The sequence below is a fragment of the Malania oleifera genome, chromosome 6, assembly GCF_029873635.1.
Source record: "Malania oleifera isolate guangnan ecotype guangnan chromosome 6, ASM2987363v1, whole genome shotgun sequence".
NCBI lineage: Eukaryota > Viridiplantae > Streptophyta > Magnoliopsida > Santalales > Ximeniaceae > Malania > Malania oleifera.
In genome coordinates, this window is record NC_080422.1 from 16,533,311 (window position 1) to 16,605,399 (window position 72,089).

The window sequence follows — 72,089 nt, forward strand, 5'->3', positions numbered from 1 at the left end:
TCATATGTTACATGTTGTGTAATATTTTGTTCACTAATTTGGTGTTTTCTTTTATTAAAAAAATTCTTTTTCCTCAATAATCAAGCATGAAAAATGGAAAATCTTTGTATTTTTCTTTTTTTTTTTCAGCAATATTTTTCTAAGTTTTAAATGGATCGTAGAAAACTTTATCTACGATCCTAACAATCCCTACGTCACAATATGTGTGTGTTAGACATATATAGTGATCAATTCATTATCAAGTTTGTCATGGCTACGAGGTAAGGTGCTATACAAGTAGAAGAGGGCACAAAATGAAAGAGAGCATCGGTTCAACCGCACCCCAAATGCACCATTATTTTTAAAATGTGAGGTAGGTTGGTTTGGTCGGCTCATTAGGTCTGATTAGATTAGATTGAATCATTTAGGGTTTTATCAAATTGACTTCAATTTATTTCATTATTGATTTAAAATCTTTATCTTGTGCAATCAGACCCCAACAAACCAATTCACTATTTGAAATGATATAACATTTGTTTTAAATATTAAACTTCTTTTGAAAATTTTAAAATATAAAGAAAATTTATTATTAATTTTTATTTTTGACTATCAAGAAAAGTGAGAAGAAAAAACATAACAAGTTCATGAACAAAAAGAATTAATTATACACATCATTAATATTTAATGACAAAAAATGCAACAGGAGACAAATTTCTATCTTTTTTTTTACCTCCAAATAAAAGCCCCTATCCAATGGAACCTAAAAAAAAAAAAAAACAAATTAGAAACCTAAGAAGTTAAGCAGGTGCGGGGCACGTGCTCCCTATATTTTCCATCTCCCCAAACACGCATAATTTCTCAATAAGTCGTCTACTAGTTTCTCTAGCGTACTTCGCTTCGTTTGTCCCCATAGGGTTGCAGCAGATAAACGCCACTCTCCTTCTCTCTCCTTCTCTCTCGCGGCAGCCCTCGACCCCAACACAGCAATCAGCATCCCCCCATCCCCCCATCCCCCTCCTCGTTCTCCCGCGTTTCTCTCCTTTTCTCTCTGCAGCAATGGGCGCTTCGCTCCCTCCCAAAGAGGCTAATCTCTTCAAGCTAATAGTCGTAAGCTCCGATGCTCTTTTTTTTTTTTCTGTCAGTGTGTTGTTCACTATTCGGCACTGCACGATCAAAGTTGAATCTTTTCCTATTTTTCTCACTTTCTATTGCTGTTTAAACCCTAGACTTGATTTTCCGTGATGCTGTTTTGCCTGTGCAATTTCGTCGTTTGTTGTACTTTCTTATTGGTTCTGTTTAGTTACTGAGAAATTGTGGGGGACGAGTTTAACTGAAAACGAAGATATCTATCAGGCACGCGCAGATGTATATTCGTTTTGGTGGTCTTGGGAAATTGTTGAATTAACTGGTGTTTGAGATTTTGTAAGAAATTAAGCTAAATGGCAGTATTTTCAGGAACTTAGGAGCAGGAGTGCGAGGCTTTGTATCGCCAGCAACTTCTCAATTTCCTCCTCAGCAATCATAGTTGTGAATATTAAAAATTTGGTGGAAGTTATTAGCGCGTGGTTATTGATTTCATAGTGCATGGATCTGCTTTTGTATTATTCATTGGAACTCGAGCACGTGTGAGCAGAGAAAGCTTAATAAAATTTTGTTGTTTTGAAGTCAAAATGATCAATTTATGATCAGAACTTGTGAAGTGGTTCTTGCATTCTTTCTTCCATTTAACATTTACCTATTGTTAGTTATTAGCATCCCTGCCTCCAATGGCATGGAACAAATTTCAGAAATTTTCTGTTGTTTTATCTTGAGGACGAGGCTCAAGTCAATCCTGGAAATGTGTTTTATTATTCAGTGCAAGTTCAGGATTTTATTAATTGACTGAGGCCAATAAATTGTGTGTTTTGTGGTCGTCAATTTCCATAAATGTACATGGAACTGTTTTACTGTCATTTTATTTTCTTTTTCCTTTTAATTTTAATGGCGCATGGCTAATTTATTGCTTATTTATTATGCTTGGTTTGTCAATCTAATATTAAAGTCTGTCATAATGAAATGATGACTGGTGGATTCTAATCTAAGCTACTGTTATGTTATGCCTAGGTCATTGGCTCAAATAGTTATCACCATATTTTCTTTGTTATTTCCAGTTGTCTATATAACAAGAAAATGCTTTTGTAAGTTGGAAGACTTATGGAATGTTTTTTACCATTGCAGAAATCGTATGAAACTAAGCAGTATAAAAAGGGATTGAAGGCTGCAGATGCTATATTGAAAAAGTTTCCGGATCATGGAGGTATATTTTTTCATTTGACATACACATCACACACGCATTAAAAAAGAGTGTTGGAAAATTTCTGCTAATGATCATTGATTGGTGTTGAATATTTTCTCGGATCATGTGCTTTCACCATCTTTTCTTTGTTACATTGTTTTGAATATGTATTTTGCTACAATTTTTTTTATTGGTGTTATGGATAGTCTGGCAAATGTTATATGAGGGAAGATTAATGGAATAGAACAATTGAACTTTAATGTATTTTTGCTCTACTGTAGATTAACATTTCAAAATGTTATGGACAGAATTACATATATTGTGTACAAAACTCCTTGATATGAGGAGAAAAAGTCTTCCCAGTTCTGGCTAGAAAGAATTATGATCTCTATGCTGTTTTAAAGCTGTAGCATATGTACTAGTATTTTCCTTTTATTTGAACTTTTTTTTTGGATTTTCATTTTTTCCTAAATTTGTTTTTTGTGGTGGTCAATTTGCTCACTTGAAGATCCTCATTATGGATCCCTTTATATAGCGGCATAGTTGTTAGAATTATACAGATCACAATTTGATTCGATTTCATTCAGCTCCAAAACGAATCAAGCCACATTGTAGAGGAACTGACTGAATCCTGCCTGAATTGATTGATTCAGTTTATACAGAAGTTGGGCCATGTCTCAAAAAGATACCTTCTTAGTGATTTCATTTTTCCACAAGGGTGTCTCTTTCCATCTTCATGACCCTTTTGTTTTGAAAGACAAAAGAAGACCACAATGCTTGGCCTTCTCTTCAAGGGTTTTTGACTGGTGGACTAAATGGAGCAGGCCACTGTTATGTCGTTGAGAAGAAAGGGAAGTTCTGCCACTGTACTGATTGTCTGGAAGGTTTCGAATTTTGGGAGGGTTCTCCACAAAGTTAGTTGATATTAGCCTTTTGAATTTTTTAATTAATTTTAAAGTTTTTTTTTTTAAATTAGTTTTCTTTTTTCTTTTTTTTGATAGAAAAAGAAGACAAGTTTGTTAAACCTAAGAAATGGTGTACATGATTGGAGACAAGGAGTCCTTCTCAACTGACTAGAAAAGATGAATAAAAACCAAAAAACAATGGAAAACACCAAAAAAAGAAAAAAAAACAATAAAAATTCCATCACAAGAGCGCAGCCTTCCAATCTCTAGTAAGGCCAGACTGCAGAAGACCCTTGAAGAAACCCAAATAGTGCACCCACAAGGAGGCAAGGAAAATCGCCTTATCCCACAAAAGCCGTGAGCAGGTAGATTGACTTTTGAAAAGCATAGTGTTTCTTTCAATCCACGTGGTCCATAGGATTGAGAAAACAGCTGCACACCATAGAGATATGATGTTCCTATTCTTTCCAAACCCCCCCTGAAATTTACCAAAAGCAAGTCTTTCACCTTTCCCAGAGCCACTTACTCTTCCCCTGCTAGAGAGGAAAGAGCATTCCAAAGCTACGATGCCACCTTGCAATGCACAAAGAGATGGGCACTTGACTCATTATTTTCACAACATAGGAAGCACATTCAGGACTAAGAGTAATATAGTTCTCCTATGAAGCATATCATGCATGTTGATCTTTTCTACAATCACGGTCTAGGCAAAAGCTTGAATCTTCCCTCGCACCCTAGCCCTCCAAAGTAAGTGGTTCCAAGGAAAAGGGATAAGGCTCTCTATGGGTTTTTTAAAAGATGAGATATAAAATATTTAGAAGTAAATATGCCTGAGCCCTTCCCCACACTTTCTGATCCTCACTAGAAGAATGAATGTGCTTGTCCTATAAGGAAATAAGGTTAGTAAGCTCAATGACCCTTTGATTCATCAAGATTCCTGAAAAAATGAAAATCCCAAGACGGAATCCTCTTAGAAGAAGTGAAAGAACTAATAGGAGCATTACGAAGAGAAGAAAGCTTAAAAAAGATGAGGATCCTTTAGCATCAGTGAAGTCTCCTCCACCCACACTTCTTTGAGTTATTTCCAGAAACGGACTCTATTGCTCTTACCCACTTTTTAATTCTTAGGGAAAGCACACAACATGATTTTTAAATACCTGATAGTTCAATTAGTAATTCTTCTTGATTATGTCCTTTTTTTTTTTTTTTTGTATTTTTGGTTTTTCTGACTCTTAAGATTTTAGTATAAATCCATAATTCTTAAAATAATCCAATTTTGTATGACTTTGGTTTAAATATATGCATGTAATGTGAAATTGATTTTGGAAATTTGTGGCAAATCTTAAAGATTCAATTCCATTTGATTTGATTCTCAAATTCTTGAAGTTGAATTTTGATTTACAGTTCGAAACTTGATTTAACAGATTTGGTATTGCCTATGGAAGTTTTGTCAAAACATCATAGTGGTGATGCCATTTGATTGGCCTTGTGAATCACTTAACATTTTTTAATATATCTTCACTGCCTTTGGTTACTTTGGATACATTGCATTGACATATAATGATGAATACCAGTGTTTCTAAAGGCATTTATGAGGCGTGGCTGTTGAGGCGTTTTGAGGCTAAAACACACTAAGGCATAGTTCAAAAGGTGGAATACCTGAATTGCATACACTTTATGGGTTGGAGTGTACACCTCAATTGAAAAAATTGCGTATTTTACACCTTTAAGAGGATGGTGTATGCTGCATGCATTTTGGGAACAACCATCAACTAGTTTTAATAATATGGAAAAAAAAAAATGGAAAGGACTGCAAAATAGGGCAGAAATGACCTTTTGTTTGTGCTTCTATCAACGAAGAATCATCTAAGACTCCTCCCTTTGATGAAGGCTCCTCTCTTTGACGAGTACTCCATCACTTCTACAAAGATCCACTGTCAATCTTCTTCAGCGAGCTCCTCTGACAAGACAACTCTGTTGCCATATCTCTCCGGCTGTTCTTCTCTCTCTCTCTTTCTCTAATGGGACAATTGGGTTGCCTTTGTGTCTCTTTTTTTTTGAGTATCGCCGGGTGTCCGCACGTCTGTTTTACGGCCTGCGCGACTAACCCCACGCCCTGTGGCAGCTGATCCCACAGCTCCACAGAGATGGTAAATTCAAGAGCCAGCTGCAGGAATCGAACCCGGGAGGGGATGTAACCCTGACCTTGTGAAAGGCACTCCCAGCATCCGCCCTGCCAACTAAGCTACACCCTGGGGGTAACCTTTGTGTCTCTATTGCTCTCTTGAGTTTCTCTCATTCTCTTGTCTTGAGTTTGTCTCTTTCTCTATCGAGTCTCTTTTTGATTGAAGTAATCCACTGTGGAGAGAAAATTGATAGAGATAGGTACCGAAACCCAAAGGTTTTTGTTTTTACTGGTGAGGAAGCGATCTTCAAGGAGCGCATGTGGCTCTAGAAGGCCATGTGGCTGTAGCTGCTGACTACGAGCAATGAAGACAGCATGTGTTTGATTTTTCTTTTTTCTAAACTGTTATTTTTTAGTTTAAAATTCAGACAACATAGGGGTAATGGGGCCAATGCTTAGTTTTGGCATGATGTGTGGTGTGAGAACAGTAATCTTAGAGCCGCATTTCCTTCCATCTACAACTTGGCTTGTGATAGAAATGCCCTTATCAATGATCATCTTCAAATCACTGATCGGGGAATTTTCTAGGCAATTCCTTTTACAAGGAACGTGGCAGATGGGGAACGTCACACAATCTCTGAATTCTACAAATTTCTATACAATTTCCGTCACCAAAACATCCCAAACGAGCCAAAATGGGCTTTGAACAAAAATGGCATTTTCTCTGTTAAATCTTTTTATAAGAAACTCTCACCATTGGGAACAAATTGCAATAACTCCCCTTGGATTCACATTTGGAGGATAGCAGCCTCTTTAAAGGTTGCCTTTTCTTGCGTGGGAGGCCGTACATGGAAATATTTTAACCCTCGACAATCTGCAGGAAAGAGGGCTTACAGGCATGAATCTGTGTTTTCTATGTATGGCTGATGCAAAATCAGTCAACCACATTCTTCTCCGCTTCCCTTGGATAAGGAACATGTGGAATTTGGTGGCTCTATCTTTGACTGGGCAGTAGTGGGTTACGGCTGATTCAAGTGGAGGGGAGATTTGAGCTTGGAAAGGGATCAGAGCCACAAAGGAGAAGCGAAAGGCTTTGAGCCTCATCCCTCACGCCATCTTTTCACGCCATCTTTTGGTGGGCTTGGAAAGAAAGAAATAAGAGAGCCTTCAAAGATTCATTTACTTCGCTTCAGACCTGCAATGGATTACTGCTATCTCCAGCTGGCTTAGTGCGACATTGTTAATGATCATTTTGTAATCCTCGATGTTTGCGACACTCTACAGGGTGGTTGATGTTTTGTAACACGGGGTTGGCATCCCCTTGATGCCTTAAAAGTAATAATATATTTTCTTTTTGGCGATCATTAAAAAATTCAGACAAAAAAAAATGAGAACTTATTTTAATAATTTTCATTTTTTTTGTATATATAAATTATATATATTTAAAATAAAAAATCAAAGTCTCAGAAGACTTATGCCTCAACACCTCAAGGCTTACACCTTGTCTCATCAGGGGTAAAAAGCCTTGCCTTATGCTTTTGCCTTTTAAAACACTGCCTAGCATTATGATCCTTTGTATTTGATTTCTACAATTATTAGAAAATATTTAGACTTTGATAATATTTTCATTTTCAGTCCTTAAAATGTTTGCCATATCTCTTCCTCTGGTTCTCTATTTTTGAATCAATATTTTTATGATCTCCTTTCCTGCGGTGGTTTCCAGAAACATTGGCAATGAAAGGATTGACTTTAAATTGCATGGATCGCAAATCAGAAGCATATGATCTTGTCCGATCAGGACTAAAGGTTGGAAGGTTATTCTGTGTTTGTCATCATTAGGACTTTTTTTTTCTCCAAAATTATTGTTATGCTTGCGGTGCCTTATTTGGCTTAAATTTTTATCTGAATGCAGAATGACCTTAAAAGTCATGTTTGCTGGCACGTTTACGGTCTTCTATATCGATCAGATAGAGAATACAGGGAGGCAATCAAATGTTATCGAAATGCCCTGAAGATTGATCCAGACAACATAGAAATTTTACGGGACTTGTCACTCTTACAGGTGAATGGGCATTTTACACCAATTTTTCTTTTGTTATGATTAGATTATTTGCTGCCTTTTAGCTGAGGGTTAAATGTACTTGTGACACATCTGTTTAAATTGTGTACAAAGATATTTATATGGGTAGGTTGTACTAGTCAAATATCTTTTTAGCACATTGATTTGATCCTAAATGCTGAAGCCAAATAAACTGTATAATTGGTCTTGGTACCATTATGGTCTTCTGGGGGCAAAAAGAAATGGTAAAGTGATATTATCAACTAAATGAGATGCTAAAGAATAAGTATGTTTATTTCAAAGGTTTTTGCCACATGCACGGTGACTTGCTATGTTAATTTGTTGTTTCCGATTTTGGCCCTTTTTTTGACTATAGAAATTGCTAGAGTGTTTTCTGTCAACCTGTCTGAGTTGGTATGGTCAAGATGAAGCCTAATCTTTTATTCAGTGCCATAGAAATGTTTAATTAGTACATCAGACTTACAAGTACATAATTTTTAGGTGCATCTTTTTATGAATATATAGTGTTGAAATGCTTTGATGGCATTTTAAGCTTAAGAAAAAAATTCTAGTTGTACACCACAAATTGTTCAAAGACCTGAATTTCAAAAGATGCTATCGAAACTAAATAAAGCTTTTGTAGATGGAAAACATAAGGATTCCCTCCATTTCACTTGGCTCTATTGCTCTAATGAATGATGGAGAATCATGCATAAATACTGCTAAGCATCCTTCATGTCAGCTAATTTGAGTATATCTTATCCATTATTTGGGCTCAATATGGTCTCTTGTCAATATTTTATCTGGGTGGCTGCTCAAATCGGAGGAACAACATTATATTAGACTCTGGACTTCATATTAAATGCTTGCTATTTATCGTTTCTTGTGGACCTTTGCCCCAAATTTATTTGTCTCTTTTGGTATTGTTATATGTTTTTGGTCCCTGCATCCCAAAATTTTTTAGAATGATTTTTTTTATAATAAAAATATTCATTAAGAAATAATTACGAGAAGAAGAGGATAAGAAATCCTCCATGACAGGGAAAACAAAAATACAGCATTCCTGCTTTCCAATCTATTTGAATATCAGACAGTGACAAACCCCCCAAAACCTCAAAAAGAATATGCCCAAAAAGAAACAAAAAAGGTGGCTTTCTCCCACCACAAAGGCGAAGAAGTCTTCTGATCTCTGATGATCCTTGCATTTTTTTCAAGCCGAGTAGCAAGCACAGCACAATTCAAAAATCTCCCCCCCCCCCCCCCTTTTACTCTTCCCAAGACCCCCAAAAGTTTCACCAACAGAAAGTCAATACACATTTTGCTGAGCCACCCATACCTTACCATAAAAGGAAAACAAAGAGTTCCACAAGTGCCTGCTACTAATGAAGAAAAAAATGAGCATTGGCCTGATTTGTCTCATGACGCAGCACACAAAAGTCTGAACTAAGAGCTTTATGAGGTCTCCTTTTCTGTAGCTGGTCACTCAAATTATTCCTATCAGCAACAAGGGTCCAGATGAAAGCCCGAATCTTAAAGGAACTGTTGCTTTCCGAACATATTTGTTCAGACAAAGAGTTGGGATTTGAAGATTAAATACGATGATTAAGAAAAGATTTTGAAGAGAGATACCCTGAAGAATCTCCAACCCCAAACCTAACAACCCCTCCAAAAACTAGGAACAAAAGAATCCAGTGCGCCCAATTGAAGAGGTTAGCTCATCGACCTCTATTTCATTTGGACTCCTAGAGATATGGAATCTCAAGAAAAAGAGCCTGCACTCCCCCACCCCCTCCCCTTCCCCTCCCCCTCCCCCCTCGGCGCGCCAACCTCAAGAAAGATATAAAGTTGAAATTCTTACAGCTCCAATGAAGTCTTACCCACCCAAATATCCTCTTAGAACCAAATTCTATGACTATTGGCCATTCTAAAGTGAGTGAGAGGAAAGAAAAGACAAGCTACCTGGGGAACAAGGTTCTTTGTTCCCAAGGACTTGCTTGGTAACGTTGCCAATCCCCTTGGTATCCCACCCATTTGATGCATTTGATATTTTCTGTTAATAAACCTGATGCCGTGAGGAGCTAGATTCTAAAGGGAACTTCTATAACCATTTTCCAATTAAAGGGAAGTTCTTAGAAATCACACTGCCAGGCCCCAATCATGCTCAAATTTAACTCTCATATATCTTTATAAAGGCCTAGCTAATTTGGTATGAATTCAAACACATGGGAATATTGGAGAGGCGAGCACTAATGAGAGTGATCCTATCCCCTAATGAAAGATAAGCCCTCTTCCACCTTCAAATCTCCTCCCGATTCTCTGAATCACTGGATCCCAAAAAGCATTCGATGATGGATTGCCCCCTAAAGGAAGATCAAGGTACAACATAGGGCAAGCTAAGGAATGACAGCCAGCTATAGATCTAATGTTTTCCAACTCCCTATTGATCAAATTAATGTCCATAAGCCAAGTTTGGACAAATTAATCTTCAATCCTGAGAGCTTAAAAATTTTCAACAAGATGAGGACCTGAAACTTCTCAATGCTGTTCTCAAGGAAAAAGATAAGTATCGTCCACAAGCTGAAGACAAGACAACTCCACCCCCTCCCTGCCAACTAAAAGACCCTCAATCACCACTAAATCCTTAGCACGAAGTACCAGCCTACTAAAACCACGCACCACCAAAGTGAATAAAAGAGGTGCTAATGGATCCACTTGCCTTAAGGACCTAGAAGTCCTGAACCAATACCTAGGCTGATCTTGAGCAATCACGGACATGTTGGCAGAGCAAAGACATCCTCTAATCCAGTTACACCACAGAGTTCCAAAATGCGTCTTACATATCACTTTATCACTAAAACTCCAATTAACCATGTCGTAGGCCTTTTTCGAAGTCCAAGTTGGAAACCACACCCTTCTTGCCCCTCTTACTCACATCCACAACCACCTCATTAGCTACCAAACAGAAGTTTGATATGAAATTTTCTTGTTGACCTGTGCCACCCCGTAGTCGTTCTGCAATAAACACAAACCCAACAAAAGTCTCTTAAGAAAAATACCTTAATGAATCATGCAAGAATACTTCTAAACATTTTTTAAGTCAGCTAAACTGAGTAATTCTTATCCATTATTTGGGCTTAAGAAGGTCCTTCGTCAACGTCTTATCTAAGCGGCTGCTCAGATCAGAGGAACCACATTACATTTGACAATGGGATTCATATTAAATGCGTGCGATATATCATTTCTTGTAGACCTGTGCCCCCAATTTGTTTGTCTCTTTTAATATATGTTTTCGGTCTCTGCATGCCAACATTTTAAAGAATGATGCATATTGTGTTGTGTAAGAGACTAACCCAACTGAAGTCTGATAAGAAAATTTTTTGTGGACCTGTGCCGTCCTCTAGTTTTGCAGTCAAAATAAACCTAAAATTCTGATAAGAAAAATACCCTGATGAATGATATAAAATCATGCACAAATACTTCTAAAGATCGTTTATGTCAGCTGAAGTATCTGATCCATTATTTGGGCTTAAGACGGTCTGTTCTCAATGTCCTAAGTGGCTGCTCAGATCAGAGGAACTACGCAAGTGACTGCAGTATATCATATCTTGTGGACCTGTGTCCCCAATTTATTTGTCTCTTTTAGTAGTATCTGTTTTTGCTCTCTGCCTGCCAAAGTTTTTTGAATGATTTGTATGGTGTAAGAGGCTAGGAGGGGACTAGCAATATTTAGAGACTTGCTGTTGACCATGGTTTTACAAATAGGACCCAGTCACTTTGCTGGGCCAGAACATGCATGAAACTTGCACTGGCATGGGTCAGCTCTGCCTAAATTGGCAGAACCTGGCAAATACTTGGTTGACTCAGTCAATCAAACCACTCAAATATAACATACATGTTTGTGGTGGGTGAGATTTGAACCTTGCACCAAGTATGTGAGAGACTCATGGATTGGGGGGGGGGGGGGGTTGCATTAGTTGTTGGGTAGAATAGCTAAATGAACTATATTTCCATCTTTTCAAGGGTGCAAGAGACTTATTGGCGAGGTGCACTAGTTTTTTGGTGATAGCTAATTGAACTATCTTTGAAGTATTATCTAACACATTTTTACTTTTTGAATCATATTTGAAGTCATCTAACATGCTTTTACTTTTTTATAGAAAACTGAAACTTCATGTTACACTTCGAAATTTGAATTTAATGTTAGTTAAAAAAAAAAATTATTATAAACGTTTACAGATATATTATGTGAGATACATATTCAGAAGTAAAAAATTATTGATTAAATTACTGCTATAATTACAATATTAATTAAAAGCAGAAAGATGTTTTTTGTGAAAATTATATAGTATATTATATATAGAACTTACAATTTCAGTGCTCATGCTGAGATAACCGTTGCTTTGACTGGGTTGATCTAGACTGGTTTCAAGACATTGCTGATGATGGTCACCTTCACATAAGAAACATGAAAGGTCTAAAATCCTAATACTTAATTTTCCTTCAAACTAAATATAAAAACTAGTTACTTCCCAAAATAAATAAGAAAACCCTAAAATGTAGTTTTCACAAATAGAACTCTTGTTCTTTTCTAATAAAATTTCTGAAAATGAAAAAAAAAAAAAAACATTGAAGATTATTTAAATTTCTTGAACAATGAGTAGGCCTTCTTGGCTTGGCCCTGTCAACTTAATCTTGCAGCAGCTGCTTTTTTAAGCCACGTGGTCCTTGCAGCAAGCAACAATTCTATTAGATTGGTTATTGGGTGGTCTAGGAGTGGAGTCTAGCACTCTGTCTTTGTGCTCTAGCTAAGACTGTTGTACTCTGTGTTTTTTATATACAATGTACACCTTTTCCATTACGCCAATTGCAATAGATTGGTACTCATATGATTTATATAAGAGGAAGAAAGAAGTGCTAAGGTGCAATCATCTTCGTGAGGCTTTGAAGTCATTAGTCAAAGTAAAAAAGAAATGGTCATGCCTGTGTAGCATAATGTATTTTTCATGATGATGTTTTGTTTGGGATGGCTAAACTTAACCTTGTATGGTGTTTATGGTTTTTTTTTTTTGGATTTTGTTTTGCTGTTTAATCCTCTTATGGAAGTTTGATGAGTCCATTAATTTGCATGTTGGTGACTCTTTTAGCTGACTGCACCATTTACCATTTGTCTCACAGGCTCAAATGCGGGACTTATCAGGGTTTGTTGAGACAAGACAGCAACTCTTGACTTTGAAACCAAATCATCGGATGAACTGGATAGGCTTTGCTGTTGCACATCATTTAAACTCAAAGTAAAAATTTGATCTTTTGATTTGGAAAGCTCTGTTCATTCACAATTTTTGTCCATCGTGTTTGAATTTTTTTTGTTAGGGTAAGATGGAAACAAAAGTTACTCCTGTGTTGTATTGAAGCGGTGGTTTGTTTCTTTTTGTGCTTATTTTCTTCTGTTTCATACTTCCATTTCTTTATAGAGATCACATGTAATGTTTGAGAAGCTCTAATAATTTATTTAAGAACTGATCTCTTACTTTGCATCTGGTTATGATTGGTGCATTGGAAATTTTGATTTACATTGGCCTTGGGAGTTGGGACATAAGTGTGCAGTTCTATAATCCTTGAGAGGAGTTCATCAGTGTAGGGTATTATTTTTTTGGCACTAAATAATAATTAGCGCTGGTAATTAGTGAAGTGAAATTTTAATTGGGATGGCAATGTGGGGCAATCCTGTATTATCCACCCTTTGTGGCTGGGAAGATTATTTCTCCCCTATTAAATTTGACATGGGAAATGGGTGTAATGTTATTTATCTTGGCATCACATTTTGTGCAGCACTTTCCCCCTTAGCATAAGGTTTCTTTCTATATTCAGCTTGGTCTGTGACAAAGGGGCTCTAATTAGTAATCACGTCAACTTTCAGCCAGTGGGATTTCCTGGAACATTCACTTGGTGAGGAATGCCTATGATTAGGAGATTTATTACCTTGTGGATTTCCTTGGCAGCATTCCCTTCTGAAACATCCCTAATGAACCTAAACGGACCCTAGACCACACTGGCAGCTTTAATGCTATAAGAATCTCACTTCTCTAGCAGCCAGCAGCAGGTTCCCCTGCAAGCCTATTTCGAAAACGGCTGCCCCCACAAAGGTGCCCTTTTTTTTGTGTGTGTTGGGTCCCCCTTGGGAAAATTCTTACAATAGACAACCTGCAGAAAAGGGGTCTGCCTCTTGTCAACAAATGTTTGTGGTGCATGGTAAATACTGAAACAATTGAGCATATCCTTTTGCATTGTTCTTGGACCAGAAATCTTTACTTATCTGATCAGGCTGCTGCGAGTTACCACAGAACATTGGATGGAGACGTATGGACTTGGAAAGGAGTTTGCTCAAGTTAGGGAAGAAGGAAAGCTTTGACTTTTATTCCCCTAACCGTTTTATGGATTGTGTGGAGGGAAAGAAATCGAAGATTTTTAGATACTTTTTTAGACTTATTGCCGATACTAAGTAGCAGTAAAAAATTTGTATCCATTTTTCATGATATTATGCATGGATCGGATATATCATGGCAAATTCTTCAGAAAAAAACCAAGAAATAACCCCTCACATGCGAAATTATAGAAGATCTCCTTTAAGATCAAAAGATCAAACCACGAGCTGCTATGAATCTACTGCATCTACTTATGTATATAATATATGTAGATAGATATATCTTAATCTGCATAATGTAATGACTCTTTCATAAATTGAATCAAACAAATGGGCCCCTTTAACTCAGTGGGAGAAGAAGGGCGGATGTAGCCAAGTGGATTAATGCAGTGGATTGTGAATTCACCATGCGCGGGTTCAATTCCCGTTGTTCGCCCACTTGCGTACAGCATTCAAAGGATCAGCCACGCCCTTACATATTATCAAAGATGGATGGACTACTACTTTAACTAGTTGTATAGTGGCTGTTCATGATAGACACTAATACAATTGATTGTCTTGACACGCTTAATTAAGGGTGATTTTCTTGTCACTCTTTGTACGGATGGCACCCTTGGTTCCTTTAATGAATTATATCTTTGCTGACAAAAAAGAAATATCTTCACGTTTTGTGAAATAGAGGTTTAATAGTTGAGTGGTGGCTGCGGAGTTTGATAGTAGATCTGTTGACCTGAATCAGGATTCAAAAGGAGAAAGATCAGGGTTACCCTGTTGCAGACCTGCAGTGCTTATATGTGTTTGTATGTTTGTGTGTGTGTGTGTATTGACACTAACTTTTGTGGGTTATCAAGAAGTGACTGTATTAGAAGGAGACTCCGAATGGTGGTAACCCATGTGCTTTCAAAGTACTATCAGCAAAAATCTCCCAAGATAAAAGCTATCCAAGAAATTAATGAAGGGAACATGTTTCCATTGTTCCGCAGCAAACTCTATTTTTGTATCTTGTGTAGCATGTTAAACCATGTTCCTTCAATTTTCTACTTTGGCATGTATGTAGTATGTTGAACAATGTGTTTTTCACTTTCTGCTTTGGTATTTATAATATAGTATGTTAAAAAATGCTCTTTTCATCCTATCCCAAGATATCTTCTCTCCTTCAAAAGCCTTTGCCTTCATTTCTTTCCAAGTCAACCACATCAGAGCGTGGAGAATATCATCCCATGGTTCCTTGTCGACTGCCGTAGGGCCTGCATTTGTTGCATGTCCAAGCTGCCAGGTCCCCTTCCAGCCCATCTGCTCCTATGCAGTGAATTACAAGGGGACGCATAAACTAGACTCGAAATAGTTATCCATTTGCCTCAAAGTGATTTACTGATTTTTCTTTTCATCAAATTGTCACTGGGAAGAATGTTTGCTCATATCACTTCACAAGAAAAAACAATTTTTGAGAGACATCCCAATCCTTTGGAAAGTCTATTCCATAATGCTCAAGTTCTCGTTCAAATTCAACTGCAGAAAGATTATATAGGAAAAGACTCCATTTGCTAGAAGGGTTCCACCCATACTTAGCAGCAAATGCCAACACCCTAGTGAACCACGTTTGGTATGAATGTTCCAAAACGTGGAACATTTCCCTTTTGGAATGCTAAATCTAACAATCCAAAGTTTTTTCATATAACATAACTTTTATTAGTTAAAGTGGGGATTGGGGAATCATCATTTTAATTCTATTTCACTCATTATTAATCTGTTTCTCAACAGAAGATCTCTTCTACCTTTAGAAACACCTCAACATCCTCTCCAAAATATGCAAGGGCCTTTACACTTTTTTCACCGATATATCTGTTTGTGTCTACCCCTAATGTTCCACATGTTATAGCATGTGCCGTGCCGTGATCCTTTTCCCGTTCCATATACCAGAATGTTCCATGTTTTAGGTAACATTGGTTCCATCTTTGAATCAACCGTAAGGTTACTCCTTGGCGATTGGTTGATCATGGGTTTGAGTCCAAGGAAAAGGCCCCCTGCATAAAATGGCAGGGGTAAGGCTGCGTACATTGTGATGAGTATCTCCCTGCCCTTGCAAAGCAGGGAACCTTGTGGCCTGGGAACACCTTTTTTTTTTTTTTGGGGTTCCACCTCACTTGCCTGCCTCCAGTAGGTGCCCCAACTGCCATACAATAATTCATGATCCTTATGATATCCTCTGCTTCTCTGTCTATAGGACTTCTTACGGGGACTGGCCCCCAGATAAGTGGCTTCACTTGCTTCAAGGCACCTGCTAATGAGGATGTTATGTTTGCATGACATCTAGAAAATAGAAGGAAGTTGCTCCTTCAAAGGGTGTCTTGCTGCACCAAAGATAATGCCCAAAGAAGGTAGAAGCAGAGCATTCTTTGCGGAAGAACTCTTTCCAGACACTCCTAGTGTAATTCCTCAAGTCATTCATGTGGTTGTTTGGTTCCTGGGGAAGCTAGCCATTGTGTTATATTCCATGCTAAGTGGCCACCATTGCTTTTCGAAAACCATCCCCTTCCTACAAGAGCCTCTGAAGCCATTTCTGCCACAATGTTTGGTAGTGAGTCATAAATGAGGAGAGGGTTTAAATGTGTGGATGGTTAAAGGGAATTGAAGACCTGATGTGTGGCTGTGAGCCATTTCTGCAACACCATTTTCATAGTCTTGCTTTTGAGGACTTTTTTTGTGGCATGATGTGTACGGCTGGCAGACCTCTCTAAGAATCAATCCTGGGTTTTCTGCTGGCAACTAATTATAATGACACAAGTCAGCAGCTAAGGTTTGAGATTTGGAAAGAACTTCAATAACTTCAATATTGTTGGAACTGGACGAATGTCTTAGGCTAATGAAGCTCCCTCAGGGCAGTGGGGTGAAAGGAAGGGGGAAGACAAAGTTTGATGAAATGATTAAATTCTGGGTATATCTTTAAAATCCTATTATTCTTTGCTGCTTAATGAGAAGGAGACATATTTTCCCTGGAAAGCAATATGGAAGAACTAGGCTCACTCTGAGCTGGATTTTTTGATGTGGGAGGAGCCTGGTAAAGAATTTTAATTGTGGATAATTTGATGAAGAGTGGATTGTGCATAGCCTACACATACATACACAGCCAACATACACTTGTGTAACGAGCAGGAAGAGACAATCATATTCTATTGCACTGCAGGTGGGTGAAGGCACCATGGAGTTTGATTTATGTGACTTTCATGATCAATTGTGTGGTAGCATAAAAGCCAGAGCTGGAATTCAAATCTAGGACTGGATCTTTAAGTAGTAAGAGGGGTAGGAGTCTTTGGGATGCCGATTCCACTGGCTGTTTTCTTCATTTTTTTTTCTTTTCCTTTTTTTTAATCAGCAAAGAAAATTCATTGAAGGGCATCAAGGGGATGTCGCCCAGTTACAATGTAAGATAACAAAAATACAAAGAATAATCCTCACTGTAAGTGTCAAAGAAATCAAGGAATACATTAACATCCCTCACAACCAGCCCATTATGCTCACTACATATCATAGTTACCCGATGATCCGTGACGACATGAAGGGGTGAAATTGATCCTTCAAAAGCTCTCCTGTTTCTTTCTCTCTACAACAACAACAGCAGCAAGCCTTAAGTCGCACTAGGTGGAGTCGGCTACATGAATCCTTTTTCGCCAATTCACTCAATCTAGAGCATTTTCCTTTATTAGATTATTAAATCCTTCCTCACTACCTCATTCCAAGTAATTTTAGGCCTATCCCTACCCCTTTTCATACCAGAAACCATAACTAACTTACTCCTCCTCACATGTGCTCTACTAGACCTATGTTTTAAATGCCCAAACCACCTAAGTTGCCCCTCCCTTATTTTGTTTTCAAATGGTGCTATGCCTAAATTTTTGTGTATATGTTCATTTCTTACTTTATGTTTTAATGTTAAACTACTCATCCACCTTAATATACGCATCTCAACAACTTTCATTCTTTGTATATGTTGTCTTTTAGTTGCCTAGCGTTCTGAACCATAAAGCATAGCTGGCTTTATAGCCGTCTTATTAAACTTTTTTTTAAATTTTAAGGGTATTCTATGATCACACAATACACCCTATGCACTCCTCCATTTTACCCAACCTGCCTTAATTCCATGTACTACATCTTCTTCATTTCCCCTTCACCTTGCATAATAGTTCCAAGATATCTAAATCTATCAGTGCTATTAATCTCTTGATTATCCAATTTAATCTTCTCTTTGTTGCTACTCCTTACATTACTGAAATTACATTTCATATATTTAGTCTTATTCCTACTTATCCTAGACCTTTTAGACTCTAATGTGGCTTTGCAAAGTTCTAGCTTAGATTCCACTCCTATCATCAATCAACATGACATCATTTGTAAACAACATACACCAAGGGATCTCATCTTGGATATTCCTAGTAATTTCATCAATTACTAAAGTAAAAAGATAAAGACTCAAAGTAGAACCTTGATGAACATCTATTGATATTGGGAACTCTCTAGACTCTCCTCCTACGGTCATGATGCTAGTCACTACTCTATCATACATATCCTTAATGACCTCCATATATCTATTGCAAAAACCCTTCTTTTCTAATACCCACCAAAGCACTTCCCTAGGTACTCTATCATAAGCTATCTTTGGATCAATAACAACCATATGCAAGTCCTTCTTTTCCCTAAACTTTTCTATTATACTTTTTAAAAGATTAGTAGCTTCTATTGTTGATCTCCCAGGCATAAAACCAAATTGATTTTTTGAAATCTTCGTTTCTAATCTTATTCTATGTTCAATTATCTTTTACCATAATTTCATCGTATGACACATAATCTTAATTCCATGATAGTTATTACAGTTTTGAATGTCGCATTTATTTTTATATAGAGGTACTAACGTACTTTCCTCCATTCTTTTGGCATTTTCTTGGTTTTTAAAATATTATTGAGTAGATTAGTTAATCAAATAATTTCTTTATTCCCTACACATTTCCAAACTTCAATTGGTATTTTATCTGGTCCTATAGATTTCCTGCTTTTCATCTTTTTTAATGCTATCTTAACTTCAAGGACTCTAATTTTACAAATAAATCACCTATTTTTAATTTTTTCTTCATTTGTCACTTTCAAGTTCAATCTTTCATTTTGGTTTTCATTGAACAACTTATCAAAGTATCTTCGCCACCCTTATTTTATGTCTTCTTCTCTAATTAAGACTATCATTCTTGTCCTTTATACATTTTACATAACCTAAATCTTAGCATTTTCTTTCTCTAGCTCTAGCAAGTCTATAAATGTCTTTTTCGCGTTCTTTTGTATCTAGCATAGTACATAAAGTATTATAAGCTCTATGTTTAGCTTCATTGATAGTATTTTTTTGCATTTTTTCTCGCTTCTTTATATGTTTCAAGATTTTCTATATTTCTACAATTTTTTCTAATTTCTTTTTGTCTTAACAACTTTTTGGACTTCTTGATCCCACCACCAACTTGCTTTACTATCCAAGTATCTTCCTGATCCCACCACCAACTTGCTTTACTATCCAAGTATCTTCCTTTGGACTCACCTAAAACCTATTTTGCTATCCTTATGATAGAATTCGCCATTTTTTTCTGAATAGTATTTGCATTAACCTTTCCCTTATTGTCCAATCATATGCTTTGTTCATTTTATCTTTGAATTTTACTATATTATCTCTCTTCAAGTTCCACCATCTAGTCCTCTTGTGTTGATTTATGCTGCTCCTATTCCATTCTTTGATATGTATATCTAATACTAAGACTCTATGTTGTGTAGCCAAATTTTCACCTTGGATAACTTTTCAATCCTTGCAAGATAGATGGTCCCTATTCTTTGTTAAAATGAAATCTATTTGACTTTTATTGTACCCACTCTTGAAAGTTATTTAGTGTTCTTCTCTTTTTTATTAAACAAGTATTCAATATAACCAAATCGTTAGACATGGCAAAATCTAAGATTGTATCACCCGACTCTTTTTTATCTCCATATCCATGGCCTCCATGTATCCTCTCATACCTTATATTATCCTTCCCATTGTGATCACTCAAATCATCTCTTATGAATGTCTTTTCAGACATTGGAATCCCTTGTTAAATACTATCCATATCTTCCCAAAATCGTCTTTTCAGATTTTCTGTTAAGCCTATATGGGGAGCATATGCACTAATGACGTTCACTATCTCTAGGTCTAAAACTAACTTGATTGTAATGATCCTAACCCTTATTCTTTTAACATCTACTACATTATCTTTTAGGTCTCTATCTACAATAATATCCACCCTGTTTTTATGTCTCTCTACTCCTACCAAAAAATGGCGAGGGGGATAAGGGAAAGAGCAGATTTGAATGAACACATTGGAAGGGATAATAAAGGTTATGAGAGGATATGTGGAGGATATGGATATTGAGATAAAAATGAGTCTGAGCATATTATCTTAGACTTTTCTTTTTCTCGGATAGTAAAGAATGTTGGTGGTGGGATCAAGATGTCCAAAAAGCTACAAAGACAGAGAATTTGGTATAATACATGGAAAAAAATATAAAAACATGGAGAACTTTGAAAAATATATAGAGGTGAGAAAAGATGCAAAAAAGGTCGTTAGTGAATCTAAACATAGATCATTTAATACTTTATATGCTAGAGTAGATACAAAAGAAGGGGAAAGAAACATATTTAAACTTGTTAGAGCTAGAGAAAGAAAGAGTAAAGACTTAGGTAATGTAAAATGTATAAAAAGTGAGGATGATATTGCCTTGGTTAAGGAAGTAGAATTGAAAAAAAGATGACACAGTTACTTTAGTAAGCTATTTAATGTAAACCAAGTGGAAGGCTTAAACTTAGAATTGAGAAATAAGGAAAAGATAAAAATACGAGATTTATTTGCAAAATTAGAGTTAGTGAAGTTAAATTTGCATTAGAAGATGAAAAATGGAAAAACTATAGGATTGGATAACATCACTATTGAAATTTGCCAATGCCCTAGTGATAACAAAATTATATGGTTAACTAATCTATTTAACAATCAGTAAAACTAAGAAAATGCTAGAGAAATAGAGGAAAAACACTTTAATACTTGCATACAAAAATAAATGAGATATTCAAAATTGTAATACCTATTGTGGAATTAAACTTATGTGTTATTCAATGAAATTGTGGGAAAGGGTAGTTGGCCAAAGATTAAGGTTAGAAACGAAGGTCTCAGAAAATAAATTTGGTTTTATGCCTGGGATATCTACTACAGTAGCTATATATCTTTTAAGATGATTAATGGAAAATTTCAGGGAAAAGAAGAGGGATTCGCAATATGGTATTTATTGGCTTTGAGAGGGCGCATGATAGGGTACTTAGGGAAGTTCCTTGGTGGGTTTTATAAAAAAAGGTGCATGTAGTAATGATTAGAGTTAGGACTACAAATGAAGAGACCAGAGAATTTCCAATCACAATATGTGTACATCAAGGATCTTCTTTGAGCCCTTATCTTTTTACTTTAGTAATGGATGAACTTACTAGGAGTATCCAAAATAAGATCCTATGGTGTATGTTGTCTGCAAAAGATACTGTCTTGATTGATGAAACTAGGGGCGGAGTAAAATGTAAGCTAGAATTATAGAGAGAGGCTTTTGAATCTAAAGACTTTAGGATAAGTAGAAATAAGACAAAATATATGAAATGTAATTTCAGTCATAGTAGGAGGAATATTAAAGACAGTTAAACTTGATGATGAAGAAATTAATAGCACTAGTAGACTTCGATACGTCAGGGATCTATTATGTAAGCTTAAGGTGAAATTGAAGAAGATGTAATACATAGAGTTAAAGCAGGTTGGGTAAAATGGAGCAGTGTTTAGTGTATGCTGTATGATCGTAGAATATCCTTTAAATTAAAAGGGAAGTTCTATAGGATGAATGTAAGACCAGCTATGCTATATGGATCAAAATTTTGAGTGATTAAGAAATAACATATTTAAAAAGTAAAAGTTGCCGAGATGAGAATGATAAGATGGATGAGTGGTATAAGGTTCAAAGATAAATTAAGGAATGAACATATTCGCGGTAAGTTAAGCATAACTCATGTAGCAGATAAGATAAGGGAGGGACGACTCAGGTGGTTTGAGCACTTGTAACGTAAGCCAAATAGTGCGTCTGTAAGGAAGAGTGAATTAGTTACTGTGAGGGGTAGTAGAAGGGGGTAAGTGTAGACCTAAAATAAATTAGAATGAGATAGTGAATAAGGATTTAATAGCCCAAAACTGTCGAAGGAAATTGCCCATGATTGCATAAATTGGCGGAAAAGGATTCATGTAGCTGACCCCACCTAGAGACTTAAGGCTTGGTTTTTTGTTGTTGTTGGGATAAGGGAAAGAGCATCCCTTTCCTTTCTGGAGTGCATACTTTTCCAAGTTCACCCTCCACAGTTCCGGCAGTGAGCCACTTCTGCTTGATCAGGGAAAAATCCAAGTTCCAGAAACTTCTAGTCCAGGAGCAGTGCAAGTGAGTGTGCTCAACTGATTTTGGAGATTGTCAATGGTGAGAATTTTCTAGAGACTTGCCTCCAACATGAAGTAAGCAACTTTTGTAGTGGCTCCAGTGTTCCAGATGTGTTTCCAAGGGTATTTGCTGCTGTTACTGTTGGTGAGATGAGATGTATATACTAGGATCTGAGTGTAAATTTCACTAGGACCTTGCAAGGAAAAGCAATAGTGCACGTGGGTAAATGATTTGATATCCGATGACCCTGCTTCCTGGAACATCTACTAGATGACAGTGAACATTGATGCCCACAGGGGAACATGGATATGATACAGCATGAACATAGGGATGCGGGGAATTGTAAAAATGTAGGACATGCAACTGCAAGGGCATGAGAATAACCGTATAATTGTATAGATATACTGTGTATGGTGAACATCAGTTTTTAACATTTATATAACACTATATCTAAAGAAGTCCTCAATTTTTCACTTCTATTGCATATGTAGTCAGGTTTATTACAGTTCCAAATAATTATTATTGTTATTGTTTTTACTAATAAAAAAATGGATGTTTAGAATGGTAGTTATTTTGTTCAGAGTGCACCAAAGAAGCATAGAGTATTCTTTAACACATTTCTACATGAATTCAACTCTTTTATAGAAACATCTCTGCTACACAGGTAAATGAATATCTCACTTCAAATAAATATGTTGGCATGGCAGTTTGAAAGGGAGAGAAGGTGACTTGGGAAGTGATATGTGATACTTTTGTCATTTCCTCAAACTTCTTTTTAGAAATAACTCTAGGTCTTTATAGTTCATTAAACAGACTCAATTTTGTTAGTTAGTTTAGGTAACAGCTTGGCTGCTGTTCTTATTATGTTTCCAATTTCCATTTCGACGTAATATGCTGTTATTTGTAAGAATGGCTTAATTTCTTGGCTGAGTATGATTGTTTTTTCGGCTTGTTTTATAGAAATTGTCTTTTTCTCATAGTTTTGATTTAAGTTATCAGCTTATGAATATTTCCATTGCGTTTAATCAATTCTAACAATATTAAATTGATATGGTTAACTCAGATTTCTTTTGAGGTGTATTTGGTAGATACTTTTTTAGATTTAATATTGTAGATTTGGTTATTGTGCCTAGTTTGTTTCAAATAGCTGCATTCCATGCCTGCACATCCATCATAAAGTTTGTTCAAAGTTGATTGAAAACAATTATCTACATTCTGGGGTCCTGCTTTGGTTTTATAAATTTCATTTGTTTATTTGCTAGTGGCTCGAAAGCAGTTGAAATCCTGGAAGCTTATGAAGGGACACTTGAAGATGATTATCCTCCCGACAATGAGCGCTGTGAGCACGGGGAAATGCTCTTATATAAGGTATTGTTCCTTACATATACTTCACATCTATACTCTTATATGTGTAGACACACACACAAGAATGGTATAAGCATTTTTTAAACAAAATCTTTATTTTCTAAAAATAAGACTAAACACCCATAGAAAGAAATGTGTTTAACTAGACTATGTCCAACTCTATACTGTACAATGCCATCTGCATGGTTAACCAACTTAATACTGTTTTATAAAATTATGGTCTAGGGATATATATGCCATTTCCTTAAAGTATCCATCTGTATAAATATACCTGTAGCAAACTGCAAAAAAAAAAAAAAAAAAAAACCTTCAAAACCTAGACCCCCCTATTATGTTCTATAGCAGATATTCTTTGTTTTTTTCCAAGTTTGTGTATCTCAAGCTATTGTTATAATTTCAACGTCTCCTTTCCATTTGAATTCATGCCACATATTTATGGAATCACAGAATGATCTTATGTGTGTGTATACATTATCACAGTTCAAAACATAGCTTCTGTAAATTTAACTTCTAATATTTTATGTTGCCTGCAAAAGGGGATGCCAACCCGTGGTATAAAACATCAACCACTCTTTACAGTGTCGCAAACATCAAGGACAACATTATGATCATGAACAATTTGCCCACCAAGCCATTTGGAGGCAGCAGCAATCCACTGGTCTTTGCTAGTCTGAATCAGTTTTGTTGTATCTTTGAAGGCTTTCTTATTTCTTTCTTTCCAAGCACACCAAAAGATGGCGAGATGGATGAAGTTCAAAGCCTTCCGCTTCTCCTTGGTGGCTCTGATGCCTTTCCAAGACCAAATCTCCCCTCCAACTGATTTTTCTGTAACCCACTACCGTCCAGTCAAGGATAGAACCAAATTCTGCAAGTTCCTTATCTAGGGGCAGTAGAGAAGAATGTGGTTGACAGATTCTGCACCATTCATACAAAGAAAACACCTATTTGGCTATTTGTGAGTGTAAGCCCTCTTTTCTGCAGATTGTCGAGGGTTGAAATATTTCCATGTACGAAACTCCCTAAAAAAATGCTACCTGTGAAGGGGCTGCTGTCCTTCAATGTGGATCAAAGGGGAGTTGTTGCAATTTGTTCTCATCGATGGGAGTTTCTTGTTGAAAGACTTTACAGTGAAAATACCATTTTTGTCCAAAGCCCATTTTGGTTCGTTGGGTATGTTTTGGTAATGAAATTTATAGAGAATTCTGTAAAAGTTAGTGAGTGCATGAAGTTCCCAAGCTGCCACATTCTTAGTAAGAGGAATATTTCAGAAAATTCCTTGATTAATGATTTGGAGATGATGACTGATAAAGGCATTTTTGTCACGAGCCAAGCTGTAGATGGAAGGAAAGATAACTCTTAACATTACTATCATCACACCACACATCATGCCAGAAGTAAACATTGGCCCCATTTCCCATTTGAAATGTCAAAAATTAGAAACAATCATCCCATCCTTTCTTGATGATTTCCAAACTCCCACTCCCCTCTATTGTGTGTTGTCTAATCATTATGCTCAAGTCCATATTTAGAAACAATAATACCCCACGAAAGTGGTCCGTCTCATTCATGAACCTCCATAGCCACTTCCAGAGGAGGGCTTTATTGAAAGTTTGGAGGGATTTCAATCCCAAACCTCCTGAACAAATATATTGTTTTATGACTCCCCACCTGACCAGGTGATATTTAAACTCTTCCCTAAGCTTCCCGAAAGAAATATTCTCTGAATTCCTTGCAATCTCCTAGTGACTAAGGCCGGTAAGGTAAGGAGGGACATGAAATAAACTGGTAGATTCGTCAAAATGCTTTTGATGAGGGTGAGTCTGCCTCCTTTTGATAAGAAATTTCTTTTCCATCCTGCCAATCTCCTTTCAAACTTTTCAATTTGCCAATATTTTCAATTGTAATGAGCTCACTTTTACCAAGGTTCACTTTCAAACCCGTGATGACATCAAACCCTAACAAAATGCATCTGAGGTTGAAAATATGAAGGGGTTCATCTTTACAAAATAGTATCATCTGCGAAAAGGAGATGTGAAACTTCTGTAAGACTTCCATCTCTAACTACCTTGAGAGTTGAGATCTCTAAAGATCCCTCCTTTAGTAGCTTTAGTGCGAGGCTAAGCACCTCCATAACCAAAATAAACAGAAAATGGGACAAGGGATCTCTTTGTCTCAAGCCTCTCGAAGAGCAAAAGAAATCAAATGGGCTGCCATTAATGAGCATTGAGAAGCTTGGGGTTTGATGCATTGAGCAATCCAACTACAGCAGAGCGCCCCAAATCCCATTTTCCTAAGGAGATAAAGAAGGAAATTCAAGTTGACATGATCAAATGCTTTCTCCATATCCAGTTTGCGCATATTCCCCCTTTTCCCTTTTTCAGATAGGCACCCACCACCTCATTAGCAATAAGGGCAGCATCCATAATCTGTCTTCCAGCCACAAAAGCATGTTGATACTGACCAATGATTTCTAGTATTGCTTTTTTGAACCTCTTTGTTAGGACTTTGGCAATGATTTAATAAATGCTTCCCACCAAGCTAATAGGGTGGAAATCCTCAATGTTAACAGCCCCAGCTTCCTTCAAACAAGGATGACAAAGGTGGTATTGGTGCAACTGACAATTTTTCTTGATCTATGAAACTCCTTAACATGTCGTGCTTGAGGAGGCTTAAGTTAGCCAGCAATAAAGCAAGGAGAAACCATTCGGTCCAAGCGCTTTATCTCCATATAATTCTTAATATCTTGGAGGACTTCTACTTCATCAAAGGGTCTCTTAAGCCACCCTGCAGTGAAAGAACTGAGAGATTTGAAATTGATGCCATCGACTGTTGGTCTCCAAGTCTTGGGTTTAGTGTAAAGGTCTCTATGAAAATACAAATACCTTTCCTAAAATCCTCTTCCCTGGTTAAGTTGATCTCCCCTATTTCAATGCTGGATAAGGTGTTACTTCTACAATGAGCATTTGCTGTCCGGGATCCCCCTCCTTGAGCCATAAAGCTCTGAACTTCTGCCCATTCTGTGTGTACTGCAGCTTATAATAGGGAGATGGTTTTCTATTCAATTCTAGGAAGATATATATATTTTTTAATTTACTTTTTTTTTTTCTCTTTAGAGCCATCTTTATTATGTATGTTGTCAAACATATGATTATATTATAAGTTCATGCGTTACTTATACGTTATTTGATGTGATTTATTAATCCAAGTGCTTTGTCCTCAAGTTTTGACTTTGAATTGCCTTCCACATAGAATAAATGTTTCTTTTAATTTGCAATTTTCTTTATCTAATGAGGCAATGTGTTTTGGTTAAACATATGTTTTTTTAGGTGTTAATTCATGGTTGCTTACAGAATGTTTTAAATGTTTTATGTCAATCACAATATACTGTAGTATTTTTTTCCCTAATATTGGTCAAAGTAATATATATTTTTTCTCATCTGGTCATTGTAACTTCCAGTGTTTTGAAAACCTGACTGGACTGGCCGATTAACTGGGAACTGCTTCTGAGTCCAGACCGGTTCTGATTAGATATTTGGGATATTCAAAAACTGGTCGAACCTGGGAAATCTGGACAAAACAGAAAAACTTGTGGAACCAAAAAAAGAACTGGTTTCTGACTCTTTCCATTTTCATACTTGTTTCAGATCATGATTCCCTTACTGAAATATTTCCTCATCTTGTTAAACGAGAGCCAAATATTTTTTCTGCATGTGTGGGGAGGGGGGGAGAGAGATGATATTACAGTATATTATATAAATGATAATATTATGAATGATCAGAAAGACAGTTTGTTGGCAGCGTAAGTTCAATATGTCCAAGACTCGTTGAAAGATGAAAAATCTCATTAATTGCTGAAAATAACTCATTGGATTCTTACCTTGAGGTTTCTTGCATCATACGGGACAAAATCTGGGTATGGACAAGAAGATCCTCTGGTAATTTCACAGAATTCTGATCAGCTAAAGCTTTTTCCCAACCCTGTAAAGGAAGATTCAGCCTCTTGGGCTCCTTTCTCTATGGAGGACAGAAATCATTTGTTTTTTGGATTTTTTGCACAAGGGAGATCTATCTGGAAGCTACGGTATCCTTAAATTTCTTAGGTGTTTTTTGTGCTGGGATGAAGAGTCCTGTCGGCTTTCTGCTCTAGAGACTAACTCTACTGCAACACTGCAAGCTTGTTTGGCCATTTTTGTTTCCCATTTCTGTAGGGTCAGAAAAAATTTAGTGTTTGTTGAGCACTCTACTTTTGTCCATGATTCACTTTTACAGAATATTCTTCTTGATGTTAGGGGTTGGGCTTCTGGTCTTAAGGAAGTTTATAAGACTGTTCTCTGTGCTTGTCTTACTTCTGTTTCCCCTTGATCTAATATATTCTCTCTTACCTCCCTCTAATAAAACTTTCATGGAATTTGAACCTTAGCTATTGATACACAATGATGGGTCTTAAGACTCTTAGCCAAGAGGTTTTTGTTTGTACATTATACATGGGATGACCTAAAATACATAGTAAGGTAACACATTGAATTATAGACGTCGTTGGTTTAGCGAGATCAGCTGGCACAATTGAACTGGGATTCTGGATGGCCATCTGATTCACTTACTGGGTTGGGTTTGAAAACACTGGTAAATTCTAAATTGTTGCAATTTCCTTCAAAAAAACTGCAGAAGGTTTGCATGTGAATTGCGGCAATTTAGAATGTTAGGAGATCCTAAGAAGTTCTGCAGTGATTTGATATAGAACATATTTTTTCTTTGATTGAAAAAGAAGCATTTATTAAGAAGAAGAAGAAGTAGGAGAAGGAGCATAAAAAATCCTCCTACCTCCTTAAAAGATACAAGAAGAATCAACATAATACCTATTTAAAAAAGCCAGTGATCAACTTAGCTTGTAACTCTTATTAAAATTTTCTTGAAGATAGTTTTGACCCTGATAATTTTATAACAATTCTTCACTTTAAGCATTATCTTCTGACTTATATGGTAAAAATTTTAATTTATGTAATATTGCTTTCAATATTGTTTGCTATTCTTGTCTTGTATGTTATTGTATGTTCGGACATACTGCATATCGGTAGCCATTAAACTCTGTTACTTTTCATTTCTAAAAAATTAATGAAAAATACTAACATAATTTGGTTTCTACTTATTTGAAGTGAAAAAATGCACTGGGCTCAATTGCATGTAATTATTTGATGTTATTTCCAACTCATGTGCAGTGCATGTTAGAGAAAATTACTGTATGTGTATGTGTGTTTTCACCTGTAAAACCACATGTACACACCCAAAAAATCGTATTATTATCTGTTTTTTTTTTATTTAAAGCATATCAATTGCATGATTTCAGTATCCCACTTTTAAAAAAAATGGAGCTTTGATGTGAAGTGGAAATTGAAGGCTCGAGTCATTAATTTTTGTGTTTTTATGCGTGTACCATTGGTGTTTACCTTTTTTCCCTCTTTCTCTTTTTTTTTTTGTTTTTTTATGTTTTTATTTTAAATTGAGGTCTTTCAATTGCTGGTGATGCCCATTTGTCTTTCATATATGCGATGTGTATTATAATTTGAGGCAACAAAGCTATTTTAAGTATTAACGAACGGTGACGCCCATTTCTCTTTCATTTTTTATGTGATGTATTTATAATTTGAGGCAACAAAGCTATTTTAAGTTAAATTTGCGTCATGTATCAAAAGTTCTTGTTTCTAGCTCTCATCTTTCTAAATGTTTATGCTAATCTACTTCTTTCTTCATCTAAAAAGAACTGTGGTGGATCTGATGCTGTCTAAAAAAATAAAAAGTCAGTTGTATTTGTAAATCTTAATTAAAAGTTATAGTAGAGACTGCGATCCTCAAATGAGTTCTGCAAAATGTATAATTTTCAGGATCTTTGGGTGTGAGAAAAGTGGTTGAATTTCTTTGTTGTTTTGGTTCTGGTTAAATGTTGGTTACATGCTTTACCTTAGGCCTTTAGGGTGCATTGTTTTGGTGGCTAAATTTTATGGGATTGGACTCAACTGAATGGTTTTGGACTGGACTCGCTATCATAGTTATCCTATTCCATGTTTGGATTGCCATCTAGAATATCATGTAGGTTAGCTAAGGCTCTCCCTCTTGGCCAGTTCTATCCCGCTCCTTTATTCCGTCAAACATGCCTTAAGGGTGCTTTGCCTAGCCTAGCCTAGCCAGGCTATCAAAACAAAAGCACCCTTTCTGGATTGTCATTCTGAAAGGAAAGGCTAATCATTTGAAAAAGACCAAAACACCTTTAAAGAAAATAACAGCATGGCAAGACAAGAAAAAGAAAAGGACAATCTAGTCCTTTACTGCCTAGCCACTCCCAATCCTGAAGATGGATTGGCCAACCTTATACCATGTAAATGGGCTAAGGCTTTCTTTCTTGGCTAGTTCTATCCCACACCTTTGTTGCATCAAATGTAAGTTAAGGGTGCTTAGCCTCGCCTAGCTGGGCCAACAAATCAAATGCACCCTTACCGTGTTCATTTGTTGTAGAAGGTTAAATTGCTTTGGCTAGTAATCTGTAGTCCTAGCAAGTTCACTATTATTTATCTAATGTGTAAATTTAGAATGCAAAAGGATTGCGATTCCCAAGATTTATAATATTTTCTGACAGGCTGTTGAGATTTATTTTATTGCAGTATCTTATTGTCTTAAGTCTGTAGCAATCATTTTGTTCGATATTGTTTGTTTTTAGATGTTTCTGTTGCTGGAAGACATGGTGCTGATTTGGGGTTAAGATGTATCTTCTGCGAGTAGTGCTAGTAGTAATTTGTTTAATTGATACTCTGAACTAATGGGAAATGCGTGACTTCTTTTTTGGCTTAGTCCAAGAATGCCCCACAGTGTTGTTTCTTGAATCTCCAGCAGAATTACAGTTACATGGTTGGGTGCATTTGAATAGAGGAGCTGGATGCATATTTTCTTTTAATAGAAAAAGAATCATTAAGAAATAAGATGGTACAAAGAGGATGAGAACTCCTCTAATAGCCAAAAAAATGGAAAGGAAAAAACCTGGCTATCACAAGAAAAAAAATCTGGTCAACTGATCATGCTGGGTATTAGAGAAGGCCACACTAACAAAGTCCAAAACACCCTGTAGAGAATACCCAAGAGGAATTTAGAAAAAACAATCCTGGCCTGAATTAAATCTATTGATGAAGCATCATCTCAGAAAATCCAAGCATTCCTCTCCAGTCAGATTACCTTGCAAAAAACTGCACACCAGCACAAAATCTTTACCATCTTTTGTCTCCCAAAGCCAACAAAATCATTCAACATCAAATCCTCCAAATAATGAGGGCACAATAAGGTTTGTTCCACAAGATGAAGCAATGAAAAATGTAATGAACATTATCCTTACTACTAGCATTGCATAACACATAACACACATCAGGGGAGAGATTTGGTCTACAATGATGCAACTGATCATTTATCTTAATTCTTTTAAGAATGGCAATTCATGCAAAAGCCTTTACCTTTGAAGGAATTTTAGATCTCCACAGTTGATTAGCAAGAGGAAAAAAATGTAAACACTTGATTGTGACTTTGAAGTTTGAACTAACATGCATGATTTACAGATTAGAAGGCCCTAAGAGGCTCTCAATCCTGACCTATGTGATGTGTTGCAAATCCAATGAAACGGATGCTCACCTCTGCTTGCATTGCAGGGCTGCAAGTGCCTTTTTTTCTTGTCTTGGTGAAGCTTGGGTGCCATCTTGGGTGGTGGGCGAGTTTTTTGTTTGTGAAATATTGTGGTTTCAGCAGGATAAAAGAAGACAATATTATTAATGGCTGAGAAGCGAGCACATGAATTAGAGCACAAGGGCTCCTCCCCAAATATCTAGAGTACAGAAAAAGCAAAAATACACCAAAGAAATAAAAGAGTACATGACTTGGAGCGCAAAGATTCCTTAACAAATATCTAGAGTACGGAGAAAGCAAAAATACAAAAGAAAGAACTGCCTTCCAATCTCTTAAGATGTTGGACAGCGATAATCCCCAAAAAATTCCAAGAGTGCACCCTAAAGGAAGTGAGGAAAGTCACTCAGCCATGAGCAGGTTGAGCAACCTTTAAAAATCATAGCATTCCTCTCAATACACAAGGTCCATAGGATGATGGAAGCAGCTGCACTCCAAAGAGCTCTACCATTTCTATTCGTTCCAAAACCCCTGAAATTAATCAAGAGCAACTCTCCTACCTCTCCTGGTTCCAACCACTCTTCCCCCACATATGAAAAGAGGGTGTTCCAAAGCTTCGATGCCACCCTGCAATGCACAAAAAAGATGAGCATTATTTTCATTGCTTTCACAACATGTGATGCATATGTCAGGGAGCCTTATAGGGCCTTCTCCTCTGAAGCAAATCATGCATGTTAATCCTTAAAGAGCCTTATTGATTTCAGCAGTAGCAGGAAGGGTGAAGTTTTAGTTGCAGTGTGGGATTTTTGCTATTTTGTGGACCTTATGCATCGAGGGGAATGCGAGAACCTTCAAGGATTCCACAACCTGTTTTTGTCTGCTGTGGAATAGAGCAGTATTTTTGGCCTCTATCTGGGTCCATTCATTTGGGTTTTTTTAAGGGGTTTCAGCTGCCTGATCTTGTTATGGATTGGCAGGCAGCGGTTTTGTAATGTATTTGATATTTTTCTTTTGGTCTTTGAGAACACCTTGGTCCCCCACTATTGTACTTTTTGATTTTCGGTTAATGTAATTTTCTTTATATTTTCAAGATTCAAGCGGGGGTTGCTAATAAGATTGAGAAGAGAATGAGGGATTCCTTATGGTTGTGGGTAGGATCATTTGGTAAGTTGGGGAGTGGTGGGTAGGTCTAAATGGGAGGTTGGTTTGGGTATTGGAAATCTGGTGTCTAATACACAGCTCTTTTGGCTAAATGGCTTTGGCAGTTTCCACTAGAGAAGTCCTCCCTATGGCATTTGGTTGTTAAAAGCAATTATGGATTATTCAAGAATGGCTAGGATACTAATTTGAAATTCAGATGTTCTTTAGAGAGACTGTGGGAAGATATCTCTTAGAGTTATCCCCTATTCATTCTCCATATTAAATTCTTGGTGTGAAGAAGTAGTAATATCCGTTTTTGGAAAGATCCTTGGTTGGGGACTATCATTTTGTCCATCTCTTTTCCATGCCTCTTTTGCCCGACTTGAGGGCAAGATGGGTCCATTTCTTCTTTTGTTTTTGATCCAGGTGATCATTTTTTCAAAAATGGCCGCTACTATTACGTAATGTCGTTATGTAACAGTTTTTTAGGTTACCAATACCATTATGCACCGTGAAATTGGTGGGAAGAAAAATCATGGCTGTAGTGGCCATTATGGGCCACGACCGTTATGTAAAGGCCCCTACGGTCGTTATGTAACCACTACAGGACTGTTACGTCAAAAAATTTAGTTTATTTTTAAAATTTTTCTTCTCACTTTTTCCCTCTCTTTCATAAATCATTCTCAATATCCATGTGGCGAGAGGGGGGGAAAGATTATAATGAGGATGACAATGATACAAAATTTATTATTTCTTTAAATACTCATAAGAGTTGCATTAATTAACAATTTGAGATGCTAACTTGTTAGGAAAATATTTTATTTTAATAATATTAGTAATTTCATATTTATGTTTTATATTTTTCAGCTTCAATCTTCTTCTTTTCTAGTTATTTTATATTTGTATTATTCGTATATCTTATGTGTCTAATATATTAATGGAGTGTATAATATATTTTGTTTTATTAATTAATTAGCACACATAAGAATTTATCATAGATAAGAACAATGAGAAGTATAAATATGCACACGCACATAATTTTTCTTATTAATGGTGGTTTAAAGCAAATGTAAACTTGTTGCCCTTACCAAATAACTTAGTAGAACTAAAGGATCCAAAATATACCAAAACACTTTCTAAGAAGGGTTAAAAGCTTAAAACATGCAAGTACACTAATATGCACAAGTTTGTGTGTGCTTGAAAAAAATTCATGGCGGTTACACCCGCTTCCTGTTATGTAACATCCGCTACTCCCGCTTCCCATTGCACCCGTTACCATTACGTTACGTTACCCGTTACCACGATTTTAAACCATGCAGGTGATCCTTTGCCTTTTTGGGATTTCCACATCTGTAGATCATTCAATGATAGGGAGATGGTAGAGCTGTGCTCTTTGCTAGTCTTGTTGAATAACTGTCGTTTTTTCTTTAGTGGAGGATAGGCCGTCTTGGTCTCTAGATCCTTCGGGGGTTTATTCCTGCAAATCTTTTTGTGATATTTTGATTAGGTCTAATTTTTCTTTTCCTCTCCATTTGGAAGGCCAAAGTCCCCTTTAAAATTAAGTCTTTTATCTGGTTGGTTGCACTTGATAGAATTAACACCAATAACTTGCTGCAGGTTAGCAGACCTTTGAAGGCTATATCTCGCATACATGTGTTATCTGCTTTAAATCGTTCAGAATCATCATTGCATTTGTTCATTCATTGTGACTCTGCTTGGAGTGTTTGGAATAAGTTATTTTAGTAATTTAGGCGAATGTTGTGTTAGTTCTAAGACAGTGGAGGATTTTTTGGCAGTGTCTTTTGGTGGATTTGCCAGAAAAAAGGAAAGGGCAGCGCTTTCGAAATGTGCTTTTTGTTTTTTGCAGTCTTTTGGGGATTGTGGATAGAGCGCAATGTGCGCATTTTTCTAGGGAAGGAGTTGTCTAGGTTGCTGGTTTTGGAAAAGATGCATTATTTAGCCTCTCTTTGGTGTGTGGGACAAGGGAATTTTAAGGGGGTGAACTTTTCGGATTTTCAGTGCGATTGGCGTTGTGTTGGAGTGTTAGTTCGTGCTGTTTTTTTTCCCTCTTTTGTTCTTTAGTCTTTAGTTTGCTCTCTATTGTTTTTTATCTAGATTTTACATTCTTTGTTAAGGAGATGTCTTATGCTTTTTATTATATTAATGAATTCTTCTTTTATTATAGAAAAAAATATTTTTTTTAATTAAAAAATAGTGAAAACGCTGTTTAAGTGAGGAAGAAAGATTGACAAGAAAAACCCATAATTATCTGAACACTAGACTCTGATTTGGGTTCATGCTACATCTGTAGATTTGATGATTATTTCTTTAAATTTCTCTTGGGTATTCTTCACAGGCTGTTTTGGTAGTATGGTCTTCTTTACTATCCTGCATGATGCTTGATTGGCAGTCATTATCCTCCTCCTACTCTTTTCTTTCTTAATGAGTTGTTTCTTTTTTCTACTGAGAAGCTTTTCTCATACCCCATAAGCTGTTGACTGTACAGTTATTCACTGCTTTAGATTTCATTCCTTGAAGACAAACCATATCTTCTATTCAATCCTTGAGAAATGATTTGATCAAAGTCCTTTTAGATTTGTCATGAAGGCCTCTCACATTCCATGATATCAATTTCCTCTACGTAGGTTCATCTTTACATCCAGCTGCTTCCAATCTCCTCCCAAAATATACTTAAACACTTTCTAAGAAGGGTTAAAAGGTTAAAACATGCAAGTACACTAATATGCACAAGGTTGTGTGCGCTTGAACAAAAATTCATGGTGGATACACCCGCTTCCTGTTATGTAACATCTGCTACTCCCGCTTTCCATTACACCCGTTACCGTTACGTTACGCTACTTGTTACCGCGATTTAAAACCATGCAGGTGATTCTTTGCCTTTTGGGATTTCCACATCTGTAGATCATTCAATGATAGGGAGATGGTAGAGCTGTGCTCTTTACTAGTCTTGTTGAATAATTGTTGTTTTTTCTTTAGTGGAGGATAGGCGGTCTTGGTCTCTAGATCCTTCGGGGGTTTATTCCTGCAAATCATTTTGTGATTTTTTTATTAGGTTTAATTTGTCTTTTCCTTTCTATAGTTCCATTTGGAATGCCAAAATCCCCCTTTAAATTAAGTCTTTTATCTGGTTGGTTGCCCTTGATAGAATTAATACCAATGACTTGCTGCAGGATAGGAGACCTTTGAAGGCTATATCTCCCATACATGTGTTATCTGCTTTAAATCGTTCAGAATCATCATTGCATTTGTTCATTCATCGTGACTATGCTTGGAGTGTTTGGAATAAATTATTTAGTATTTTAGGCAAATGTTGTGTTAGTTCTAAGACTGGAGAATTTTTTGGCAGTGTCTTTTGGCTGATTTGGCAGAAAAAAGGAAAGGGCAGCGCTTTGAAAAATTTTTTTTTTTTTTTTTTTTAAATTTTGTTTTTTGCAGTCTTTTGGGGGTTGTGGATAGAGCGCAATGTGCACATTTTTCTAGTGAAGGAGTCGTCTCGGTTGCTGGTTTCAGAAAAGATGCATTATTTGGCTTCTTTTTGGTGTGTGGGACAAGGGAATTTTAAGGGGGTGAACTTTTCTGATATTCAGTGCGATTGGCATTATGTGTTGGAGTGTTAGTTCGTGCTGTTTTTTTTTTTTCCTCTTTTGTTCTTTAGTATTTAGTTTCCTCCCTATTGTTTTTTTATCTAGGTTTTCCATACTTTGTTAAGGAGATGTCTTATTCTTCTTATTATATTAATGAATTCTTCTTTTATTATAGAAAAAAATATTTTTTTAATTAAAAAATAGTGAAAACGCTGTTTAAGTGAGGTGGAAAGATCAACTAGAAAAAACTCATAATTATCTGAACACTAGACTCTGATTTGGGTTCATGCTTCATCTGTAGATTTGATGATTATTTCTTTAAATTTCTCTTGGGTATTCTTCACAGGCTGTTTTGGTAGTATGGTCTTCTTTAATATCAGGCATGATGCATGATTGGTTGGCCATATATATATATATATATGTATGTATGTATTTTCTATTTGAGGAGTTATTATCCTCCTTCTACTCTGTTCTTTCTTAATGAATTGTTTCTTTTTTATACTGAGAAGCTTTTCTAATACCCCATAAGCCATTGACTGTACAGTTATTCACTACTTTAGATTTCATTCCTTGAAGACAAACCATATCTCCTATTCAATCCTTGAGAAATGATTTGATCAAAGTCCTTTTAAATTTGTCATGAAGGCCTCTCACATTCCATGATATCAATTTCCTCAACATAGGTTTGTCTTTACATCCTGCTGCTTCTAGTCTCCGCCCAATCTGATTTTCCTTCATTGAGATGTTAACTGAGAACAGTAATTGCTTGAGTTCCCTAATTGCATCCTTCTTCCTGCTGCATCCCTGAGGTTTTTTAATTTTGAATTTTCCTTCTCTATTTCTTCAAATAAACACATGGTCTTATCTTCAAAATCTTCAAAAGATACTCCAATCATCTTACTATCCATCTTCATTTTGTAAAGAACCCAGTCAGACAGCTGTTCCTTGAAATAGGCCTTGGCAATGTCCTTTTTTAACTCTTCAACACCAGGAGAGGGCAGGTTGTCTTGTGTGTCATCTGGGCATGTGAAGGGAACTGGAATTAAATCCTGGCACTCATCTTCCTCCAAAGGACTCTAGGTTGAATTGCCAACAGATCTTATTGGTCTCTTCAAGATGCGCTTGCTGTGGGGGGAGTTCCTAGCAAGCTCAAGCAGGGGTCCCAAAGCAGACCTGAACCTTTTTGGCATCGGTTGGGCTTTTGTAAACTGAGAAGAAATAAGAAGATTTGGGCCGTCCTGAAACTTTGTTTGAGAGGCCCAAATTAAGGTCCACTCCTAAATCCATGAAGCCAGTATAGACCTTGGGCCTAACTGGATGTGGCCCAGGGGTTAAATAAAAAATGATCGTTTGGGGCCAGCTGTTCCATGCTCTCTTGCCTAACGACAGTGTGAAGGATTGGGTATACTCGCATGTTTTCTCTAGCCCATGCTTCTTAGTCTTCTGCACAGCATTGAGAGTGAGGCTGATGCCATTAATGAGAATTGAAAAAGTATGCAACATCAAGGACTTTTGCCTGATCAGCCTGGTGGGAGCATCTATAAGATCCTATCTAGAGTTTTTACTGCAAGGCTTAGAAAAGCAATTCAAAATGTTATTGGCCAGTACTAGCATGCCTTTGTGGCAGGCAGTCAGATTATGGCTGCAGCCTTGATTGCAAATGAAGTTGTGGATGCCTACGGCAAGGAGAGGAAAAGAGGATTGATTTGTACGTTGGACATGGGGAAGGCTTTTGATCATGTGAACTGGAACTTTCTCCTTCACATTCTCAGAACAATGGCTTTTGGGGAACTCTGGTGTAGTTGGATCCGTCAATGTTTTTCTACCCATCTACTCCAGTGCATTATTGGCTTGCCCTTCTTACGTTTTTCTCTTTTCTAGAGGTCTAAAGCAAGTTAATCCCCTCTCCCCATATATTTTTATCATGGTTATGGAAGTCTTGAGCCTCTTGTTAAATAAAGCCACTGAAAGTTGCCTTCTCAAAGGGCTTTGTTTTGAAAAGAATGGGAGAGGATTGGACATACATCTCCCATCTTTTTTTTGCGGACAATACCATCATTTTTTGTGAAGATGACCCTAAAAAAATCCTCAACCTTAGGAGCATTCTCTTTGGTTTTGAAGCCTTTTCAAGCTTGAAGGTGAACTTTGTTGAAATCAAATTATTCTGAAACACCGAGGGCCTTCTCTTGTGGGTCATTTAGGGTGTAAACTAGGGATTTTCCTCTTACCAACCCAAGTCTTCCTCTTTGTGCCAAATGTAAAGATATATATATGAGTTCAGGGCTCCATGGTCGAAAGATATGAGAGGAAACTAGCTGGTTGGAGAAGGGAATTACCTTTCAAAATATGGGAGTATTACCCTCGTGAAGGGCACTTTACCAACCTCCCTGCCTATTATATTCATCTCTTCCCTATCCCTAGTTTCGTTGCTAAGACCTTGGAAAGAATCCAGAGGAGATTCCTTTGGGAAAGCATGCGTGAGGAATTTAATTATCATCTTCTTAATCTTTTTAATTTTTTGGAAGGGGAGGGGCGGGGGGGGGGGGGGGGGGGGGGCTGTGTTTAAACAACCTATTCAAAAAGGAGGTTTTGAACTTTGATCTCTTTCTACTTTCGGCGAGGTTTTCCTTGAGAAATGTCATTGGAGATTCATGAGGAGATGGATCATTTTTGGATATCATCCCTAAATATGGTCTTCACCATAATGGTTGGCCCTCTAAAAAGATGTGCAGACCTTGTGGTGTTGGTGTTTGGAAATTCATTTGGAGAAGGTGGGATATTTTTTCTCTCTCTCATTTATGTCCAAATAGGGAAAAGCGAGAATGCTTTCTTTGGCATGATACTTGGTGTGGCCAGTCTCCACTTTGCTCAAAATTCCCTTGCACAAAGAAGCCTTTATTAGCAAGCACCTTGAGCTCACTGATGTTGGGGCAATGTTCCTTGGTTAGGAATGTTATTGATTGGAAGATGGACTATCTTTCAAAATTTTATGGTAGCTTATATAAAATCCAGTGCCAGAAGTCCACCAATGAGCCCAAGTGAATCCTGGATGAACATGGTAATTTTTTGGTATGATTTTATATAGATATTTCACTCTTCCATCAGAAATCAGCAGCAAATTCCCCTGGAAGCCCATTTAGGGAACTGCAGCCCCCACAAAGCTTGCTTTCGTCGCATGGGAGGCAACTCTCGGAAGGATTCCTATCATTTGACAACCTCCAAAAAAGGGGCTTGCCTCTTGTTAATAGGCGCTACTTATTTTGGAAAATGCTGAACCAGTTGAGCATATCCTCTTGCATTGTTCCTGGAGGGTGGGTTACTGCCAGAACACTGGAGGGTGAGTTATGGGCTTGGAAAGGTATCCACCCTAGCTAGGAAAGGAGGAAAGCTTCATCACCCATTCCCCTTGCCATATTTTGGCCTTTGTGGAGGGAAAGAAACTGGAGAGCTTTCGAAGGATCAGCCACTCCCCTTCATGTTGTTATAGATGGATGGATTGTTATTGCTTTTAATTGGCATAGTGAATTTTTTTTGAATGTCACTCGTTTTTTTGACGCCCTGAAGTGTGGGTGATTTCCTTTTCATTGTTTTTACTTGGGTGGCATCCCCTTGGTGCACTTTAATTAATTTTCTTTGCTGATAAAGAAAAAAAGAACTTATTTTGACTCCCTCTTAACACACTTAACAAAAATTAACATGTATATATTGGTTCGAAAAGTTAAGTGTACCATCCACAAAAGTTATAGCATTTCTTTTAAAATTAGTACAGTATAAAATTTTTCTGCATAATAGTTATTTCCTATTGAAGTCAACTTTATTTGCATTTGTCAGAGCTGTTGCAATTGCTAAAGTTGGTTTTTCACTTTGCACAAGTTAATCTTTGAAATTCCATGACCACCTGCATAAATTCTTCATTCATGATAATAAGCTCTTTGTAGATATAATCTACTGCATATTTTGCTACCTACACATTAATCGTAGTAGATTTTATGGTGCTTTTAGAGTTTTTGATGGTTATCTGCATATGATATTCTCATCCAGATTTCTTTATTAGAGGAATGCGGCTTTCTTGAAAGAGCTCTAGAGGAGTTGCACAAGAAAGAACCAAAAATTGTGAGTGCATTTGTGTCTGCAGATGTGTTGCTGGAATATTTCGTATTGGGACTTTTCAGTTTTGAATGTGAGGGCTTCAGATATGATCTTATTAATGTTTTCTTTCTAGGTTGATAAATTATCTTACAAAGAGCAAGAAGTTTCCCTTTTAGTAAAGCTTGGTCACCTAGAAGAAGGTCATAAGTTATACAGAGCATTGCTTTCCATGAATCCGGACAATTACAGGTGATATTTCATGTTTTCATAGAAAACTAATATAATTATGACAATATTTTTACTAAAGTGTTCATATTGAATTTAATCAAATGAAAAGTGCTTTTTTTTTTGCTTTCTTTGTGTTAATCGGCTTCTGTGGTACTTCTTTTATTTAAAGATGGTGCAAACCAGCTACTGTAAGTTTTGTATCCTATGCTTATGGCGGGAAGATTTTTAAAGTGAAAGTCATGCTTCTAAAATTTTTTGGTGGCTTGTTTTGACTCACAAAATTATTATCAGTAAAATGATGGGGAAAATAATCAATTTTTGTCATGGTTTTAAGTTAGTTTGATGCTAAACTGCGTAGAGTTAGTGCCACATTGTACATGGATTCTTCTTGATGTTTGGAGAAACATTGTGTAGTAGCTGTATTGGATGGGGCAAGAATTAATCATTTTACTGTCCTATAAGTGGTGCTTACTTTCTTTATGAAGTCCTCTTCTGAGAATACCTTAGAGATGGTGTTCTGTCCTTTTCTGGATATATCTTTGATGGTGAAGAGTGAAGTGGCTATTGGCAATATAAAAGGGCATGGTTCACCATGGTAGTTGTGCATCAGAAGATTGTTCGTGATCCTTTGCAGTTTAAGGCTTGGGTATTTTTCTTTTAAAAAAGTAAACCTGAAATTTGAACTCTGCTAAATCTTATTTAGTTTTCTCACTTTTTGGGAAGATTTAATATTGAAAAGTAGAAACTGTATTAATTTCCAAGTAGTCTTTGGCCCAATAGCTAATATTTTGGTCACACAGGATGGCCATGGTTCAGCTGCGCATAGTGTTGTTTGAGCTGTGGGTGCATGTGTTTTGGTGCATGTGTATTCATTTAGAAAAGATTACTAAATTTACAACTGGAACAGATACCTGAAGTGGTTAAGATGCGAAGTAACATCTGTAAATGTAGTGTGTGCATGCACATACGTGTGTTACATAGGTACATTGGCACACAATCTATTCCGTAACTTGCTATAGAAAAAACAATATATTCAGTAGCTAGTGCTGGGATAATGCCGCACTTTCTCACAGTGTTTTTTCCATATGGATATTCATGCTTGCATGCTCATATTTCTTCTTTTTACTTGTGATCTTCCTAAGTGGACTGACGTTTCTTTTGCTCTGCTTAGATATTATGAAGGTCTGCAACAATGTGTTGGATTATTTTCAGAAAACGGTCAGTATTCCCCTGATGATACTGATAAGTTAGATGCTTTGTACAAATCACTACGGCAGCAGTACAGTTGGTCATCTGCTGTTAAGGTGATACATTCTGATCATGTTTAAATTTTGAGTTTTGTTCTTGTTTCTTCATAATGGAAAATTGTTGTGCAGTTTGTTACATGGGTGTAGCTTGTGTCGCGACATTCATTGAACCGTGTTTGCAAACTTATCAACAACAGCAAACAAACTACTACTGAATTGCTCTTACATAGCATTTTCTGTGCTTATGTGCATGTGTGCCTCGTAGTTGTGTTATGAGTTGGTCACTGTCTTGATTCTTTTCCATCTACTTGTGATTGTTTCTTTCATGTAGTTTAAAGTTGTGATGTCCTCCCTGTTTGTTGCATATTGTAAAAATGCAAGTAAACCTGCATCAAAATTTTGGGAGATTCATGATAAAATACTTTCAGCAGAAAGAATATTCTTGTGTAGACTCGATGTTGCATCATGAAGCCTTTTGTTTGTCGAATTAGCTTGTCCAAAATGATAAAAAGGTGGAATTAATATTGGGAAATGCCTTCGAATGAATGTGAAATTAGTGTATTTATTAGAATTTCTATGCCCCATGATGATGAATTGTAATAAGGTCATTTAATATGGTTCTTCTAGGTTCAAAGGAGGTGGCCCTTTCATTTCCTTGTTTGCATGGAAAATTTGTGTTTATGAAACTAGAACTTTAAGTTCTTTAAGTAGCCCAATGTTTCATCATAAAGGGACTGGGAACTCCATCATGACAGGAGAAAGAGTGTGTTCTATCAAGGTTCTGTAATCGATCTTTAACATAAGATGGGATGTTCTTGCTTCAGAGTTTGTGAAGACCTAGTAATACTGCTTTTTATTTATTTATTTATTGGGCGGAGGAGGAGGGGTGGTTTGACTTGCATCTATATTTGTGAAGATCAAGAAGGTTCTGAGGAATGTAAAATTGGTGCAAGCTGCAGGATTGAAAGGTGAGCAGAAGGATGAAAATGATCTGGATTTAGTGTGCCCATTAAGTTGCACACCTTGGTTACATGCTGGTATTAGAGAGATTAGAAGGCCAAAAGTAGTTAATCAGTGGGTTTGTTTCCATTAGATGGGTGATATTTGTTGGTATTTTGGGTGTTTGCAAACTTATCAACAACAGCAAACAAACTACTACTGAATTGCTCTTACATAGCATTTTCTGTGCTTATGTGCATGTGTGCCTCGTAGTTGTGTTATGAGTTGGTCACTGTCTTGATTCTTTTCCATCTACTTGTGATTGTTTCTTTCATGTAGTTTAAAGTTGTGATGTCCTCCCTGTTTGTTGCATATTGTAAAAATGCAAGTAAACCTGCATCAAAATTTTGGGAGATTCATGATAAAATACTTTCAGCAGAAAGAATATTCTTGTGTAGACTCGATGTTGCATCATGAAGCCTTTTGTTTGTCGAATTAGCTTGTCCAAAATGATAAAAAGGTGGAATTAATATTGGGAAATGCCTTCGAATGAATGTGAAATTAGTGTATTTATTAGAATTTCTATGCCCCATGATGATGAATTGTAATAAGGTCATTTAGGGTTTGTATTGCATGGGTTCATACGTATTCTGCCAATCATAATTTGTAACTATCAATTAGAAATGCAGCCTATAATGGATCTGTCATGGACTACTATGTTTTGAAGGTTAGCACATTGCCGCACCCTTTTTATTCTTTTTTAATAAAGCCTCTTTTTCTATTCATTTGATTCAACTTCATAAGTTTTTAAACCGTGGATGAATGCTTAAGAGGTAGCATGGAATAAGGGTGAATAGTTCTTAAAATGTTCCTAACAAGGACTTTGATGCAGGAAAATCAACAGGGAAGGAAAAAAAGTTTCAAAACGTGGAAACCATATTCAGTTAAGGGGTTCATCGGTTTTGTCCGTTGAAATGAACTGTACTTGTTGAAACGAGATTGGTTAAACCCGTAGGATTTAAGGTTTGATTAGGGTTTTTTTTGTGGGGAGGGGGGAGGGGGAGGGACTTGCATTTTGGGGTTAGGAACTTGGAGCACAAGCAAGTTGCTGCTATGCTGAAACTAGGTTTATGAACCATACTTGGAACTGTAATAGAGTTTGTTTTTTGGGTTTTGTGAATCCTCTCATTGCCTGCGTCAGAGTTGCACATGCCTGATATCACTCTATAATTATTTTTCTCTGATAATTGGCATGATGTGATGATATGTTTGGAAAATGCTTCATTAAGAAATTATGTTAGCTGTATTTTGAGCCATTACCCCGTGCTGGTCCTGCCAAGTGCTAATGGGGTTCTAGGACAGGAGGTTTTGATGCAGTCAAAATTTGCGAATGAAGTTGCTGCATACATTCAGGACTCAAACCTGTGTCATTGTGCTTGATGGCCTAGGAGTCTACCATTTCACTAGATAATTGCCTCTTTTGTGTTATATCTGCATGTCTTGTTTGTTGGTTCATTGAACTGTGATGAATCGTCCAAGTCTTACATTGGACTTCTGTGTTTTCCCTTTTCAGAGGATACCTCTTGATTTTCTGAAAGGTGCAGAGTTTCGGGATGCAGCTGATAAATATATTAGGTCCCTATTGACTAAGGTATTAGCAGTTCTTTGTTAATTTTTGGTGGCTGGTTTGCCTAGTATCGACAATCATGTCTTATGTTTCACATTTTTGATGCATTTCAGGGGGTTCCTTCATTGTTCTCGGATCTTTCTCCATTGTATGATCATCCTGACAAGGTTAGTGGGTTCACTTCCATTCGTCTGATAAATGATGTTGAAATCACCCTTTTCAAGAAAGGAAGGGGTGGGGGTGGTTTTTGTAGAATTATGTTCTTTACTGGTAATTGTGCTTATAGCTGTTTATTTTTAATCTTCTGTACAGGCAGACATTTTGGAGCAACTGATTCTTGAGTTGGAGCAATCAATTAAGACGACTGGGGGGTACCCTGGGAGGTAATATATGACTTGCATGTTTTTGTCTTTTGTATGTATTGTAATGAAGCATGAAATAGGCTTTAATATTTGCTATTTTTCTAAGTGAAGGATGTAATTGTGTTTTTAATTTGAAGTGTGTTAAAAAAAAACTATACTGTTTGTGAAATTTGTACATGCATGCATACATACCTATTTTTGTGAATTTTATTGTTCATACCATGATATGTAAAAACGTAACTTTAGTAATGTTGTCTGTTGCTTTAGTTTTTATTATTCCTTTTCTTATTTGTTGTCATCTCCTAGCTGAAGATATTCAGGTTTTATTACTGTATTTAGCTCTGGGGTTGTTAACCTTGACAATTGAGGTGCATGTGTATTTAATTCTGATACAAAGGCATAAATTTTTACCTGTAGAAACAATGCCATATAATTGAATATCTCAACCTTTCGAATCCCTGTAACTGTATGCATTGTTGATATTTTGCTTTACATTGACAGTGGGAGGGTGCATGTGCGACATGTGAAGCAATCTGAAAATTGAAGTGTGATATAAATACCTTGTGCCATGGGCATGCTTTCCAGATTTGGCATTAAATATAAATGATAAAAATATAATTCCAACTGGTGTCTTGGAACTCTGTTGACTTTCTATTTATATGAAGTTGGTATTTTTGTGAAATTTATCTTTTTTTCCCACGTTGCATTTCTTCTTGAGTGCAGGGTGGAAAAGGAGCCTCCTTCAACTCTCATGTGGACCTTGTTTTTATTGGCCCAGGTCAGCTGCCATCATTTGAATAGAATTTTCATCTTTTTTGTTCATTGTATTGTATTTTTCAGTAACTTTGCTTGGGGATTTGGTGATGTTGCAGCATTTTGATCGACGGGGCCAATACTGTACTGCCCTTGCAAAAATCGATGAGGCTATATCGCATACTCCTACTGTGATTGATTTATATACTGTCAAGGTTTGTTTACACCATCTGTTCGTAAAATTAAGCATGTGCAGATTTTTTAAATAATATCTATTCTGAGGTGTTGTGTTTATTATCAGTTTCTGTAATGCAAACTACTTTTATCTTGTCTTTGATTATGGTAGTTGTTTCTGTTGAGTTTAAGAGGATAGCCTGTTTATTTATGATTAATACCTTTTGTTAAAAAAAATTTTGAACTAGTAAATCCTGTCAGTATAATTATTTATTGCTGTTTGTCTATTTGATATCCATTATCATACTTTTTGAATGATGGTTATGTTGTAAAATGATCTGTTAAGTTGCAGTTGTTTTATGTCCGAACCTTAGGCTTGTTCACTGTTTTTAATAGGAAATTGTGGAGATGAATGTCATGTCAAAAAATTTGCACAAATTTAGTATGACATTGAGAAGTGTGACATACAAAATTTAAAGCGAAAATTTTTAAGTAACTTTTTTTTTGAAAAAATAATTTTTCAAAGGTTTAAAATGTTAAGAAGATAATGAGTTAAATTTGAGCCCTTAGCATGACCCCATTTGGCTGGAGTGTAGGATGGATGGTGGGTAATGGCCTTCTTGGAGTAGAAGAGACTCACTGATTTGAAAGAATCACTGGGCTATTGGCACATGGTTATGTCAGTCCAAGAGATTATGGAAGAGAAGTAGAGGCTCATAAGCCTTCCTTATATGCCTTAAGTTAGCATGTCCACACTTCAGTGAAATGGTCAATATTTTAAATTTACTGCGATCCCACTCTCCAAAGTCCTAACAAAGAAGGGAGCTTTTTGTGGATAATGGGAATTCCATGCATAGTATGCTGGAAACTTTACTTCAGTCCCACTTAGTTTATGTGTTTGACTGGGACATGTTTTTTTGGACATGGTGGCAATTGCTGTCCGATAAGATGAGTGTTCCTTGAGTAAAAAATTTAGGAATATAAAAAAACGATGAAAATAGTTATAGTGGACACATATTCTATATGATTTTTTTTGTCTCTTGGACTAGGGTTCCCCTCTATCAAATTTATAAATTTTAATGAGAGTTTTTGTGCCGAGAGAAATTGTACACCCCCTCCCTCTTCTCCTTTTACCTTTCCCTCGTTTCCCTAAATTTTACTTTTGAACCTTTGGCTCTTAGTTGTAAGAATTTTTTGTGTTAGATGATGCTCCTTTGGAACTTCAATTGGCCCTTCTTATTTACCACTTATAAATCCTTGCTTCCATGATTAAAACCTCAAAATGTCTTTGGGTAGTGTAGACATAAGAGTGTAGTTTAAGATTATGAAGATATGGTGAGCAATTTTACTTGTAAGGAAAAATCACTTAATTAATATTATATTAGTAAACTGCTGGCACCTAACCTATATCCTAGGGCCTTTTCCCAAGCTAGTATGAAACTTCTTGGGGATTGTCATGTGAAGATGCTGTCTTTAGTGAGAGTGTGTTGGTTAATTCTATTGGTTTTGTTTGTTTGGCTAGTTATTTGAAAATATTATATCTAGGTTGTATTTTGTAGATTAACACATTTATGTGAATATTGTATTATAATTCACATTGACACTTTACAGTTTGGCTCTTTGACATCTCTCTGCACCCACTCTCCCTCCTGCTCCTGCTTTATTTTTTATTTATTTTTTTTGTTTTTGGTTTGCTAGGACGTCTGTGGAGCCCAGGGATTGCACCATGCTCCTGGTCCTGTTCTTGTTTCATGTAATTTCTCCCTGGTCTCTGGCAGCCTGGTCCATGGCCAATATAGACTGTTCCTGGAGATTTGAAGCTTTTTTTTTCATAGCTCTAGGAATTACATTGTAAAAATTGCACATTTTTCCAGCAGTCAGTTTGACCTCAAATATATTTGATGCTGCTGCTTTGCCTGTAAATATTTGAATTGTGGATCTCTCTGCGAAGTACAATCTTGGTGGGGTCATAAAACTGCCTGCTTATTGTTAGGGTGGATCGAGTGGGTGCCTGATTTGCATCCATGGTTCCTTTTTGGCGAAATGTATTGTTTTGAGAAATAAGGGAACTCCCTTAAGAGGTTCTGCTTCTCCTTAAAATAATATTTGGCATATTATCTGATATCAGGGCCGGATATTGAAGCATGCGGGTGACTTGGCAGCTGCTGCTGTGTTATCAGATGAAGCTAGATGTATGGATCTTGCAGATCGCTACATAAATAGTGAATGCGTTAAACGTATGCTGCAGGCTGATCAGGTGTCAGGCTGCATTGTGTTTGTTTCATTTTTTTTTTTTAATAGGAATATTAAGCCATGGTGTGAATATGCTTCTTATAGAACATTGTTTCTTGAAGGTGGCTGTGGCAGAAAAAACTGCTGTATTGTTCACAAAAGATGGAGATCAGCACAACAACCTTCATGACATGCAATGCATGTGGTGCGTCTCTGTTTCCTGCTCTACTGATTTTACTGTAAACAAGATGTTTTGGTTACACCTCTTAAATGTTTACCTGGTTCATCTTTGGTAGGTATGAACTTGCTTCTGGTGAAAGTTATTTCCGTCAAGGTGATCTTGGACGGGCTTTGAAAAAATTCTTGGCTGTGGAGAAGCACTATGCAGATATAACTGAAGACCAGTTTGACTTCCACTCTTACTGTTTAAGAAAAATGACCCTGCGTGCCTATGTGGAAATGCTTAAGTTTCAAGATCGATTGCATTCACATCCATATTTTCACAAAGCAGCAGCTGGAGCTATCAGGTGAAGCGTTGTGTGAATAATATTTCTGATGGTCCAGTGTGAATCTGGTTTGCATATTTTGCCACTTTTTCTGCTTGTTGATGTGCCCCCATGTCGTCATTACATGTGATCTGAGATTTTTATTTTTTATTTTTTATTTTTGCTCTCATACCCCATCCAAAAAAGGGGGAAAAAATGTCAAGACAAATATATATGTATATCTATGTTAAAAAAAAAACCTGTGTTGAACAGGACACGCACCCAAAAACATGAAATCTATTTCTCCTTATTTTGTATTATTTTGATTTTGATCCCCTACAAAAGCTAATAGGATGTGCTTGTTTCGCAGGATAGGATTTTGTAAGATTGGACTAGCTGTATAGTATTCAAATGGAATGAATAGGATAATTATCCTATCCTATGCAGGACATAGGTGGAATCCCCTTTCTCAACTTTTTGGTTTCTTAACTCTCTTAGCCTGAGCTGGCCAGGGGGTGGTGTGGGGACCAGCCTGAGGGGGCCTAAGAAGCCTCTCCCTAGACAGTCCTATCCTAGTAGTTGAGTTGCACCAAGCATACGCTATGGGTACTTAGCCAAGCCTAGCCCATGAATTGAACGAATCAATATAGAACCTTGGCGGTCTTACTTTGATGGCTGCAAATTTACTTAAGATGGTGAAGGATCAGGCGCAGGATTTAATTATCAGTCCTGGGGAGAAGCCAATCATGCAGCCTCCTTGCACCAAACAATGCTTCTTTAGATTTCATCAGAACATAAACTGACCCTCATTTCATCTAGGAGACCCGTCCAACTGATGTGAAAACAATGAATGATAATAAGATGATGTACCATAATACTGTGCATCTAATATTTTTCATTCATTTGTTTTGTTCCCATTCCTTAGCTCTATTGAGTTTGAGTTGATTGTCCTATACAATATGGATCACTGTCATGATCGTTGCGCAGCATTTATGTTTAGTTCTTGTACTCCTTAAATTTATGGTTATTGGGTATTGGATTTTGAGATGCAGATGCTATTTAAAATTGTATGACTCTCCTGCGAAGTCAGCAGCTGAAGAAGATGATGAAATGTCAATGATGCTTCCTTCCCAAAAGAAGAAAATGAGGCAAAAACAGAGGAAAGCTGAAGCCCGAGCTAAGAAAGTATTAAAGTTTGTTCTATAGCTTCTAATGGACCTTTCTGTTTCATTGGATTCCATTATGATGTTTTTACATTTGTTTTTAAGGAGGCAGAAGGGAAAAACGAGGAATCGAGTGCTGGTGGTATCTCCAAGTCAGGAAAACGACATGTTAAACCAGTAGATCCAGATCCACATGGGGAGAAGTTGTTGCAGGTTATTTTTATAGCCAATCATTTCTTCCAACTTTCAGATTTCTTACTGCTATATTTTTTTAAGCTCAGGAAAATTTGTTCTTAATTCCTGGGATAATGTTTTGTTTTCTGTTGATATTTTTTTGTTTAGATTGAAGATCCATTGTTGGAAGCTACAAAATACTTGAAGCTTCTTCAGAAAAATTCGTCTGATTCCTTGGAGACACACTTACTCTCTTTTGAAGTAAATATAAGAAAGCAGAGAATCTTGCTTGCCTTTCAGGTGTGTTACACACACATTGCTCATGCACAATCCTCGTGTCCAACTCTATTTAGCCTTAATATTATTGATTGTAGTATTGTACTATGTCAACTATTATTGATTGTAGTATTGTACCATGTCAACTAATAGTAAATGCGTTACTTAAAACTTTGGTCCTATATCTTGGACAGTTTTAATTTGTCATGGTGATCCTCTTGGTCAATTTTTTTCCCATTTCTTTCCTGTGCAGGCTGTAAAGCACTTACTAAGATTGGATGCTGATAATCCAGATACCCATCGATGCTTGGTATGCCATTTTTATTTCAATGAATGCATTGATTTAGCATTTTTTGAAGTACTTTATCCCTTTGAAAGGAAAAGGTAGCTCTTGAATGCACAGAAAATCTTTCTTAATTAACCAATTAGTTGAGATTTGTATTTTAAAAGCCAACAGTCAATGCACACGCATTTAAATACTTGCTAGTGTGATGCATGCATTTTCTATTGTGTTTGTGCAAGCCTCTTAAAGGATGCAGTACTCTATAGCATAGTTTCAAAAACTGGACCGGCTGGTCCAATCCGGTTGGACCGGACCGGTCAACTCGCTGGTCCAGGTAGAGGGCTTAAACCAGATATGGAGTGAACCGATATCAAGCCGGTCAAACTTGGGTGACTCAATCCGACTTGGTCAAATCTGGTATGGCCCGAGTTTCATTAAAACTAAAAAATGTGGTGTTTTTGGAGGTGCCTGGGATAGAACCCAGCCTACCCAGGACGTCAAGCGTGTAGGATAAGGGCCTTCCCCCGGGAGCCACATTTGTTTTTTGTTTAACATACATACATACATACATACATACATATATATACATACATACATATATATGTATACATATGTACATATACATACATATATATGTATACATATGTACATATACATACATATATATATATATATATGTATATGTATTTGTACACAGACACACATATTCATGTGCATAAAAAATTATCTGTAAAAAAATGTAGAATTTATGAACATTTAAATCTTTTACCTTGAAGTCGTCGTTTGAAGCTTGAAAATATTAAGCTTAAGAGAAGTAGCACCAAATATAAAATAATCTAAAATTTTCATACTTGGTCATGAAAAGTGAAAAAAAAAATGTAATAAATCAATTAAACAAAATTTTGATTTCACACATTATTAACAGTTACTTTGTCTTCATTTTAAATGAATAATATAAAAAATAATAATAGAAAATGAATTTTCCACTTATCTTCCTTTTATTTCCTTCTTCAAAATAAAGTTCTTGATCCAAACAAAATGATAATAATTATTAATATTAGCATCATCATTAAAGTCTCTTTGTAATAAACAGATGTATGCATATATATATATGTGCGCGCGCGCGCGCGCGTGTAACATCACCAGTTTGACCTATTGGTCTGATTGAACCGACTCGGTGGCTTCACTAGGTTGATCACCAATCTGGGTTTTAAAAAAAGTACGCTCTGTAGGGTACCAGATCATTCTTAATTTGATATGTGCCTATTGTAAAATTTTGTTGTGCAGATAAGGTTCTTCCATAAAGTGCACTCCATGGCTGCTCCTGTGACAGATACAGAGAAGCTTATTTGGAGTGTCTTAGAAGCAGAGTGGCCTGCATTTAGGTTCTCATGGACATCCCTTCTTGTTGTCTTATAGTATTTGTTTGTTTCAGTAAAATTTTATGGTAAAATGTGTCTGTTCCTTTTCTATAGTCAGTTGAATGGGAAATCTCTGAATGAGGCAAACATTCTTTTCCTCGAAAGACATAAAGGTATGATCCAATTTTCTGAGTTAAACATATGTACAGCAGTTGACTGAAAGTTAATTTTCTAAAACTCTTTCATGTTTTATGCAGAATCTTTGGTGCATAGGGCAGCTGTAGCCGAAATGCTTTATGTTCTGGAACCTAATAAGAAGGCTGAGGCTATTAAATTAATTGAAGATTCTACCAACAATCTGGTTTCAATGTATGCCTGTGTAAATCCTTGTGTTTCCTTGTTTCTTTTTATTGTTTATTTTATTTTTTTTCATGTGTCTTGTTTTTAAGTTCTTGAGAAAGATTGGACATTGAAGCTTCATGTGTTTCAAAATTAGAAATGGAGCACTTGGTCAAGTCAAACAATGGAAACTTAAGGACTGTATTGCTGTCCACAAACTCCTGGGAACGGTTTTGGTTGACAGTGATTCTGCATCGCGTAAGTTTTGCCCATAATTTACCCTTTATTGGCTCTTTTGTTTACACTTGCTTAGTGGTAGATTCTGTATCCATATGAGGCTGGAAGAAGAAATATTTGATGTACCATTCTTAGATATGCATACTAAGTAGCTTATTTTGGCATTGGCATCTTTAGAAATTATATTTGTTATATTATGAATTTAAAAAAATTTTCCTCTCTTATTTTCTGAGTTTCTCACACTTACCAGATTTTGGAATATGTTATTGAAATTTATGGAAACTAACATATGAATGCATTTTTTAATTTATTTTATATGGTGGGTAGAATCTTATGATAATTGTATCATGCTAACCTCACTAGTGATCCCATTTAGGATCCTGATTTTAAACCTTGGCTTTAATCAATTTGGGGCTGGTTTTAGCCATTTAAATGATGTAGGCTAAGGTAGAAGCTATTTCTGATAAATTGGGGGCTGGATCACGACTACTCCTTGCACTGATAACACGTTTATCGTTGGGTTGGATTCCTTTCATTTCTTCTCCCTCCATCCTCTTCATAGCTTGGGCAATATTGCTTACATCAAGGGCATCTCAACTCTCTCTCTCACATTCCTGCTTCAATCAAAGGCTAGTTAGAACCTCTTCAAAGCTCGCCCTGGCCTACTATGGCGGCTCCCCACCACCACACCCTACCCAGCACCAGCACCAGCACCAACACCAGCACCAGAGCATGCATCTTCCTTGATTTTTAATTTGTTTTACCCCTTGATGAAACAACTTGTATGGGCATCTAAGTTGGTTTTTATATCTGATTTTCCACTCCATCCTAGAACCTTTGAATATAATTTTTTCTTTTCAGTAAATAGGATTATAATTTTTGCTTCTGATAATTTGATTTTCTACTGGCTGAGAAGTATTGGATAATTTTTCATCAGTGAATGAGCTTGTAATTTTTTATTCTGACAAGTCGATCTTCTTTTTCTTGAATATAATGTTTTCCTTATAAGGATCTTCTGATTTCTTCTGTGGCTCACCAGTTACGGTGATTATATTTGTCAAGATAGTTTTACTTCCAATCGATCCTCAAATCCTAGTTTAAAAAACAATTTTGGCAACCTTGTTTAGTGTTTCACCATTCGCTTCTTATTCTCAGGAAAGCCTTTCTTTTGTTTTGGTGGAGGGAGAGAGAGGGGGGGGGGGGGGGTGGGGGTTTGGAATCAAAACAACATAGTGCTAGACGACAGAAAATGCGAGGAAAACGAAAGACCAAAAGATGACAAGACAAACAGAACTAACAGCTGAAGAAAAAGAAAGGGCCATCAGAAACCAAACAAGAAGGTTGACCGTCAGTTCCTGGTCCATGCGGTTCTGATTTTCCGTTGCCAATCTTCTAGTGATCCCTTGGTCCATGGCGGAATGAGTTAAGGTTACAATAGAAATGCTGCAGGTCTTGCTAGGTTGTCACTGTCAAATTTCTTTGATTTTCATATAATAGGGTGATGTAGGACAAGAAGTAAGACCTTAGGAAGCTCCTTGCTGGAAAATAATTAAGCGTTTGGTTAAGGAATTGTGGGGTTAAGTTAGTAATTTATTAAGTGTGTTTAGTATTAATTAGTATAGGACTGTGTATTTGGGGGTTGTTTGTAATATTTGTGTAAAGTAGCGGTATATTGTAAATGTAATGTAGTTTCAGGGGTTTGTGTGTAATTTCATGTAAATAGGCTTTCTTATAAATTGTGTGTGAAAGCCATGTCGTAGGCCGTAGTTGATGAATTTGAATAGAAGTGAACGTGAGATTTCCCCCTGGTATGTCCTCTCTTTTACCTTCTCCTTCCGTCTTCTCCTCTAATTTCTCCATGGAAGCAGAATCTTGATGCTGCCCCTGCATCATTTGGTATCAGAGCCCAACTTCAATCTCCATTCTTCCATTTCACCCCCCCCATCATTCCCTTCTCTCCTCTTCTGCCCTGTTCTTCTACCCCTCTCTTCTTCTAATTCTCTCCTAATTCTCTCTATTTCTGATTTCTTCTCTTTTCTTTGTTCTAATCTTCTGTTTTGTCCCTAATCCTTTGCTGCCCAGCAGCCTTCTGCCCTCTTGCTTCTTCTCTGTTTCTCTTCTCCTTCTCTTCTTCTTCTTCTTTTCTTTAATTCTCTCCCATGACTCTCTCAACTCTTTCTCATTTCTGAAATCTGTGGCTGTCTCTTGTGGCAGTTTCTGTCCTGCGACTCCTCCAACCTCCCATCTCCTTCTTTTCTTTCCTTCAGTTCTTAATTCTCTCTCCCTCTCTCTGAATTTCAGTTTAAAAAACACCCGAAAAGCAGTTCTGCAGTTTCTGAATTTTTTCAGAAATTCCAATCATGCCCTACTTTTCAAAAACACCACCTTCCAGACCCCTTCTTGTATGCCACCCATCCCATTGAAAACAGAATCCCCTGAGACCCTCACCCCCAAAATTTCATCGCCGTCCGACCCCTGGAGGAATACCCACGTGCCGGCCAAACATACTCCAGCCGTTTGCCCTACCATTGAATCATGACAAAGAATTGATCATAATTACTCAGCTTGAAGACAATACAGGGAAGGAAATGAATGTGTTTGAAGATATCCAAAGTCCTTCAGACATTCCAGTTGTTGAGTTTGTCATTCCTGATGTGTTTATTGATGCCAACTTGCAATTCAAGTCTATGATGCTACCAAAGGATCGTGGTTTCTTGGATCACTCGAGCACTGGCTTTCAAAGAATCCAAGTTTGCTTCTCCCTTTTGATTCTCCAACATTTCAAAATTCAAGGCCATATTTTTTCTAACTGGGGGAGGCTGATGTAGGACAAGAAGTAAGACCTTGGAAAGATCCTTGCTGGAAAATAATTAAGAAGAGTTGGGTTAAGGAATTGTGGGGTTAAGTTAATAGTTTATTATATTAACTAGTATAGGACTGTATTTGGCAGTTTGCAAAATTTATGTAAAATAGGGGTATATTTGTAATGTAATGTAGTTTTTGGGGTGTGTTTAATTTCATGTAAAGAAGCTTTCTTTTAAATAGTGTAGAAGCCATGTTGTAGGCAGTAGTTGATGAATTTGAATTGAAGTGGACATGAGTTTTCCCCTTGGTATCTCCTCTCTCCTCCCTTCCCCTCCCTCTCTTCTAATTTCTCCATGGCTGCAGAACCTTGATGCTGCCCCAGCATCATGAGGGAATTGACATTTATGGAGGACAGTGTTTAATGGAGAACTAGAGGATGAAATTTGTTGCTGAGTCTTAAGCTATAGGTTTTTACTAGGAATATGAAGAGAGCCTGATTGACTTCCATTAGAATGCTATTTGGAAGAGAAATGTTCCATTTCTGGTAGATTTTTTTTTTATTTTTTGGAAAGGGGAAGGTGGAGGTGTTGTAATTCGCCCTTCATTAGCGCAGATGTTTCTTGTATAGAGGGACTGTTGAACAGTATGCTGCCTTTTCACTGCACAAGGGCTAGACAACTTTTGAATTTGATTTTGTTGGGAATGTATTGGGTTGCTTTGGATTCTCAATTGAAAAAATTGGGAGGTTCATTGACGCTTATGCAGTTGAAGAATGTAACAGTGCTAATCTCTCCCACCATATTTTTGGAAGGGGAACCAAAAAACCCTCTTGCAGCTTTAAAGACAGGTGGCTCCAGGCTTTATGGACATATGTATATCTTGTTTACTATTTAGTTTTTTGTAGGTGGGTTGGCGCTCCATGGTGCTCGTTTCAAGTAAATTCCTCCCCTTCCCAAAAAAAGGGTGGAAAAACTGCCTTTTTGCAAGTAATATGGGTAAAAGAGACCTGCAAGTTATTAATTATTTTTGTTCTCTCTTGAAGGATGGAAGGCTCGCTGTGCTGAAATCTTCCCTTACTCTACGTACTTTGAAGGCAGTCGCAGCTCAGCAGTTGCCAATTCAGCCCACAACCAGATAAGCTGGGGTGCAAACCATTCAGGAAGTGGTCAGATGGCAGATTCACTTGCATCAAATGGAAAACTAGATGCACTTAAGGACCTTACTGTCTGATAGCGTTTGGGAAATGCATATGCTAGTCTTCAAGGTCACCATGCCAGAGTAATGGATTGTTAGGAACCACGCTGAGGAATGTGGGGCCAGAAATATACTCAAAGGATCGTTCTAGCTCATTGAGAGGATCGTGTCAAGGTTCTGTGCAGGTTGTTGCTGATCAAGCTTACCGTTGCTTTGAGATGAAACTTTCCTTTGGCAGCTCCCTTCCGATTGTGAAATGCATTCATTTGCAAATGTGTATAATTTACTTTTGCTGTGTTTCCAAGGTGGCTAATTTTTTTCCGTTTAAATCCATTTGCTCACTGTCTGGTGAGTTTCTGGACTACGGCTGCTCCAAGGTTTTGCAATTCCAAGAGTCATGAGTTATTCTGAGGGGGAACGCTACAATTTCATTTCATTTTCTTCTCTTTTTTTCCTTTTTTTTTTTTATCCTTTTTTTTTTAGCTCCCCTACCTCCAGTCTGCAGAGAGCAGCACCCACTAGAGCTTTTCTGTTGAGCATATGTTGTACTTCCATTTTGTTGATTAGCTTATGTATACATTATATACAATGTGAAAAATTTTGGCTGGAATGAATACAATACTATTTAATATTGCAGTGAGGATTGAAGTGAATTATTATTGAAGTTCAATTGCCGCTAATGATGATTATGATTCATTTGTATTGCATTGCGAGTACAACCACCGTCCTGAGTTTTTGTATTTGTTCATTTATCTCTGATATAATAAGTGGCTGTTCTCTGATATAGATTCACTCGCTCCTTAATATAAATCTAGAACAATAAAATTTTTACAACGTATGGAAAATTTACCCCTTATTTTTAAAAGGAAATTAACGGAATTTTGAGAACATGGATGTGTATTTCTGTCAAAATAGATAGCAGAGATCATTTCTTGCATTATTTTTTTTTTTCATTCCATCAAATTTACTGTGAATCAAATGTACCTTTAACATCAATTTTTCAAATGTGGTGTTCGCTAGACAAACTATAAGAAAAACATATCCGTAGAAATCACTGGTGGGCAAAAGTAATGCGGAGGACAAATCAGAGTTCTGATTAAAAAAAAAAAAAATCAGAATTTTTCTTTTTTAATTAATCAGAATTTAGCTTCCCGCTTGAAAATTATTCTGCAACTACACCCTTCTCAACCCAGTATATTAGGCATTAATAGAAAAAAAGCTGCTCTCAAAAGAGAGCAGGAAGAAGCTGCAAGAATAGTGGATTTTACCCAAACTGATCCTAGAATTCGTCAAATTAAAAAACTAACAAACTACTAGCACCAAAGGGACTAATTTTCATTTTTGTTGAATAAAAAAAAAAAAAAAACACTGCAGAACACCTTACAATCCAGCTAAATTATCCTCACAAGTGAAAGCACTACTTAAAGAGCTATATATTTATTCCATCACTATAATTCAAACTTTTTTGCGTCTCAGATACAAGTAGCCCGTATCCCCACCTCACGCTGCAGCTGAATCAACTTCTGGTATCACAACAGCTATTAAATACATCAGTATGCAAAAATGGAATTGGCAGGCTCATAAAATTGCAATACCAAACTCACTGAGATCACTGTCTCTGCCCTGTTAAATATGTAAATTTGCAAAATAGAATCGGCAGGCTCCACAAATTTCAACCATATGAACCTCCTTGAGTGTGCAGCAGACGGGGCTTTTAGAAATCAGGTTTATAATGCAGTGCTTCCATATATCTGCCTTGAGTTAAGAAACCATTACCCACTCTCCTCTCCCCGAAGCTGGCCAGAGTTCATAGCTGATGGAGAAGCTGCACTGCTCTCGCCAACCACACATTTACAAAGGGGACACAGCGCATTAATCTTCAGCCATTTATCCACACACTCCACGTGGAAAAAATGGAAGCAGGGTAGTTCCCTCAGCTCATCATTGTCTGCATATTTTGCCAAGCATATACAACATACCTGCACCAGATTGGAGAGGCGAGAACATCACCCATTAAAGCTAGCGAATCAAAACCCACAAACTCACAATGGGAAACATATCAAAGTTAAAAATAGAAGAAATAACAATACCAATGCAGGATTCATACACCAAACCACCAAGAGCGAGACACATATTTGTCCAAATCTCTCATTTCTCATGGTCAGGTCCACTAGTAATTATAGCCATCAGATTCCATCAAATTTTATGTAATCTATAACGCTATGCACCCAGATGTTCTATTTTAAGTTAAGACATCATCTACTTAACCTTGCAGTTTGAAAATGAGAGGGCACATCAACTTTAAAAATCTACCCCAGCAAGGAGTAGTTCCCTACTGCAAGACAGGTTATCCATTCTCGTAAGGCGGGTGGAAGCAAGTACAAAACCTTAATCATCACCACACCTCATCAAGAAGCTACAAATAAGCCAATGTTTATCATTTACGGTCAAGAAAATCTGTATAAGAATTAACCATATCCACAGCAAGTTTTTCAATTTCTATGAGATTGTCATGAAATTCTAAAAATATTCTTCTAAATACCAACAGAAACAAACAACTAGCCTTACCTTTGCTTGTGATCTCTTTCATGTTAATTATGATTTTCCCCATTAGGTCAATTTTTTTGAAGTCCAGTCCATACATTTACTCATCAATCTCAATCATAGTTCAATTGCCACGCATAGCATAGGTCAAAATTTAATTAGCCAATCTCAAAATTTTGGGATAGTGTAAGTTAGCACCCATAAAACGTACTAAAAAACTCACCGCATCTTCTCCTGATATGGCACGCTCCTTTTCGGTTCCGGCAGCCAATACCCCACCTTCACCTGCTCCTGAATTGATTTCCTGCTCTTCAACACTATCATTTTTCTTGGACTTAAACTTGTAGGTCGGCAAAGAATTAATGGATTCTGGGGTGGCTCCTCTAGTTTGAGAAAATTCCTCTCGGAAACCCAGGATTGAAATTATACAAGGTAAGCAGCAACAGATTGTTGCACAGAGTATGAATGGCATGGCATATCCAATGCAACTAAAGGTAAGGAAAACTATACATAACCTGCAATGACACCAAGAAGCAGTTTCATAACTCAACATAAGAAATCCCAGGAGAAGTGAAAGAATGCATTACACTAACTCCAACCTGTACAATTTGGGAGCATCAGAAGGAGAAGAGTGTCCTCCAAAGATCCACACATTGCCCACAACAAACCAAACTGCAAAGAAGCAATCTAATGCCATCTTGAAATGATCCACTAGTCCATTGAGTCTGTAAATAAAAAAACCGGCTTCTTCACTAAACACATGGATATTAATTATCTCTACTATATATAAAATTACAAATAGTGTAACCGTTGAAATAATTTGGACCAAAATACCCTCAGTTAAATCCTAAATGACATTCCATTTTCTCTTTGTTAGTTGATTTAATTGCTTTTAATTTTCATCTAACTCAATCCAAGTTAGGAGAAAATAAAAGTAATTTAGTCGTGAATAAACTCATCACTACAAAAGTGCGCATAGTGTAATTTATTTTTGGACCAACATATCCTTAATTATATCCTAAAAGACATACCATTTTTTATTAGAAGACTTAATTGGTTTTAATTGTTATCTTAGCCATCCCTTAGGAGAAAATAAAAGTAATTTAATTGCGAATAAACTTGTCACATTTCTAATGCTTCATTAATCTTAAACTCAGAATTCACATCAATAATTTTTACATAAATTAATATTAAAAATTTTGGATAGAATATTATTGACTTTGTCCTAAATAACACATGTATCTTCACACATAAATCTAGCAAGCCATAAATTTTATCTAATCTACATTCCAAAAAAAAGAGAAAAATTCCAAGTAAATTTTTTGTCACATTCCCCGTAGTTAATTAATTTAATCTATATTAAAAATATTTGCGTGCAATATATTTTTCACATGCATTATTTTATTTTTGTCCAAACTTCAAAATAAACTCTTACCACATTCCTAATGGTCATTGAATTTGATTCTGTATGCTAAAATTACATGTAATACATTTTTGCAAGGGCTAAAATTAAGAAACTTAAATTTCATGCAAATTAATTGAAGGTTGTATCTTATCTATATGAATAAAGTTGATCATTAAATTCATCTTATTCATATCCAACTTATAATATAATAATAGTTGAATCCTAAACAAACTCTTATAATTATACCTATAATCTTTAGTGAATTTAATTTTTCTCCCAATTCACCTTTATTTTATTCATTTATTTATTTATTTTTGAATTGCCAAATTAATTCCTTACATTAAAGGGGTTTTGTATACAAATGTCTTCGTTTTATATGGTTTTAATTGCGTGTTGGTCTTCACAATACCCCTCCCCAAACACCATTTGCACAGAGATTCAAACTCCCATAATTAATATGATGGGAGGATGTGTATGAAAACAGTCTTGGTCTAACATGATTAACTTTCATGTGCAAGGCACAACTCTAGCGAGACCCTTGTTCGTACCCTTGTTCATTTTGGCCCATTGAGCCTCAAGGTTTGGCCCTAGGAAGGCAAGTCACTTTGAAAACTAACCATCCTCCTATGGCTAAGAATTTCGTAGTCTGACATGGGATCATGGCAGGCTCTCCTGTCTGATCTCTCTCCGTAACACCCTTGTTAGAGGGGTCTACACCTTTGTGTGAGACCCACTCATATGGCCATACCGCAGGTTGACTCTGATACCAAATGTAATAGTCTTACCCCAACTATAGTGAGGTATAATCTGTTTTGGCTCTCATTGAGCCTCAGCTATGTTTGGGAGAGGCCTTTAATTTGAAATTGTGTGGATTAGACAAGATGAAATACAAAACTGCATTGACGTTTGTCAAAATCTACTCAAATCCAAACCCAAGATTCAAAATCAATGTTCACTGTTAAGGTTTTGCACCATAAAAGGAGCATCACAAGGCTGAAATCTAAAGCACACAGCATGTGGCCAAGATCTCCCTAGCACACACCCAATTTAGAATCACGCACAGCGCATGTGCCTTCATGACTTGTGTGTGTGTGTGTGTGTGCATAGAGAGAGAGAGAGAGAGAGAGAGAGAGAGAGATTGCAATGTCTAAGTCACTATAGAGGGGCAAAAGGGTTCTGCAGCACCGGTTTCCCAAATTTCCTAATATGCTAAACTTATGCATGATTTTTTTTTTTTTACCCACTTGGATGATTTATATGAATTGTACTAAAAAGCAAAAAAGCCTAAAAGAGTCCTGCACAGAAGGAATCTAAAAACGGTGTAGAAGGAATCTAAAAACGGTTTACAAAATAAACTCAATCCCCTCTCATCATATCCTTTCCACAAAACCAATCTCTCTCTTTCTCACACACACACACACAAAACAAGACAAGCTTACCCATTACCCAGGTTCTTTTTTCTTTTGGGAAAAAGACAAAAACTCCCAGCAATAATTGTGCTGAAGAATTAAAGAAGTTAAATATTTTCAGGCTCTTACAAGATTTTTTTTTTTAAAATAAAAATTGTAGCTGGTTGTACGTAGTAATCAAATAATTTCTGGTTTGCCGCCCTGCATCTGTTTATGGGACCAAGAAACTTAAATGCTGGTAAGAATGGAAGAGTAAGCAACTGAGGATGAGCAGACTGAAAAGTAACTGAAGATGAGAAAGCACGGAGTGTAAGAGAAAGAAGAGAGAGCCATCGTAAATGATGATGGAGATTATGATGAGGGTGATACAATGATACTGGTATTAAGCTAGAGGATTATCTTGATTGAAATTTGGACTTATAGAGGCTTTTTTAACCTAATTGAATTCTGGTGATGTCAATGAACACATTTTGTTATCCTACTTTCTATTCTGGAAGTAAAATTTTATTGTACTATTTTCTTCCTCCTAGACATAGATTATTCATTTTTACTGAAATTTTTACTTTTTTAAAGATATTATTTAATTTATTACCAAATCTTACAATTCACAATTCAATTTGCAATAAAGGAAAAAATGTCTTTCCTATTCCCAATTCAATTCATGACAGCCACGTGCATACAAACTACTAGCTACCCTACTTTTCTCTTCACTGGCTAAGCAATTTAACAAATTTTTAAATAAATAAATATTCAAAAAATGCACCATCTTTCTTCAAACTGATTTAAAAAATATATCTTCCTTTATAGTGTCTTCGTACAAATGTTTTTTTCATTAAAAATTAGTGTCTTGGTACAAGTTCACCACCATTATTTAAAGATGGTTAGTGTTCCAGACTAGGAATGTAAGTAGTAGCTTGTATACCCATCATGTAACAAGTAGGAAAATAAATTCTTTTTTTTTTTTTTAATGAGAAAACACACACTCTCTCTTAAGGCTTCAGGTTGCAGTAGCTTAGAAAAGATTAGGGGTGTCTGTCAAGAAGTTCAACTGGACACTGATGTGTGAAAAGATTTAGTATATGGCTTCTTTATAAAGTGTCGGGTTTGGAATTTTAAAGGGAGCTAGTTTTCCAGATTTACATAGGGATCGCTGGTTTGATGTCTCTCTATTTGTTGTTTTTAGTTCTTTTTTCTGGTTTATCCCAGATTTTCTTCGGGAGATATTGTATTCTCCCTCCTTGTAAATTCTTTTCATATTAATGAAATTTCTTTAGCTATAAAAAAAAAAAATGAGGGGTTATTGAATATTCGAGTTGATGGAGCTTAGGCCTTGAACATAATTGATGCAATGTTCAGGTTATGGCTGATTGTTGTGTTCCAAGCAATTCTTCTAGTGAGAAAGGCCAATAGGAACAATGAAGGGATCTGGTATGAATATCTCAGGTAATGATTGCTGCTTTAGAGGCGAAATGAAAACATGATTGCAGAGAAGGAGGGTGGGATTTCCACATATATCTTTCTTCTCCGCTTGTGCAGCATCTTTTTTATTCTTGTTCTCTTTGATAAATATCTCTTCTTTTTCAATAAATATATAATCTGTGTATATATGAAAATAATAATACTTTGTTGGAAGTGATAAGAAAAATGTGAAAGATAACTTTTGAAATATTAAGGCTTTTATAAATCATCATACAGATTGCACAAACACTTCCATCTTTCAAGTAAACTATTTTGTAAGGAGAATCAAACAAAGGAAGATTTTATGAAATGTTCAAACTCTTTAAAAGTGCTTCAAGAATCCTAAATTTTGTAGAACAACACAAAATAGAAAGTTCACACATTTTGTTTATTTTAACTATAAAAGCATTTATAAAAGGGTTTATGGCTTTTGTATTAACAATTGATGGATTTTTAGGGTTACTATATAGTTGAATAGTTGATTTGTTTGATCTAAGTAAAACTTCACTGTTCATAGATTGTAGGCTACTAGGATACAAAAATCATCCGACCCAAAAAAATAAAAATAAAATAGAAAAAATAGCAAAGGTATATTCAACAACAAAAAGAGAATAAGAACAAGAAGAAGAACTAAGACTGCTGTCAATTGTAAATCTCATCAATGTATACTCTTAGCTTAGCTCAACCAAAAGATAAAATAATGCTTAGCTAATATTATATGTGTATCTAACATATGGCATTTGCTCGTAAAATAATTCTCAAGATATTAATATGGGCCACAAAGGTAGGTCAACCCTAGCTAGTGTTTTCAAGAAAAATCACGAGTAAAGGCAAATTAACCATATGATATGCCAACTTGTGTAAGAACATGGTCGGCCACAATCGTAGCCTCTAACATGGACTACAAGATGAAGACACCACTCTTATACATAGTAATCTTCAGAAAAAAAGGAAGTTTTTTGGTGGTGTATTAAAAGTCGACCATCTAATCAATACATAAGAACTTTGAGATAATAACTACGTGAAAAAAGTAAGAAATGGATAATTTTAAGGTTATTTTTTAGCATACAAAGTAAGAAATGGATAAAAGTTGTATGATAGGGTACCTAGGGACGTTCTATGGGGCATATGTATTAGGTATACTAATGTCATTAAGGATATGTACAATTTAGTAATGACTAGCATTAGGCCTACAAGTGGAGAGGCACGAAATTTTCAATCAGAATAGATATACATCAAGGATTTATTTTGAGCTTGCATCTTTTTGCTCTAGTAATTACTAGGAGTATTCAAAATGAGGTTCCATGGTGTATGTTGTTTGCAGATGATATTTGTTTGATCGATGAAACTAGAGGTGGAGTAGAATCTACGTTATAATTATGGGAGAAGTTTTAGAATCTAAAGGTTTTAGCATAAGCAGAAATAAGACATCATATATGAAATGTTATTTTGGTAATAGTAGGAGGAATATTGGAGAAAGGGTTAAACGTGATGGTCAAGAAATCAATAACACTAGTAGATTTCAATGCCTTGGATCTATTATGTAAGCTAAAGGAGAAAAATTGAAGAAGATGTAATGCATGAAGTTAAAACAAGTTGGATAAAATGGAGAAGTGCTTTGAGCGTGTTGTGGGTTAATGGAATACCCTTAAAATTAAAAGGGAAGTTCTATAGGATGGTTGTACGACCAACTATGCCATATGGGCTAGAATATTGGGCAACTAAAAAACATGTCCAAAAAGTGAAAGTTGCCGAGATGAGAATGCTAAGATTGATAGGTGATATAATGTTAAAAGATAGATTAAGGAATGAACATATTCGTAGTAAGACACAACTCCTGTAGAAGATAAGATAAGGGGTGGACAACTCAGATGGTTTGGGCATTTGCAAAGTAGGCCAAATAGTGCGCCAGTGACAAGGAATAAGCCAGTTTCCATGAGGGGCAATACAAGGGGTAGGGGTAGGCCTAAAATAACTTCAAATGAGATAGTAAGGATTGTCAAAGGAAATTGCCCACAATCGTGTAAATAGGTGGAAAAGGATTCATGTAGTCAACTTCACCTTGTGTGACTTAAGGCTCTGTTTGTCGTTTTTTGATGTTGTTGTTGTTGTGAGCATAAATAACTATAAATTGATTGTATCTATCCTATATTTATCCATTTAGGAATTAGGTGTCAAAGCTAGCTCAAACTTTCCCTTAAGTATCATTCATTCAATAAATGGAAGGAATAGGAGCAATAATATTAATAGCGGTGGTGGTTGGAAGAAAATTTACTGGTGTGTTTGGAAAGAAAGGAACAGGAGAGTGTTCAAAAATTCACTCACTGCTTCACATCAGTAAAAAGCAGTGAACTTGTAGACTTGTAGTGAATGAAAACAATGTAATTCTTGATTTTTGTGACAACCTTCAGGGTGGTTGACTATCTGTACTCTGGGCTGGCATCCCCTTCATGCCCCTTCAATAAATCTCTTTTACTGATAAAAAATATATACATTAATATTGGTGGTGGTGTACAGTAGAGCCTATTCTATCTAACTAGCTTTCTTCCAGTAGCATTTTACTTCTGCACCCACCCCCCCCCCCCTCCTTTCCCCAACAAAACAACTAGGGCTCAGCCCCCACGTTGTACAATAGCATCAACACCTTCTGGCTTCTGCCGCCACTGCCAACCCACCACCATTAGCATCAGCAGGTGCATGGTGCATGGTGCATGCCTTGTGGATGATAGTGAGGAAAAAATTAAATCAAATGAATATAGGATAGGGGTAGGCCTACCCATTAGCCAGTCTATATAGGAATATAGGATCAGGATCGTTTTGGTAAAGTATGAATATAGGATTGTACAATCCAGATTGCAAGTGCCTCCGTCTTGGTATGGGTGGTCTCGGGTTCGAGACTTGGGAGCGGCCTCTCCAAAAAATGGGGGTAAGGCTTGCCAACATCTACCTCTCCCAGACCCCACTCAAAGTGGGAGCCTTGTGCACTGGGTACGACCTTTTTTACAATCTAGATTGCAATTTTAATAACCATGAATTGAACAAGTTTGAGCTTTTAAAAAACTCAAATTCATGTGTTCGTAGGACTAAAGATTTGGCACTTGGGTTTAATAATTAAAAAAAAAAAACCTAGGCACTAGTTTCATAAATTTAATAATAATAATAATAATAATAAATAAAAATTAAAAATTAAAAAAAAAAACCTAGACACTAGTTTAGTCCACTTAATTCCAAACCAATTGGTAATTGCATTTTGCATTGCCACTTTATACCAATTCAATCAACTCAACAATGTGCAGTTGTTGCCACTTCAACCATTGTCTCTGCATGCCGCTACTCCATCAATCCAATGGTCCAAGTGTCCAACCCAATCATTTTTGTCATCCCCACCCCAACTGAGTTCCACTCCATAAACTTTCAACTCTTCATATGCTCCCACATTGAAATCCCCCCATTACTCAATAACCACAGAATCAAACACTGAAAACTTATTTAGGTAAAGGAGGAGGGTTGCGTTAGCCAGCTGACAGCCAATGTAAAATTTGTCAGATTACTATGAAATGAATCCTTATTGAATATTTGCTAAGACGTCACCTACGAGCGATGTGTTGCACTTGTATCACTCAGGTGTAGTGTCACGAGCTAAGCTTGTTCAAGGCATTATGCTTGCCTGTGACCGTTTATCTCGTGTGCTTAGGATGGGTTTCCATCATGTAAATACTAGTGTAGGGTTATTTTCTGCTAGTAGAGTCTTTGTAAGCCAAATAAGGCAGTAGGACTCCTCGGTCACTTTGATGTTTCCTAGTGTCAGGATGATACTTACATAAAAACCTCTTTAGGGGAGGGTGAGTGTTCATCAATCATTGTAAAACTCACTAGCAATTGTCAACGTGCTTAGCCTCCTTGCCTCCCTCGCTAAGTACAACATGTCAACGGATGATTTGTTAATGAATTACGTTTGCTTCAGTGTTTATTGCTTGGTTGCCACGGCTTTCATGAATTGATTATTATTTCCGCTGCTATCTGATTGAATGTTAATGAAAGTGCTTCGTGGATGAATGTTAGTAAACGATAGGCTGGCTAGTTAAGCAAGAGTGCTTTAGCTAGCGCCACACGGCCCTTCACAACGGTGTGAAAATAGTAGAACCGTGACATTGGGTATCAAAGCCAAGTCAGTGACACTTGGTGAGAGCCCAAGGTTGAGTTGCTACGTGAATTCGATTGCCTTTGTTGTTGGATTTGGGAAGCTTTGGTAAGTGACCATGGCACCAAACAATGCTGAGAGGATCAGCATGCTGGATGCACAGGTTGAGGAAACAACCAACACTATGGCCGCAGAGGTGGCCCAGATGAGAGAACTTGTTGATGAAGTGTTGGGATCACAAAAACATCAAGCAGGTTTGATAGGCGACATGTCAGAGGACTTTCGCCACACTGTGGAAACTTTGCAAGCCTGGATGGCAGATTTGGATGCAAATGTAAATGTGATGGTTCTTGCTATGGGGAACTCCAACACTCCTGGAGTTAGCAAGACCAAGGTGCCAGAACCCAGGATGTATGGGGGTGCCCGAGATGCCAAGGAGTTAGAGAACTTCTTGTTTGATGTGGAGCAGTACTTTCGCGTTGTGAGGATGACCTCAGAACAGGCAAAGGTGGATACTGCAACCATGTACTTGGTTGGTGATGCCAAACTGTGGTGGCGTACCAAGTACAGAGAAATTGAAAATGGAAGCTGTATGATTGATAGTTGGGCAGACTTGAGGAGAGAGCTCAAGGCCCAATTCTTTCCTGAGAACGTTGAGTATAATGCAAAGAGAAAACTGAGAGATCTCAAGCATACGGGGTCAATCAGCGAATATGTGAAACAATTTTCTGCTTTAATGTTGGATATTCGGGATATGTCGGAGAAGGACAAGTTGTTCTATTTTCTTGAGGGGATGAAACCATGGGCAAAAACTGAACTTCATAGACAAAGGGTTCAAGACTTGTCAACTGCACAAGCGGCTGCAGATCGCTTGACAGACTACGCTGGTGATGAGACCGCTTCGTCCAAACAGTTTGGCGGAGAGGGAAACAGTGGAAAGTCTTTCAGGAATGGCAAACCCAAGAGTGGGGGAGCCGACTCTAAATCATCAACCTCACAGGAAGCTTCGTCGTCTCAAGGGTTCAACACACCCAATGGAAAGGGGAAGAGTAAAATTGAGTGTTTCTTGTGTCGAGGTCCTCATAGAGTTTTTGAGTGCCCTCACAAAGCATCACTTAATGCCTTACAGGCTTCCATTGTAGAACAGGCAGTGGAAGACGATGGGGAAGAGGATGATGCCCCGAGGGTGAGTTCAGTGCGGTTGGTGAACGCATTGGAAAAGCAGACAAAAACACTGAAAGTTACACGAGCAAGAGGGTTAATGTTTGTGGACTTGAGGATAAATGGGAAGAGTACTCGCGCTATGGTGGATACGAGAGCTACTTATAATTTTGTTTCGCAGTTGGAAGCAGGGAGACTCAACTTATCCTTAGAGAAGGATACAAGTCGCATGAAAGCAGTTAACTCTGTAGCCCAGCCTACTCTGGGAGTAGCCAAGCAAGTGGCTATAAAGCTTGGACAGTGGGAAGGTTATGCGAATTTCACAGCGGTGCCATTGGATGACTATCCAGTCATTTTAGGAATGGAGTTCCTAATGGGGACGAGGGCAATGCTATGCCTTCGGCTGGTTCCCTGTGTCTGATGGGAGATCACTCGTACATGGTGCAAGTCGTTGCAACGAAAGGAGACGACGGGAAGTCCCTTTCAGCCATACAACTCAATGAAGGATTGGGTAAGGGTGAGCAGACACATCTAGCCACGGTGGTGGTAGACAAAGAAGTAGGCCAAGAGCTGGAGCCTACGACCATCCAAGTGGTGTTGGATGAGTATAAGGAGGTGTTGGCGGATAAGCTGCCTCACAATTTGCCTTCACGACGGACTGTGAAGGATGAGATCGAGTTGTTATCAGGAGTGAAACCACCTGCTAAAGGGCCATGTCGGATTGCGCCTCGAGAGATAGTAGAGTTGGGGAAGCAACTTGACAAAGTGGAGGCGGGATGTGTTCGCCCTTCCAAAACACCGTTGGGAGCATCGGTGTCGTTTCAAAGGAAACATGAAGAGCATCTACGAAAGGTGTTCGACAGGCTGAAGGGAAACAGTCTGGATTTGAAGAAGGAGAATTTCTCTTTCGCTCGGCGGAGCAACAAATTCCTTGGTTAAGTCGTTGAACAAGGTCGTATCCGGAGGGGTATGGAGAAGGTAAGGATGATTCAAGAACGGAAGATCCCCACGACAGTGAAGGAGTTGCGTTCCTTTCTTGGCCTTACTGGATACTACAGGAAGTTCGTTGAGGGGTATTCGCGGAGAATGACTCCAAGGACAGGACTACTGGGGTGGTATTATTGGCCGCACACGCGGGATGATGTGGTTGATTATACCAAAACTTGTCTCACTTGCCAACAAGACAAGGGGGAGTGGAAGAAGTATGGTACTTTCATGGCCGCACCAAAGTACTGTTCGGCAGAGGGGACGACACAATTGTTCCTTGTGACTATTGTGAGATATTGGGGTGTTCCCCAAGTTATTATTTGTGACCAAGATTTAATGTTCACTGACAACTTCTTAACAGAGTTTTTCAGGATATTCAGGTCACACCTTGACATCTCTTCGAGTTATCATCGACAGACAGACGAACAGATGAAGAGATTCAGAGAGCTGCTAGATGAGTACTTGTGCCATTTTGTCAACGACAACCAGAAGAATGGCGTGCAACTACTTGATGTGGCTCCGTTCTGTGGCAACGCCCAAAGGCGCTCAACTACCAACAAGAGCCCTATTGAGTTTGTTATAGGCCAGCTGCCGCTATTACCTCACACAGTGGGCGAGCCGTACAGACGAAAGAGTCCTAGGGCATACATCTTCACCAGTGAAGGGAAACAAAATGCAGACTTTGCCCAAGCCTATCTGGAGAAAGCTTCTAAGCAGATGAAGAAGTGGGCAGATCAGGAGAGAAGATCGCAGTTTCATGTCAACTGCCTCAAGCCATTCAACGCCAGCACCAACAACCTGAGCAGAAGTCAGTCAAACAGCGCAGAGTTGAAGATAGTGCAACCTGACAGACATGATGTTGAAGAGATCCTTGCAGATAGAAAGTTCATATCCTCAAGGAAGAAGTGGCAGAAGTTCCTAGTGAAGTGGAAGTGCCTAGATGACAAAGAAATCAGCTGGATTTCTGCGGAAGATTTGAAGTCATTCGTGGACAAAGTTGAAGTGTACCTACCGCCAAAAGTCTACGAGGCCGTCAACCGCATAAGTGGGGGAGAATGTCACGAGCTAAGCTTGTTCAGGGCATTATGCTTGCCTGTAACCGCTTATCTCGTGTGCTTAGGATGGGTTTCCATCATGTAAATACTAGTGTAGGGTTATTTTCTGCTAGTAGAGTCTTTGTAAGCCAAATAAGGCAGTATGACTCCTCGGTCACTTTGATGTTTCCTAGTGCCAGGATGATAATTTCATAAAAACCTCTTTAGGGGAGGGTGAGTGTTCATCAGTCATTGTAAAACTCACTAGCAACTGTCAACGTGCTTAGCCTACTTGCCTCCCTCGCTAAGTACAACATGTCAACGAAGGATTTGTTAATGAATTACGTTTGCTTCAATGTTTACTGCTTGGTTGCCACGGCTTTCATGAATTGATTATTATTTCCGCTGCTATCTGATTGAATGTTAATGAAAGTGCTTCGTGGATGAATGTTGGTAAACAATAGGTTGGCTAGTTAAGCAAGAGTGCTTTAGCTAGCGCCGCACGGCCCTTCACAACGATGTGAAAATAGTCGGACCGTGACACGTGGGCAGGGGTGGGCTAGGTCGTCGGTGTCAGATATGCGAGGGATCCTACATCATTTTGGACATGGGCAAGTAAAGAAGTTAGTTAAGGAAACTAGGATTAGATTAGCAACTTGGAATATAGGGACACTTACGAGTAAAAGCATGAAAATTGTGGACACAATGATTAGACAAAAAATTAATATATTTGCCTTCAAGAAAATAAGTGGGTGGGGGAGAAAGCTAGAGAAATTGATGAATTAGGATTTAAACTTTGGTACACTAGAAAAGAAAAACATAAGAATGGAGTAGGAATTATTCTAAACAAAAACTTAAAAGATAGAGTTGTTGATGTAAACAAAGTAGATGATAGAATTATAAAAATCAAGATGGTAGTAGGCCAAGAGATAATAAATATCATTAGTGCTTATGCTCCTAAAGTAGGCTTGGCAGAAAATTTTAAGAGACAATTTTGGCAAGATATAGATGGTATTATACAACGCATACCAGGGATTGAGAAAATATTTATAGGAGGAGATCTGAATGGACACATTGGAAGAAATAATAAAAGTTACGAGATGATACATAGAAGATATGGAGACAAAAATGAGCTTGGGGAGATGAACTTAGACTTTGCTATGTCATATGATTTTAGTATAATGAATACTTTCTTTAAGAAGAGAGAACACTTAACAACCTTTAAAAGTGGACAAAATAGAAGGCAAATAGATTTCTTTCTAACTAGGAGGGTAAATCATGCAAGGATTGTACAGTTATTCTAGGTGAAAGCCTAACCACACAACATAGTCTTAGTGTTAGATATATGTATTAAAAAATGGAATAAAAAGGATAAAAATAAACCAGTGTAAGAGACATAGTCTTAGTGTTAGATATATGTATTAAAAAATGGAATAAAAAAGATAAAAATAAATCAGTGTAAGAGAACTAGGAGATGGAACTTGAAGGGAAAAAAATATAATAAAATTTAAAGATAAAATTATCAAAGATGGGGATTGGACTATAGAGGATGGGATAGATACAAATACTCTTTGGAGTAAATTAGCTAGCTCTATTAAAAAATAGCAAAAGAGATTTTAGGTGAATCAAGAGGAAGATTCTTGAATAACAAAGAAAGTTGGTGGTGGAATAAAGATGTCCAAAAAGCCATAAAGACAAAAATAATTTGGTATAAAATGCGGCAAAAATGTAGAAACATGGATAACTTTGAAAAGTAAAAAAAGGCGAGAAAAGATGCAAAAAAGGTCGTTAATGAAGCTAAATACAGATATATTTAAACTTGCTAAAGTTAGAGAAAGAAAGAGTAAGGACTTAGAAAATGTAAAATGTATGAAAAGTGAGAATGATATTGTCTTGGTTAAGGATGAAGACATAAACGAAAGATGGCAAAGTTATTTT

At 37.0% G+C, this 72,089-nt stretch overlaps 2 protein-coding genes across 8 annotated transcripts in view; one reads left to right on the forward strand and one right to left on the reverse strand.

The window, feature by feature from the left end:
• The first annotated feature begins 844 nt into the window (after positions 1 to 844).
• Positions 845 to 56,648, forward strand: LOC131157772 (N-terminal acetyltransferase A complex auxiliary subunit NAA15). The gene is made up of 26 exons (XM_058112152.1): positions 845 to 1,086; positions 2,197 to 2,275; positions 7,008 to 7,090; positions 7,197 to 7,346; positions 12,519 to 12,634; positions 23,544 to 23,649; positions 40,086 to 40,157; positions 40,267 to 40,382; positions 41,533 to 41,665; positions 44,121 to 44,198; positions 44,288 to 44,341; positions 44,487 to 44,557; positions 45,260 to 45,314; positions 45,409 to 45,504; positions 47,592 to 47,720; positions 47,818 to 47,900; positions 47,992 to 48,222; positions 49,233 to 49,365; positions 49,449 to 49,556; positions 49,686 to 49,817; positions 50,047 to 50,103; positions 51,364 to 51,461; positions 51,552 to 51,610; positions 51,695 to 51,806; positions 51,934 to 52,034; positions 55,861 to 56,648. The coding sequence occupies exons 1-26, from the start codon at positions 1,036 to 1,038 to the stop codon at positions 56,046 to 56,048; spliced, it is 2,691 nt and encodes an 896-aa protein (XP_057968135.1). The 5' UTR covers positions 845 to 1,035; the 3' UTR covers positions 56,049 to 56,648.
• Positions 56,649 to 57,326: 678 nt separating this feature from the next.
• The window catches only part of LOC131157773 (E3 ubiquitin-protein ligase At1g63170), a 27,263-nt gene continuing 12,500 nt past the window's right edge, over positions 57,327 to 72,089 (reverse strand). For all 7 annotated transcript variants that reach the window (XM_058112157.1, XM_058112160.1, XM_058112155.1 and 4 more), the window contains exons 3-5: positions 59,156 to 59,281; positions 58,780 to 59,071; positions 57,327 to 57,991 (exon numbers count right to left, since the gene is read on the reverse strand). In XM_058112157.1, the coding sequence (XP_057968140.1) occupies positions 57,785 to 57,991; positions 58,780 to 59,071; positions 59,156 to 59,281 (625 nt within the window). In that variant the 3' untranslated portion in view covers positions 57,327 to 57,784. The remainder of the gene's footprint in view (positions 57,992 to 58,779; positions 59,072 to 59,155; positions 59,282 to 72,089) is intronic.

What these genes read in the sequence shown, in the direction of transcription:
- LOC131157772 (XM_058112152.1), top strand. Translation starts at nt 1,036, where the DNA reads ATGGGCGCTTCGCTCCCTCCCAAAGAGGCTAATCTCTTCAAGCTAATA. An exon ending in CCTTGTTTTTATTGGCCCAG is followed by an intron (nt 45,315 to 45,408) that starts GTCAGCTGCCAT and finishes GTGATGTTGCAG; the next exon opens with CATTTTGATCGACGGGGCCA. An exon ending in CTGAAGCCCGAGCTAAGAAA is followed by an intron (nt 49,366 to 49,448) that starts GTATTAAAGTTT and finishes TTTGTTTTTAAG; the next exon opens with GAGGCAGAAGGGAAAAACGA.